The sequence below is a fragment of the Stylophora pistillata genome, chromosome 14, assembly GCF_964205215.1.
Source record: "Stylophora pistillata chromosome 14, jaStyPist1.2, whole genome shotgun sequence".
NCBI lineage: Eukaryota > Metazoa > Cnidaria > Anthozoa > Scleractinia > Pocilloporidae > Stylophora > Stylophora pistillata.
The window spans coordinates 20,863,982-20,924,878 of record NC_142532.1 but is presented as its reverse complement, the minus strand read 5'-3'; the positions used below and the strand labels follow the sequence as shown (position 1 = coordinate 20,924,878).

The following is a 60,897-nucleotide window of genomic DNA, read 5'->3' as shown; positions in this document are numbered from 1 at the left end:
TTGGCGATTAATCTGTTTGATTGACACCAGGTGTACAGCTGGTCTAGTACAGACTGGAGTGTTAAGATGATATCGTCGATGTTGTTTCCAATTGTAAAAATAGTGGTATCATCGGCAAACATAAATAATTCACCACTAGTTATTGATTCTGGAAGATCGTTTACAAATATTGAAAATAATTTTGGCCCTAGTATTGAGCCTTGGGGAACTCCATGTGTGATGGTTTTGTGCTCGGACTGATATCCTGATATTTGGACAAATTGTTTACGTGCAGACATGTAATCGGTAAGCCACGAATGCAAATCGCCAGATATCCCAATTGCCTTTAGCTTCTCTAGAAGGATGGTATGGTTCACTGTGTCGAATGCTTTTCGAAAGTCAATAAAAAGCACGCCCACTTTTAGGCCCTTGTCCAGCGCATTTTTCCAGGTCTCTGTTAGGTGAAGTAAGAGGCTTTCAGTTGAATAATTTTTTCCGAAAACCCCACTGTCTATGAGATAACAAGCCTTGTGTGTGCAAATGGTTGTTCAGGGTATCACTGACAACATCTTCTAAGATTTTCCCAGGGATACTGAGGAGGGAGATAGGTCTGTAGTTGTTCGCTTCTGTTGGTGAGCCTTTCTTAAATATGGGGTTAACGCGTGATAATTTCCAGCTTGAAGGGAAAGATGCGTCACATATACTTTTCCTGAAGATTGGTAAAAGACTGTGGATAACAGGGTCACCAATCATGGAGAGGACCCTGGGGGATACTTGGTCTGGACCAGTAGCCTTCTTGGGGTTAGCAGTTTTAGTCAGTTTGTTTTTTACCAGTTCCCAGCTCATGTCAGTTTTGTCCCTGGTAGGAGTGACTCTAGTGATAAAGGTGTTTATAGATGACAAGTTCAAAGGGTCAAGTTGCTTAGTGAGGTCTTTGCTGACATTCACAAAAAAGTCATTAAAATACTCTGTCTTCTCTAAATCATGGGTTATCATCTCCTCGTTGTGATCACAGATTGGACCAATGTTTTTAACTTTGTGTATCCTCAAGACTTGGTTGGTCAATTTCCAAAATTCATTAGAATCAGTAGCTTCATTGAATAATTTTTGCCAATAATCAGCTTCAGCACTTCTTAGTAGCTTCTTAACCTCATATCGCTTCTGTTTGTAGAGACCCCATAATTCGGGGTCGCCTGATGACTGCCTTTTTTAGGAGCTTGTATCTTTTGTTCATTTCTTTCCTGATGGAGGTGTTGATCCAAGGAAGAGACTTATCTCTTATTTTAGCATCTCGTGGGGGTAGGTGGTGATGTAATATTTCATTGTATAGACATTGCCAAGCGTCTACACTTTCATCGATGTCGTCGAATAAACTAGTTATATGCCAGGGAGCCCGGTCGAAGTCACTTCTAAGTTGCCTTGTGCCTAGTGATTTATAATTCCTGGTTGGGATAACTTTGGGTTTTGCATTACCTCTTGTAACTTTGAAGACTGCGAATATTAGGTGGTGGTCAGAGATACCCAGGTCGATGGAGCCAGAGGTTTGGATTTTTGAGGGTTGACTAGTGATCACGAGGTCAATAAGTGACTTGGAGGTGACAGTAATACGGGTTGGGCTGTTGATAATGTTCTTTAGTCCACAGCTACATAGAATCCCTCGTAGGCGTTTTCCATATTCGGATTCCCTATTGTTAGGTTTGTGCAACATATCAGAGTTGAAGTCGCCAACAAGTATTACATTTTTTCTTTTCAGCCAGATATTAGAAATCAGGTCTCTGAAAGAGTCGAAAAAGGAGGAGTCATCGGGTGGTCTGTAGACACAGCCAACAAGGAAGGATTGAGATCTCATGGTGATGTTCAGCCATGATGCTTCTAAATTTGGTCTTTCCCAAGAAACAGAAGGGTATACAGTAAGATATTCTTTAAAATATATCAGAACACCACCTCCACAGGAACCACGATCCCTTCTCACAAATTTATATCCAGAAATTCTGATCCAATCGTCTGACACACTTGAGTTAAGGTGGGTCTCAGTAATACCAAGAAGGTCAAACTTGATCTCGTACAAGAGGTGCTGGACCTCACTCAGCTAGTTTATAAGGCCATTGATGTTGAGATGACCAATCTTAAGGTTCTTATCGCCAACTGTTTGTTTAAGCACGAGAAAAGGATCTTCCTGGGATTCTGTAAGCTTGGTGTCGTTTACATTCGAGGTAGTAGTTGTAAGTGGGGATTCATTTCGGGGGATATTTGCAGTAATCTCAGTGGATTGTTGGCAGCGAGGACAAGACCACTCGAAGGTTGTCAGGCGTTGCAAGTTTTTGTAATCATTGGGCTTGATGTTGCCGCATCGGATATGGCACCATTTTTCACACTGGTCACAAATCACGGCTCTGTGGTTGCAAGCGACGGTCTTCAAACAAACAGGGCACTTTGGAGGAGTGGAGCTCGGACCAGGATTGAGGGAAACATCGCCGCTTCTAAGGAGACGACTTTGTTGAAAACTTGTGTCGGAGTTGGCATAGTAGTATGTCCTCGAGCCAAGATATCTTCCACCACGTGGAGCAGAGACAAAATGGCGGACGAGCTCACACGTCGGGAAAGGCTGCAATTTCGGTGCAAAATTTTCTCTAGGAGACACAAAAATTCTCAGCTGGAAAGCTGAGTCACTTAGAAAGCGGTTCCAACCTGAGTTTTGACCAGGATTTGACAGAAAGCAGAACAAATTTAGCAAAAGTACGGGGACGCCAAACACACGTCCGACCGCCATTATACCGCTGACCACCGATAGAGGAACTACTCGCAGAGTACAGGAGAGACAATACAAAATTGAAAGAAGAAGTATCGAAACTTCAAATTCAGCTTAATGAACTTCAAATAGCGAAACAGCAACAAGAAAAGGCGAACAGACACCTCATGGCTGAACTCTGGTCAGAGCGTCGTGAAGCTCTCGAAACTCTGTTTAATCATGAAGCCGAGAAAGAGAGGATGGAAAAGAAATGCAGTCTACTCGAGAAAAAATTACAAGATGCTGAAGCAAAGCTTTTCAAGTTGGATAATTTGAAGTCGGATGAGAACATAGCTTTTTATACAGGTTTTCCTAACTGCAGCACATTCCTGGCAATATTCAATCTGTAATATTCCAGAAACTTCTTTCATGTGACTCAGCAGTTTCCAAAAATAGTACAACTTGTAATACGCTATAAATAGTAATAGAACATTCTAGATAACTAGAGTAAATGTATAAAAGCTGGCTTGTGAGAAGTACAAAAGAGATTTGCCCGAGGGCTTACCCTCGTGGCTTGCTGACTAAACTTTTGGAAGCTATGATATGACGAGGCTATGACCTTTTGACCTTGCGATATCCGGAGAGAAGAAAGAGATGAAAAAGACGATAGTCGAGAGAGGAAGAAGATAGGGAATACAGAGTTTCCTATGGAGTCCTCCGGAAGAGTTTGTGTACCAGGAAAGAATGCGATAAATCAAGAAAGCCAAGCGCTGTGGTCTTCAGTCGGCGGATGTTGGAATTGGAAGTTGATAAAGACGACGAAGACTTACACGGCATGAAAGATTGTAAGCCTGCTTTATGAACTGCTTAACTTAATCTTTAACCTAAGTAAATTAGGCAATGTAAAACTAATTAAATAATAGTTGAAATGGGTAACTGCTTGTAGTTACATTTTTGTTGCGTGCCATATATCGTACTCGGGAGTCTATTTTCATATATGCTTTGTTAGCGGACGTTTGTTGGTCATTCGTGCACGTAACAAAATATTTTCTGGGTCCCCTCCCATCGCAGTTGTTGTGGAATGTCGATGCCGCCCAGCCGTCTGTCTTAGCGTGCCAACACCTCACAAACCTGCTCCGCTTTGAGCTAAGGAGGACTGGCTCTAGATAAGAAAGCAGCTTTTCTGTGTAGTTTTTGTAGTCGAGGCTGGTAAGAATAACGGAACTATTCAGGCCACCTGTACAAATAAACAAAAAATAGAGGAAAGGTAAGGGCGCCCTACCTTTAAGTTTTCGAGTCATGTTGCATTAGTCATCTCCATGTTCACTTAACCATTTCATTTCTCCGAATTACATCGTGACAATCATTTTGTGACGCATGTCGATTTTAGGTATTACTTCCCTTTCCGACCCAGTGTATATTAGGAAGTGCGCTTTATGGAAAGGCTGTCTCAGTCATAGGAGTTGAATTCGCTTTCTTTTCAGTAATTTAAATGTTGGTGAGAGCTTCGTCAAGTTAAAACGACATCGGATATTGTCATGTAGTTAAATTACGCTACGTTATTTCCTCATTTTTACTTTATCTTTGTCAACAATGGCAACCAGCCCTACCAGCTCAAGACTTCCCATCCCCCACCGGTCGGGAGTGCATTATGTTAGCATCAATTCCCCATCCCCGCCCCTTGTCGCATCCTTGTCCTCAAAGAATGTACTGTGTACTGACCAATGACGATTTCAGATTTGCGGGTGCATTTACTGATGACGTCATTTTTCAATGACGAAGAGTGATCTTAATTCGAAATCAGTCAGAAATTGTGTTTCCCTATGATCAGAGTTAATGATTTTTGCAAGAATAACAGCAGATTTTTGTAAACTTCAAACGGCAAACTCTCAATGCTTGAGTCAACTGATTAAGATATGAATTCCTTCACGGATCTGTCATACGTTCTTTGGATGTTAAATAGGAGAAAGTGAGCATACGTCAGGACGATACCTACCTTCAATGAGAACTCAACCTTTTTTCTGAATTTGTTTGTCCAACATTTTCTCCCGGTGGTGGCGGCAAATTACGTCTAATGATCACACCTACCAAGTAGTAATCTTATGTGGTTCTTAGTTACAAGGTGGTTCAAATTCGTAATTTTCTGGATGAAATCCCAGTGTGATCATCTATTTGACAATTGTAAGCAGTACTTTATTTAGTAACTTAAAAGTTTTTGCCCAGCGAATTCTCGACAACGGCTCGAATATTTCAGCCTTGATTCAGTTAGCGAACTTGCCCTCGAAATTTTTCAATAGTTTTTACAGCAGTGACTCTTTGCGAGTGAGAATAAAATAGATATTTTTTGTGGGAGACAAATTAAAAGCAAAAGCAAAAATAGTTGAACAGTTATTGAGAGCGTTTTGTGTCTCGGTCTCTATTTCTAACTCTGCTGATCCAAACGACACATCAAAAAAAAAAAAATATAAAGCGATTAAGGCTCTTTGAGTTTCCCAGCAAGTTGGTTTCTTTGATCTTTGCAAAGAGAATTTCTTCCTGACGGGTGATTTTCTGCTACGGTGGTCAATTCAAATGAGCACGCGCCAAGTAACAAGGTTGTTTGTCAGCTGAATGATTGGTCAAACAAAACGGCGGGAAATCGTGCGCGTGTTACTTCGGCACCAGCTGGGGAATGATGCATGGGATTGCTGTGAACTGATACAACTATTGATTTATTTATTGCCAGGAAACTCTGAAATGGTGATAAGCGCGGGGAAAATTGAACTGTGGACAGGCGCATGGAAGAACAAAACAGTAAGCGTGGAAAACGTGAAACTGGACCGAGGATCGGGAAACTTTGCCCACTCGTTTGATTCGGAGAGCGATATGCCCGTGCAAACATTTGACTTTGGGATTCTCGAACTAAATTTGTTCTGCTTCAATCGTTCACAACTAAGGACGAAGGTTATATCACAATGGTTAAACAATGGTGGTTAATTGAGTTTTATTTACATTCAAAGGATTACGATTGATTTCTGACATAAAAACCGCTAACCCTAAAGTCAGGCACAGATATGGTCAGCGGATATGAATTGAATGGTCCTGATAACTTCAAAAATTTTATCAGACCACATCTTTGTATGACTAAAAACTTATCGACCGACCAAGGGTTCATATGTACTTTATGTATTGAGAACAAATGGGGTCAAAAGAATCAATCGTCCGACAAAGTTTTTTCCATACAATTTGTTAAGCAGTTTTTCAAGTTATGGTGTGTTAAATACATGTTAAATATAAAGGGGATTTCCACAGAACTTTCAATCTACGTTTACCATCAACTGCGAGGTGTGGCGTTTATCGTGTACACTCTAATCAGTGTAGATGACATGAAATCTAGTTCAGCCCTTTTTCAGAAATGTTTATGGCGCTCTGTTAGTTTTCAACCGGCTGTCTTCCTTTCTTGGTTTTGAAGACTAAGAAGACAACTATTTTGATTACTCCCGCTCATATTTAATCAGTTTCTTCTTCATTTCAATCCCATCAAGACGTACAATAGATTCGGTGTACTGTCGATCGAAACCGTCATTAATTTACTCTGGGATTAATCGTGTGACGTCGAAGTGCTCAGACTGCTGTACAGATTGCGAGTCTGCTGTCTGAAGGGAACAGAAGAGTACCTTTCCGAAAATACACATCTCAAATAACGGTCTTTCGCAGGTAAAGCTAAACGTGGATTTTAAAACTCGGTATCTCTCAATCCATAACACGGTTCTCATTCAGTCTAGAAACAAGCGTAATATCGGGCCCACGAGAAACTGCGGCCAGCTGTTTCCCTGAGAACTACAACCGCTGCGGTTTACTCGCTCTTTCGCTCGTCTTTATTAACTGGAGACTGGAACCGACTTCTTAAGTCTTCTATCCACCTCCAACCTCCCCTAGAGCTATTAATTAATACTGTTTTAGAATGTTTCCTTAAAACAGGATTATGACCTTTCAAGATCCTAGCCGCTTCGCTGAAAGACTAAAATCTAACAGTCTGGTCAGGCTTAATGATTAAATAAGTTAAACAAGAAGTTAAAACTTGGGTGACATGTTCTTTATAGTAAGGTTCGATGGTTATATTCTTGTTTGAAATAATCATTTCTTTTGCTTTTGGTTATGATAATGTATAATAGAGATGTTAGAAAAAACTGGAAAATAAAATTGAACCACGGCTTTGTATCGTTGTCTCTGTAATCGTCTAAAATGGAGAAAAGCAATTTTTCTTTCTGAAAGTTCTTACAGAAACATATCGCAAGCAGCGAGTGTTTAACTTCTGTGAAGCAAAACATTCCCCCTCTCGCGGTCGGACATCCAAGCTAACAATATATCTCAACAACAACAAACATATGAAACATATGTATGAACTGCGGTTATGAGACGTATATGTGAACGATCCTTCGCAGTAAAGCACTATTTGAGCAATAGTGAAAATCAGACCTGAAAAAAATTTCAGGCCTGTACGGGATTCGAACCACTGACCTCTGCGATACTAGTGCAGCGCTCTACCAATTGAGCTAACAAGCCAACTGGGAGCAGGCCATCAAATTAATTCGACATAAACCCGTAGATGATAAATCAAACAACAACAAACATATGAAACATATGTATGAACTGCGGTTATGAGACGTATATGTGAACGATCCTTCGCAGTAAAGCACTATTTGAGCAATAGTGAAAATCAGCAATAGTGAAAATCAGACCTGAAATTTTTTTCAGGTCTGATTTTCACTATTGCTCAAATAGTGCTTTACTGCGAAGGATCGTTCACATATACGTCTCATAACCGCAGTTCATACATATGTTTCATATGTTTGTTGTTGTTTGATTTATCATCTACGGGTTTATGTCGAATTAATTTGATGGCCTGCTCCCAGTTGGCTTGTTAGCTCAATTGGTAGAGCGCTGCACTAGTATCGCAGAGGTCAGTGGTTCGAATCCCGTACAGGCCTGAAATTTTTTTCAGGTCTTATTTTCACTAAATATATCTCAACGTTAAAAAATTATTGATTAACCTTTTAAAATGACGCATACGTATGTATATATATCTAAAAAGTGTAAAATTTTGACTTTCGTAAAACAGTGCTCAATACACAGAAGTAGAGCGATGTATATATTGGGGGAGGATAAAGACAAATTAACTACAAGCTCATTCCTACAAGCCCGTTTCGTGGTTGCCCACTCATCGGGGTTTATATATATATCATAATTTAGCTCTAAGGAACTGAAAAAAAAAGATGTTCATGTTACTTAGTCATAACATTTCCATGCTACTCTTTCCAGCATTGAATCCAGAGGGTCTCAATGTGGTTAACCGTTAACAGTAAAACGGCCAAGTTGACGAATTTTAACCATTTGTCGTGAAAAAAGGTATTTCTTCTAACCACAAAAGAAGGAAGCTAACCGTTAGCCTTAAAATGACCAAAAATTTTTTAACTGTTGGCCATAAAAGCCTTCACCCCATACACCTTTGCCATAATGGCGGCGGCCGAGTGAAGACTAAAACTAGTGCATAGGGACGAGGCCACCCGGGCATGGATTTGTGCACTTGTGAGCGCTTGTCAAAAAGTTTCTGGCACAATTTATTAATTTATTAATCCAAAAAACTTTATTTCTCAAAGAATCGACTGCTAATATAGCTAAGGCTCAAGTTAATATGTACAATGCCATGCCACTGCTGTGTTCCTTCATGGACTACTAGGGGATATCGCGACGTAAACGGTTAATAAATATCCTACTTCAAGTTTCCCAAAGAAAAACTCGCGAGAAAGCAATGGCTTCATGCAATCCGTCGAGAGGAAGGAAAAAGCTTCAAAGTATTGGACTCAACCATGGTCTGCTCGCACCATTTTAAAATGGAAGACTTGAAGAAAAGTGTTGCGGGAAAAAATATGCCTTCAAACCAATGCTGTACTTCGCCGCGCAAAAGGAAGCCTCAACCTCAAAGATTCACTAGTAAAGCAACTACTCATCAATCATCCAGGGCTTTATTCGTGGTGTGCACACTCGGAAAGCAGCGTAAATGATAAATCGAATGAACAGCTAGAGAGTCAGATTACAACTGTAGAATCTAATGAAAAGAATGTCGAAAATGAGGCAAAGAGAAAAGATGTCGAAACTCAGACCGATTTGATCGAGTCGAAGGATGCATGTATTCAGAGTGATCAGAGTGTTGTCGCGCTTGTGGAACAGTATGAAATGAGAATAGAAGAGCTCTAAAGAGAAATAGAAAGCATTTCAAAGAAGAATAAATGTTTAAAAAGTAGACTTTTTTCTATTGAAAGATTTCGCGCCGACAATCTGCTGTGTCCTTCTACACTTCGTTTCCTGACAACGCTGTTTTAATGCAAATCTACGATTATCTAGACCCCAGAACGTGTTATATGATTGTTTAATTGCGCTCTGGTAAACAGAGGCATCTTCTGAAGTGAGTAGCTCCACATACTAGATTCAGGGAACTTGACGGGAACATGTCGTTTAGCGGTGGAGTGTGAACTTGTGTTGTTTGCCGAGCGTAGTTGTTTTCGTTTAGAATAACGATTATTAGGATCAGGATCAATGATATTTTTATCCTTTACGCTCTTGATGTATTAAAGGACCCTAAAGTATAAGAAATTAGGTCAATTTAAGGGTAAGTAATCACAATTGACAATTTTCTCAAGCAATCAAAACACCTCGAAGTAAGCATCTTGTGCTCGAAACTAGCCTTTTCACTAGCTCTGCTTTTGTCTTTAAACCTCTCGCTGGGTCACCTCTGCCCTTAAACCATAGTCTCAAGTCCTCAGTCTTGAATTGGGAGAGATTTCTATCTCCTAAGGAAGCTCCAAGAATGTCATTTTCGGTTAAAAAGCTCGAGGAATTGTGAGAGTTTGTATTCGCGTTGCCATGTGTTGCCCGGGTGGCCTCGCTTTCGTGAAATTATTCATAACCAGTCTCACACCTCAAGCGGGTTTTCCGCCATTATGGCAAAGGTGTATTGAGACCCTCAACCTACGTAAAGGTCCATCCTTCCGCGAAGGGTAATTTGGAAACCCTTTCGTCAAGTTTGTTTGACTCCTGCATTTTGCAGGTACCCATTTACACTTCCAGGTAGAGAGAGGCGCTAATGTGAGTAGAGCCTGATTACACGTGCGATACAAATAGAACTGCACATGCGAAGCAAATGAAAGTGCACGACGGCGGTGCGAGCTACGAATTCCTCATCTACAACAGGGTAAGAGCATAGACTTAAGGTGTTTCCTAATTCTAAAAACCGTTACTTCGAATGCTCTACAGCCTAAGAATTTCACACCCACAGCATGATGTTCAAATTGGAGAGTTTTCTTAATGAAGGCGCCCTAAGCTCAGCCACGGCCTGACTCGGGCAAAATGCGCTTTCTTTTTTGTACATTAGACTGCTCGTTCTATCGGTTCGTTGCCCTAACAACCAACGCAGGATTTTGGAAGAAGAAGAAGAGAAAAATTGTAAATCACTCCTTAACTGCTCGTGATCTACAAACGTTTCGAGCGTTCTACCAACATATATTCTATAGAGATTACTTACGCCAGTAAACTGACAGAATATGCAGTCTGTCGGTTTTGTAACTAAAACCACGGACGTTTATACTGTAGACGAGAAATTTTCCACCAATCAAAGGACTTCTATTATCTTCGCTATTTTTAAAGGACGAAATAATCAATTAAACACAAAAAAATGTCTGAGGAAGTTTTTAAAAGCTGTGAAAGTAAACTGACACCCACTGAACAGTCCAGCTTTTACCTCTAAGTCCTAAATATCAATTTTTTTTTCTGTAAGTTCCATGCCTCACTGATATACTTTCAGAATAAAGTTTCTAAGCCATTGAAAACAGCTTAAACCTATATAGTGCTTGGAGTGCTTTTTTAAAAATTTATCAAGATATCTTTCGCAATTAAGTGATTTGCTAGATTTTCATAAAATATCGATTAAAAAACCTCATGAAACCTAAAACATCGTTATAACATAGCGCGCGTGCTTGCCTTATCCAAGTCCTATTGAGCCGCTAGGAACAAAATCTTTATTTACGCACGCCCGTGCGTAAATAAGATGACGTGAGCTTTTCTTTTTTACTCGGCTGCGGAGTTGCCGTCCTGTTAAGCTGCGGTGCAGTTTTCCTTCTCTTTAATATGGAAGAAACCAGCGAAGAACGGCCCAATTTTTTTATCGGCATTGATCTCTCAGGTCCTAATCCTACCAGCCGCAAAAATAAAGCCGAAAAAAACTCGCAAGTTGCACGTTTCGCAAATTTGTCGGAAGACCAGCCACGGAAAATTTTGGCCGAAAGACATACAAACATTTTATAGTGGCACAAATCCATTTAGCTTTGATTTTCTCCATTTTCCCCGTTTATTTTGAGCTTTTCATTCAGTTATCGGTTAACTGGATCAAATATTGTCGCCTCAAAAAGCTAGAGTAGCTCTCGGCAGCGCCTCGAGCTACTCTTGCGCATTTTCGTGCTCTCTAAACTTCCCGCGTGCATCCATAACTCGATATACGCACGTTAAGCATGAACAAATTCTTAAATTTAACCTGGGATTGCTTTTAAAACTGAACTAAGATTACTAAAATTGCCAAGAATTGATTTGACTACCAGCTTGGCGACCAGCTTCGTTCGGTTCGGAGACTAATTTTGTATTCTTTACTAAAAGGTAATTCCAGCCTGGTTGCTTTTGAAACATAAAAATGCACCTGCAAAAACCAAGATATATTCTGAACCGAAAAATTTACAAGGAAAGATCTCGATCAGAAACCAAGTCAGCCTGATCGACAAGGTTCACAACAAGAAGTACTAACATTCACTCCGCCCCATTTTTGGCATAAATAGCTTAATTCGTACGGATCAGTATTTAGTGGCTTATTTCGTAAAAGACTTTAAGGTCAGTAGAGTAAAATGAAGTATTCTTATGAAAAATGCACAGTGATCCGTTAACTAGCCATCAGCATCTTAAAAAAAAATAGAAATTCTAAAAATATTCATCTCGGTAACTGAGCTGTCTCTAGTGGCCGATCTAGGGGAGGGGCCCAGGGGGGCCCGGCCCCTCCCCTTAAGCCCTGGTCAAACGGCGCATGATAGTCGATGATAGTTGATGATAGTCGATGATAGTTGAAGCGCGCGCTTCCGTTGGCCACCAACTATCATGCACTATCATCGACTATCACCAACTATCATTGATTTTGAGCTTGTTCAAATTCTTCATGATAGTCGATGATAGTTTTTCTCGTTTGACCACGCGTATGATAGTTCATGATAGTTTTTGGTCAGCTGTTTTCCCCGAAAATCGGCGGGCTCGTTTAAAATGGCCCGGTTTAATCTCAGGCCCGATAGCGGTCAATATTTCCTGAAATGTTTCAAAGTTCATTCGCAACATTTACTTTTAAGCGGCAGTGTCCTCCACTCGCAATTCTTCCACCAATTTCAACATCCCCCTTTCGTTTCTCTGTTTAATCCATTCCCTTGTCCGTCCTCTCTTCCACCAACGCTCTCCAGACTCATCCTCCGTACATTCCTCCAACAAATCGGTTACCAGTAAGCAAGCTGCCGCCCTCTTTCGTCGTGATAAATTCATACTTCAACAAGTTTGTTTGACTCACGCGAAGCCATGTTAGTGTTCACATTTTACGCAGAAAGAGCCTGGAACTAGCTGCTCGCGTGACTTTGCTCGCGCGACTGCCGGTGAACTATCATCAACTATCACGACCTTTTTTGGCCGTGTGACCATGCGAATGATAGTTGGTGATAGTTGATGATAGTTTGAAGAGAATCAACTATCATCGCCTATCTTGCGCCGTTTGACCAAGGCCTTATTTTGGGTAAAATAAATCGCAGAAGGAAGAAAAGCCAGCAGGTACACACACATAAAAAAATTGGGCCCTCTGTTAGCTCAAGGTCTGGATCATCTACTGAACTCAGCTACTCACATAAAGACACCGCAAGTTTGCGATGAGATCTTAGAAACAGAGCTAGTTCTGTTGACCAGGCCTTGTGCGAAGAGGCACTAACCGGCTTAAATTCATTGTTACTATGTACACTTCATACTTACTTAGTCTGCATAGTTTTGCAGTGTTTAGTTTGTTATTTCTAAGAAAACTTCAGTGTCGGATGGAGTAAAAGAATGTGCTCCTGCGAAAAATCCACAGCTTCCAGTCGAATAGCCCGGTGGGTTGGAGTACGTGTGGCCGCAATACGTATAGGAATTTTGATTGCTGTTAGCGTTATCGTATATCTGGATGTCATGTCCCCCACCAAAAGTGGGCCCATAAGTGGAACATCTGTACATGGAGTGTTGCTGGTTTTGGTATTGTGTCAGCTTCACAGGATTGTATCCATTGGCGTTGTAAAGAGAGAAAACAAAAGCTTTGCTGGCTGAAGAATAACCACAGGGACCTAAATTGAGAAGAGTTAGGGACTGGTCACTATTTGTCAGCTAGCGAAAGGAAGGGGTAGAGAAGGATTTTTTGGGGGGAAGGATCGCATGGTTTTCAGGAGAAATGGGGGGATATTAACCTTCATTGACAGGCACTAACGGGGGGGAACTTCAAAAAAAAGGAGAAATTATTTGAAGCGGCGGGATTAATTTGTCACTTATTTGATGATTTCGTATTTTTGGCTGTGTATAGCTAATGTTGTTTTTTTTCGTTTTTCTTTGGATTATCTTTGAGGACTGTAAGATAGGGAGCAGTTTTATGATTGGGAATTTTCGCGCCGGTACCTGTTTTTAGTAAAAAACGTTTGAAACTATGCGAATGTGAAAAAAAATCTATGATGATAATTATTAAAGATGAATTTAATGTGCCGAACTAGAACCGAGCACCCTAATTTGTTAAAAAAAACGAGCAATTGAAATATGGTCCAAAGTATTATTTAAAGGCAACGCGTAATCAGGGACTAAACATCCGTTGTTTCAGCTCCCCAATACGAATAATAGATAAAGCGAAACATGTAGGAATGACACGAAATGGGAATGTCAGAGTTAAATAAAATCAAAATGAAACATCAAAAATCAAATCAAATCCCAAACAAGACCTTTGGTTAAAACGCGTTTCAAACGCGTTTCAAGCTATTTGATAGTTTGTCTACTTTGAGATTTCACTTGTTACTGTCTACAGTGATATGTTTTGTTTCTAAGATGTACTCACTGCTACAAGAAAAGTCCACGATTAATCGATTTGTTATCTGTTCTACGTGTAAGAGATGCTTGCTTGTTTTTTACTCACTGCTTGTCCAGGACACGTCAGTATATCCACCAAAGATATAGCTGTTCACCTTGATGATTGTCACTGTGGGTCCCCTCCCATCACAGTTGCTGTGGAATGTCGATGCTGCCCAGCCGTCAGTCTTTGCGTGCCAACACCTCACAAACCTGCTGCGCTCTTTGCTGATAAGGACTGGGTCCAAATACGAAAACAGCACTTTCAAGTACTTGTTGTAATCAAGGCTTCGAAGTATGTCAGACAAACCGAGGCCTGAGGAGGGAGACGAAAAGTAAAACTTACAGTTGGAAAAATGAATAGAACAATCCTTGTGGATTTGATTGGCAGAGTTGCCTAAAGTGGATAATTTTATCACCCCTCGTTTGGCCCGCGAGATAATCTCACATTACTGGTCCAGCTAGTTAAAAAATTCCTAGCCCGTCTACCAGGCAGTATTGTAGACAACGGAGAGAGTAAAACTTGTTTCTTAGCTCAATCGTTCATTCAAGTGTCCCCACCGACTTCGTTTTCATCTAATATCCACAAACCATACGGATCGCGGCAGCTCAGACTAGTCTTCTCAGACTCGTTACGCAACGCGTTGTGTGACGAACTTAAAGGATTGCTGCGAGAGAGACCGTAAAAGCTTAGAAATTTCTTTGAAATTAGAAAATTAGAAAAAAAGTAAGCTATCCGTACTCCAGCAACACATCTTTTTGAAAATAATTCTACATTCCACGAATTGACTTTGCCACACGTCTTACTAATTTTTTATCCTTGAAAAGGTGTCTTTTACTTGATTACCTGTTTCATAGAATACTTCGATGTCCGTTGGGGAAAAATAAAACCCCCCTGTAAAAAACTACAGTTTCCAGTTGAGTACCCTGAGGGCGTCGTGTACGTGTAACCGCATGCGGTGTAAGAGTTTTGGCGATTCCCAGCGTCGTTGGATATGAAGATATCATGATTCCCCCTCAGCGCCAAAGGTGGGTCTATACGTATTATTTACCACGAATGAGTTTAGGTATTTAGTCATCGTATGTAATCGACAAGGTTCAAAGTGTTTTTTTAACAATAATGTACCTACGTATGATGTGCGATCCTCGCAGTAGATAGCGCTATTTATGCAATAGCGAAAATCAGACCTGAAAAAAATCAGGCCTGTACGGGACTCGAACCACTGACCTCTGCGATACTAGTGCAGCGCTCTACCAATTGAGCTAACAAGCCAACTGGGAGCAGGCTGTTGAGTTGATTACAGGCCTGATTTTTTTCAGGTCTGATTTTCGCTATTGCATAATAGCACTATCTACTGCGAGGATCGCACATCATACGTATCTAATACCGCAGTTCAAAATATCTGAACTTCATATATTCATTGCATCTCAATAATGTACCTGTTTCAAAGAAAACTTCAATGTCAGATGGGGTAAAATGAAGTGCTCCTGTGAAAAACCCACAGTTCCAGCCCGAATAGCCCGGGGGATTGGAGTAAGTGTAGCCACACTCAGTGTAGGAATGTTGATTGCTGTTAGCGTTATCGTATATCCGGATGTCATGTCCCCCACCAAAAGTGGGCCCATAGGTGGAACATCTGTACATGGCGAGTTGCTGGTTTTGGTGTTGTGTCAGCTTCACAGGATTGTATTCTTTGACGTTGTTGAGAGAGAAAACAAAAGCTTTGCTGGCTGAAGAATAACCACAGGAACCTAAAATGAAATGAGATAAGGACCGGCCATTATTTGTCACCTGGGGGGGAGGGAAGAAGGAGGGTCCCAAGGAATTTCGTGGTCTTTAAGAGAAGGGATGAAAGAAAACTAAAATGTCAGATTTAATGCATAGTCGGAAAAAAATCCAAGTCCCAGATGGGATTTGAACCCACGACCCTCCATTCGTTTCATCTCATGCACATGCTCAAGGGTTGTATCCTTTGACGTTATAGAGAGAGAAGGTGAAAGCTTTACTGGCGGAAGAATAACCTGCGCAAGAACCAGCTGAAATAGAAGAACAATGTAGTCGTGCGTTGGAAGTTGGAAGAAAACATAAACCCCCTTGAGGGGAGGGGGGTTCATTTCCTATCATAGACTAGACGGAGAGTTTTTCCAGGCTAGATGTTTGCTAGCGGGAAGGAGAGATTTTACAAATTTGGGCATAGAATTGGTACAAAATGCTTCTATGGACATGGCAAATTATTGGGTGACATCTAAAGCCCATTAATTGGCTCCTGGTGACATTTGTTTTAAAATTTTTATATTCGTATCCAGGCCCGAAATTTTAACTCAGTCTTTTTCAAAATGGCCAAATGTAACATTACCCAAAGTTATCTGTTACTTTCTTCAGATGTAGGCACATAATTAAAAAATTAAAAATGGGTTCGAGAACTGAAAAAAAATCCAACCATCTGAATAAGGCTTCGAAAATATTATATCCGATAAAAAATTAATTCCAAGCCCGCTAGGTTGAGTGATTACTCTAAGAAAAGGGACTAAAACTTAATGAGACTTAATGCAAAAGAAGCCTTTGATCTTAGTGTTGTCATTACTAGATGTTTATGGATGTAATCTTGTGCTGCATGTGTATCGACTAGCAATCATATCCATGAACTATATATGTGTGAAGACATCCTGATGGCCAAAATACGAAAAAGAAATGGTAAAGGCTTGGGGTTCATAGTAAAGGAGAATCGTTCAAAATTTCATGGAGCACCCGCTTCCCCTTTCTCTTCCCTCAAACCGGTAGGGGAAGAATGATTAATCCGATAGAATCGTTTTTGTCTCTTTCTTCAGTAAAAAATTTGATATACCTACCTCTGCCCCAGGACACGTCAGTATATCCGCCAAAGATATAATTGTTCACTTTGATGATTGTCACTGTGGGTCCCCTCCCATCGCAGTTGCTGTGGAATGTCGATGCCGCCCAGCCGTCAGTCTGAGCGTAACAACACCTTGCAAAGTCAGTACGGGATGCTCTGGGAAGAACTGGGTCTAAAAGCGAAATCAGCTTTCCCAAGTATTTGTTGGGGTCCAGGCTTCCAAGAATATGAGATGCACCAAGGCCACCTGTGTTCGTGAACAAAACTCGAATGTGAACTATAATTACAGACATCATAGAACAAAAATAATGTTATTCCTTCTTTCACGACCATGGGAGTTTATCACGAAGAATAGAGCCCCGGATCTACTTACTCACAACGTAAGGTGCTCACCATGTGATCCCATTTAAAATCAATATTACCCCGTGAATATAATCTGCAAATATAGCCACTAAATTTCACGAAAAGCACAGATTCCTAATTGTATGTGAAACGGAGAAACGAAAAGCGAAAGAGTAACGAATTCAGCCGGATTTGACTCGACTCATTGCTTGAAATTTGATGGCAAAACATGCAATTTCCTCCCTGATTTAGTTGATAAACACTGAGATAATTCCATCGCCACTGTTGTCACAATAACCTGAATAGTATTTCGCACTATGGTTCAGCGCATGCACTTTTAGTGTCGCTGAACGTTGTCACGGATTAAAGGTTATGTATTCATCTTTCGTATACCAACGACAGGTTGCTAAGTGTTTTTGTACATTAATTTACCTATTTCAAAGAAAACCTCAATCTCAGATGGAGTGAAATGACGACTTCCTGTGAAAAATCCACGATGTTGGCCCGAAAAGCCTGGGGGATTGGAGTAGGTCTGGCCGCATTCAGTATAAGATTGTTGATTGCTGTTGCATTATCGTAGATCAGGATATCATGCCCCACACCAAAAGTGGGTCTGTAAGAGGAACATCTGTTCATGGCGTTTTTTAATGGCAGAACATGCAAAAACAAGTAATTTCTTCTCTGATTTAGTTGATATGCACTGATCGATACCCAGGAACAATTCGATTGACACTGTCGCCACAATAACCTGAATAGTATTTTGCTGCTGTATATGGTTCAGTGCATGCGCTCTTAAAATCGCTCAACGTTGCCACGGATAAGAATTTAGGTATTTAGTCATCGTATATTAGCAACAGGTTTTAAAGTGTTTTTTCAACAATAATTTACCTATTTCGAAGAAAACTTCAATGTCAGATGGAGTAAAATGACGACTTCCTGTGAAAAATCCACATTGTTCACTCGTCGAATAGCCCGGGGGGTTGGAGTATGTGTAGCCGCATTCAGTATAAGATTATTGATTGATTCCTGCGTCATTTGATACGTGGATGTCATGTCCTCTACCAAAAGTGGGTCCGTAGAAGGAACATCTGTACATGGCGTATTGCTGGTATCGGTATTGTGTCAGCTTCACAGGATTGTATCCTTTGGTGTTGTTGAATGAGAATAAAAAGGCTTTGATGGCGTACGACCAAACACAGGAACCTGAAAAGATGATTAAAATGGAAATAAAGTGAAAGACAATGACAAACTAAAATAGTTGCTTCCAAGGGCGGTGTTTTTTGTGCAGTGTACGAGTGCGGTTGTCAATATTTTTCTAATATTATTGAAGTTCAGTTGGAGCCTTCTTGGTGCTTAGTAAAGTCCCTCATTGTATATTGTAAGCTACACGTCCACATTGCACCTGTTTCATCCATTTGGTCCTTGAACGAATAAAAACCAACATAAGGCCTAAAAATTACTGTCGACAAGTTAAAACACATGGTATGTGCCTTTAGAGCTGACTGGAAAACTTTGAAAGCATTTCGACTACAAATACCGTTAGCCTTACAAACAAAACAAACTAGAGACTCCTTGTGCATAACGCTGCTCAATGATTGATCGAGAAAGCCCTTGGTATCGCTTTTAACCAATGAGAGAAAAATCTTAAACCAATCGTGACTTGGTATATCGCGTTTTTCTCGCGCCTTGGGCATCTTTTTTTCTTATCCTTTGTTTTGATTGGCACGTTTTTTAAACGGGCAGTTGAATAAAAGTTAACTTGGTTTTGGTTTTGCGACAGTCAGTAAATGCAGTAAAGAAAGAGAATATTTGATTTGGATAGAACATATTTGGATCGTAAATTTAACAAATGCTACAGTAATATGAAGTAACGATATATATGTTCATTATAAAACTTGCTTATACTGCTTGGTCACCAGGACACGTCAATCTCCAGATGAAAGAATTTCAAGAAACGGGCTTAGGAGAAATTTTGTCTGCTATAGACACCAAGCTTGATCCAGTCTTACTACCTTATTTCCTTGCCTTTCTAAATCCCTAAAACGCTGCACCGAAAAAAGCTGCATGGCCAAGATATACTTACCGCTCCATGATACATCAGTGTAGCCACCAAACATGGAGTTAACGGCTTTAATGATTGTCACTGTGGGTCCCCTCCCATTGCAGTTGCTGTGGAATGTCGATGCCGCCCAGCCATCTGTCTTAGCGTGCCAACACCTCACAAACCTGCTTCGCTTTGAACTAAGGAGGACTGGCTCTAGATAAGAAAGCAGCTTTTCTGTGTAGTTTTTGTAGTCGAGGCTGGTAAGACTAACGGAACTATTCAGGCCACCTATACAAATGAACAAAAAAGAGAGAAAAGGTCAGCTTTTCCCTGCTTGAAATTTTTCGCGTCATGTTGCATCCGCTATCTTGGTGATTGAAAAGCCTGGTTTCACTAGCAACGCAAGCACAAACGCAAGTATAACACCTGTTATCACGCCGTGAAAACGGCCTCGACGCAAGCATAAATACAAGGGAAAGCGTAAGCTCAAGGGGATAAAAAAATTTTCATTTTCTTGTTCTTATTTTGTGGTTACGAACGCTTATCCTGAGGGAAAAGAAAATGCCGCAGAAGCACAAGGAAATTTACTACAATTTGCTATGTCTGGATAATTATAGCACTCGCTCAACTTTTGCCCACGTCTGAGCCTTTGAACAAAATGGCGGAGGTAGTCTTTGATAAAAAGTGTTTCATGGTTGATCGCAACTATCGAGTCTTATATGACAAGGAGTGTAAAGATTCAAAGATAAAAACAAATAAGCACAAGCTTGGACTCAAGTTGGCAAGGAAAAATCATCCTGGCTTCTCTTTTCTTTAAAAAGAACCCTAAACCTAAAAGCGTTTCATTCTCTTCTTCTGTAACCGATTTCGCTTTCTTCGCCACCATATTGGCCGAGTCGAGATCAACGGGGCCTTGCAACTAGTGAACCAAAAGTCAAGTGTGATGTGAGTCTTGCATGGCCACTTTAATTGACACCTTGAAATTGACAGCAGATTTGTTATTTTCATCGACAGCAAACAAAACCTCCTCTGAAGAGAAGACCATATTCCAAAACCCTTTGCTGAGTGACGAGCTGAAATATTTTCACGAAGTTCAAGAACGAGTAAAGGTACTGCGAGCAGAATTTCAGGAAGTTTCAAATAAGCTGACAATAACCCAGAGGGCATACCTACCTCTCCAAAAATTCACCTCAAGAGTTAGAGCTAGCTGCAGAGATGTTTGACATAATCAAAAATGAAAATAGTCTTACAAGCATCGCAACCATCAATGCGGAAAATTGTTTAAGCGTCTTCATCTCTGCCCTCTCCTTTGGTTGCGAGGAAAAAGCCTTTTTAATACAGGCATTGCTCGTAACATGCAGGCAATGGTAATCAGTTTAAACGTAAAAAATAAAGGCTACTAGTTTCGAAAGAAACTGTTTGGGGCTGCGTCGGTGGGGGTAACGAAATAATTTGGATATATCAGCAAAGCTGAAATGGTAAATTGGCCACCGTAACGATTACAAAAGCTGACGTTTCGAGCGTTAGCCCTTCGTCGCTAGCCCTTCGTCGTTAGCCCTTCGTCGTTAGCCCTTTGTCGCTCCGACGAAGTGCTAACGCTCGAAACGTCAGCTTTTGTAATCGTTACGGTGGCCAATTTACCATTTCAACTTTGTTGATATATCCAAATTAAAAGGAAAAAAACCTAAATAGCCAAGCTCGGACGAGTACTCTGCCGACGAATTGGACGAGGAGACTATCCGAGAGTTAGCAGAGGGGAAAATCCAAGAGTCAGTGGAAGATGATGTTCAAAAGTCTGTAGATGGAGGCGTCCAAAAGGCTGCCAAAGAAGAAGCATTGGAGAAAGAGGCAGCCACACTAACCTACACACTTGTTCTTGATAACATACAAGAAAATTTGATTATTTTATCATGTTCTATCGTGTCTGAACAGGAACCAAAGCTAAAAAAATCGATCCCTCTGCTTTGCTAATTTTTTTCTGTATTTTTTTTTTCATGGTCCTCACCCCCCTCTTAGTGCCTATCCATTAGGGCTGATTCCTCCTTTTAATCTGTTGAAAATCATGTGATTCTACCATGTGATTCCAAATCCTCCGCCGCCCCTCCCCACTCCCCCCAGGTGAGAAATAATGACCGAAGTAGAGTTAAGGAGACTGCTTGGTTCGCTCGTGTCTAAATATTAGTTTTCAAACTCACGAAAATAGCAACTTGTTCCGTTTCCTTGGTACCAGGGATTGCACGTGCATCGATAAGAACCAATGGTATTGTTGCAGTAGGCGTTGGCGTCACAGTCATGTGATTCCTTGGTACATTCGTCGACATCTGAAAGAACGGATAAGAATGTTATGGCCAGAATTCACAGTCGATCGAAAATGACTGTTATTGGCGAGAGCGTCTCGCTGTACACTTAATTGAAGATAAAATGGTGTGGGGGACTATTCTAATTTCATTTAATAATTTAATAAGAAGTTCTTATATAGCGCATTAAAATTGAACTCTATGCGCTTTACAGTTGCAATTAACAAAATTTCAATAAAAATCCTACACATGCAATTATCGCTACTCTATCTAAACTAACGAAGTATTACGTGTTATACATATATTTGACAACGTACGATATCAAAAAATCTGGTGGCTTAATTTTTGAAAAGAGAAGTTTTCAATAAGGGTTTAAAGGAGTCAACAGATTCAGCGTACTTTATGCATTCGGGTAGTTGATTCCACAAATACGGTGCAGCGTAGGAGAATGTTCTTTGCCCATACGTTTTAGTTCGAATTGTTGGGACCTCAAGTAGATTGATATTTGATGAACGGAGTCTTCGTGCTGGAGTATATCGACTAAGAAGTTCAACAAGATAGGTTGGAGCCCTGTCATTTAGTGCTTTGTATGTTATCAACAGTATCTTGAATTGAATTCGTTTTGTGACCGGGAGCCATAAGTATAGGTGCTATACTGTCTCTTGATATTACAGAAAGGAGAATTTTTTGGGAAGCGTGAAAGAAAATGAATGATTTCTGCAATAGGAATTAGATAGGACTAGCGCGCGTGCTATGTTACAATTAAGAATTGTTTCATGCTTAGCGTACGTCTATCGAGCTGCGCCTTGAGCAACTCTTACGCTTCTCTCGTGTTCTCCAAACTCCCCGCGTGCATCCATTACTCGATAGACGCACGCTAAGCATGAAACGATTCTTAAATGTATATATATATATATATATATATATTTGTTATGGCAGGGTTTTCACGCTGTTCAGAATCAGACGTATATCTATAAGGGAATAGCTTTTGGACCTCGCTGCACCAAGACTCGGCAGGTGAGATGACCATCAAGGCGATGAATATAATGCCAGTATTGCTTGGCTTTAATATCCCTTAGAAAATGATAGCAGACAAAACAACTGATAATAATCGCCAAGCCTTAATTAAAAGAAGTTAGTCTTCCTGCAATGGAAAAGTTTTTTGCCAGTGGGTGTCTGGCTGCATTACGAAGACCGATGTACAGAAACCTTGACAACACGTCTGTTAGGTGAACAAACGGTAACACTTACAATTTAGACTTCACTATGATTTCACATCTGCCCTTTTCGTTTGCCTACTTGTTTTCCCTAAACTCCTACTTAGAATGTCAGAAAAGGTCGCAAGACCATGGATTATAATCAAAGGTTCCATATATCATTTCCTGATCTTTTCAGTGAGAGCGGCTATAAACAATGAGATTCACAAATCGACGGTGCTTTAGCGTGGTTTGTGCTCCTAGTGACAAAGACATACTTCATCATAATGGTCAAAATGTTGCAATTGTGGACTCACAAGGCGAATGATTTTCATCGCAATATCGACGTCATTCCGTGCGTGATACGTTGCGTGTCAGGTTGGGGGTTGGTTAAAAAAAGCTCGAGGCTTTATTTATAAAAGAAACATTGCATGTTTACTAGCAGGTGTGGAAAATTCATGGCTAATTACCCCTTTCTTTTACTCCCCTAGAAAAAGAAAACACCAAGATGAAAAGTCAGAGAAAAATGATAATACTTTGCTTACGCCTAGATTAGTAATATGAAACGTTTAGTCAACCCCTCTAGGGTTTCCATTTTTTTAGGCTAGGTTTTTAAAATTCTATGAGGAAATCATTCCAGAGTTTCTTAAAAAGTTAGATTGATTGGCAAGGAGTGAAGAACCAGTAAACGTTTCCCACAAACTTGACACGATACTATGCAAATACATTCTTTTTGATCATATTGACACCAATTTGGAGATGTACACCCATGGCCAGTGACTCTGAAATTTCTGTCCGTTACATGACAATTAAATAACACACTGTATTTACCATGGCAACATTTAATCCAGAAAGAACTTTTTCTGTGTTTACGTAACTTCATCTAGACGCGAGGGGGTAGCCAGTTCGTATGATACTTATGCAATCACTAGTTACAGCCGAGGGTAGGTATAATTTTGGAGAATTCATCGCTACCAATCTATGAATTGTTTCTTATATTGTGGCTGTATATATATACTCTCTCTTCAAGCACACTCTACGACCTGTAAGCGCGCTCCAAACATCCCAGTTATTTTATACTAAATTTAAGCACGTTACTTAGTTGGGGATGAATTTTTCATTCTTAAACTTTCAAAACAGAAAAATACTGCGGGAGTTTTACGTTTCAAATTGAAAGATAGAAGACCGGTTTAAATTTATTTAAAACTAACGGTAGGCGTACAGAAGTCAAATAAATATATTTTATTAGACGTTTTTTGGGTAGTATCGCTGAGTATTTTTTACAAGTTGTGCCGTATTTTGTTGTTTTCGGGCGAATTTCGCGGAGATTTCTGGAGTACAGATATCGTGTGATGTTTGTACTTGTCTTGCGCGTTACTCGTACTTTACGAAGCACAGTTGGATAATAAATATATCTTAATAGACGTTTTTCTTGTGTAGTATCGTTGATTATTATATGGTTATGTCTCACAAGGACTGGGAACTACCGAATTCACGAACTTGATTGGCTGAAATCAATATTGAAAGCGGTCTTGATTTCCCCATCTAGACCGGTCTAGAAAAAAAAGGTACAAATAATATAAAAAATTGGCATATAAGACACAGCTATATAATAAACATCTTATTAACCGAGCCAGGTGGGTCTGTATGGGAGAATCTTGACCTCGGTCGCTGGTACAGACCTCACTGCGTTCGGTCTGTACTGGCGACCTCGGTCAAGATTCTCCCGTACAGACCTCCCGCTCGGTTAAGAACTAAACATTAGCTATAGTAATTAGTTAAAGCGGGCCTAAGTTCTGCCAATGCTCCAAAACTAGTTAAAAACACTTTCGTGTTCTCTCTTAAAGTCATTCTTAATCTGTAGTAATCTTCTCAATCCTTTACCATCCCCGCTTTTTTTCTCCTTTACCTTTTCTCTTTTCTTATTTTGCCATCTTGCCTAGCTAATATATTTTAGCTTCCATTACGTTTAAAATAACTTTTCCCGTCTAGAAAACGAAACCGAATATTGTTATGCAGTTGAATTCCGCTAAGCTGTTTCCTATTTTCTCTTTATCTTTGTCAACAGCGGTAACCAGCCCTATCAGCTCAAGACTTCCCACCCCCCACCGGTCGGGAGTACCTTTTGTTAGCATCAATTCCCCGTCCCCGCCCCTTGTCCCGTCCTTGTCCTCAAAGAGTGTACTGTGTACTGACCAATGACGATTTCAGACTTGCGGGTGCATTTAGTGATGAACTCATTTTTCAATGACGAAGAATGATCTTAATTCGAAATGTATGGGAAATTTTGCTTCCCTATGATAATATTTTGCAAGAATAACAGCAGATTTTTGTAAACCTCAAACGGCAAACTATCAGTGCTTGAGTCAACTGGCAATTTGTGTCTAATGATGACACCTAGCAAGTAGTAATCTTACGTGGTTCAAATTCGTAATTTTCTGGATGAAATCCCAGTGTAACCATCCATTTGACAGCCTCTAAGCAGTATCTTATTGAATAACTTAAAAGTTTTTTCCCAGCGAATTATTCGCAATGGCTCGAATATTTCTGTGTTGATTCAGTTAGCGAACTTGGCCCCGAAATATTTGACAGTTTTTACAGCAATGACTCTTTGCGAGTGAGAAGAAAATATATATATATATTTTTTGGAAGACAAATTAAAAGCAAAAGTAAAAATAGTTCAACAGTTATTAAGAGTGTTTTGTGTCTCGGTCTCTATTTATAACTCTGCTGCTACAGATAACACACCAACAAAATATAAAGCGGTTACGACTCTGAGTTTCCCAGTACGTTGGTTTCTTTGATCCTTGCGAAGACAATTTATTCCTGACGGGTGATTTTCTGTTACGGTAGTCAATTCAAATGAGCACGCGTATTAAAGTAAGAAAGTTGTTGGTGAGTTGAATGATTGGTGAAGCAAAACGGCGGGAAATCGTGCGCGTGTTACTACGGCACAAGCGGGGGAATGATAAGATTGCTGTGAACTAATACAGCTATTGATTTGTTTAGTGCCAGGAAACTTTGAAATGGTGGTTAGCGCGGGAAAAATCAAACTGTGTACAGGCGCAGGGAAGAACAAAACAGTAAGCGCGGAAAACATGAAACTGTACCCAGGATCCGGAAACTTTGCCCACTCGTTTGATTCGGAGCGCGATATGCCCGTACAAACATTTTACTTTGGGTTTCTTGAACTAAATTTCTTCTACTTCAATCGTTGACAACTGAGGACGAAGGTTATATCACAACGGTTAAACAATGGTGTTTAACTGAGTTTTAATTACATTCAAAGGATTACATTTGATTTGTGACATAAAAACTTTTAACCCTGAAGTCAGGCACAGATATGGTCAGATATTAATTGAATAGTCCTGATAACTTCAAAAACTTTATCAGACTATATCTTTGTATGACTAAAACCTTATCGACCGACCAAGGGTTCATATGTACTCTGAGTTTTAAGAACAAATGGGGTGGAGTTTTTTTCAGAGGCCTTGTCAAATGGCTACCTCCCTGGATGATACAACCAAACTTCTGTCAAAAGAATCAACCGTCCGACAAAGTTTTTTCTATACAATTTGTGAAGCAGTTTTTTTAAGTTATGGTGTGTTAAAATACATGGTACATATAAAAGGGATTTTAGCGACCACAGAACTTTCAATCCACGTTTGCCGTCAACTGCGAGATGTGGCGTTTATCGTGTACACTCTTATCTGTGTGTATATGACATGAAATCTAGTTCAGATCTTTTTACTGAAGATAGAAAACCGACATCTTCAGTGGTTATGGCGGTATGACCGTTTTGAAAAATAAAATAGTTGATCCTTCACACCCAAGCATCAGTATGTGTATTCTCTATACTGTTCTCTTTACATTTCCTAGGACATTTCCATATGATCAGTTCCTTAATTCTCATGAGCTTAATGTTTGATTCAGCAGTGATACTTGCGGGAGAATTTAGATATTAGTCACCCTCAGAGGTTACAGGGTATTAAGCCTGTTCTATTTCTCGAAATGGTGATGGCGCTCCGTTAGTTTTCAACCATGTCACCCTCTCCTGGTTTTGAAGAGCAAGAGGACAACCATTTTGATTGCTCCCGCTCATTTTAAATCAGTCTCTTTCTTCATTTCAATCCCATCAATACGTCCAACAGATTCGGTGTAATGTCGATCAAAACCGTTATTTAATTTATTTAATTTTGAGTCTACTGTCTGAAGGAAACAGAGGAGCTGCGAATGTTCCTTTCCGAAAATACAAATCTCAAAGGTGACACCGTCTCGCATGTGAAGCTAAACGTGGATATTAAAGCTTTTTATCTGTCTGTCTGTAGCACGCTCTCGGTCATTTGTTTCTCAAATAACTGCAAACGGCCTTTTGTGGTTTACTCGCCCTATCGCTCGTCTTTACTGACTGGAGACTGGAACCGACTTCTTATGTCTCCATGCATCCACCTCCAACATCCCCTAAGACTTATTATTAATATATATTTTTAGCTTTCTTTGACAACAGGATTATGATCTTTTGAGATCTTAGCCGCACCTCTAACTGGCTAAAATCTATTAGTCTAGTCGAGCTAAAGGATTAAATGATTAAATAAGATAAACAAGAAGTTCAACCTTTGGTGAAATGTTCTTGATATTTGAGTTCGATTATTATATTTTTGTTTCAAATTTCAATCTCCTTTGACGTAGGTTATTTCAAGACAAATATCGATTTATTTCTGTAGGTTCCAACTTAACTGATATCATGTTTTAGCCTGAAAAATGATATAGTAAAAATGGTAGAGTAAAGAAAGCTATCCTGTGAAAAATCCACAGTGATTAGCCGAGTAGCCGTTTAAAAAAAACAGTGGGTAACAACAGCAACAAAAATTGTCAAAACCGAAATCTTGGTAAATCTTGTAACTCATTTACAAGTTTGCGACAAAAAGAGGGGTGAGATGAGATCACGGAAACAGAGCTACGTCTGTTGACCAGGCCTTGTGCGAAGAGGCAGTAACTCTATTAACTCAAAAATGTTAATATACATACTTCATACTTAGACTGCGTAGTTTTGCAGTGTTCAGTTTGTTATTTCGTAAAAAACTTCAGTGTCAGATGGAGTAAAATGATGTGCTCCTGTGAAAAATTGGCAGTTTCCAGTCGAATAGCCCGAGGGGTTGGAGTACGTGTAGCCACAGTAAGTATAGGAATGTTGATTACTGTTAGCGTTGCCGTATATCCGGATGTCATGTCCAGAACCAAAGGTGGGTCCGTAGGAGGAACATCTGTACATGGCGTATTGCTGGTTTTGGTATTGTGTCAGCTTCACAGGATTATATCCTTTGGCGTTGTAGAGAGAGAAAACAAAAGCTTTGCTGGCTGAAGAATAACCACAGGAACCTAAAATGAAAACAGTTAAGGACTGGTCACTATTTGTCACCTGAGGGAGGGGAGGGGAGGGAAGGGTGGGGGGCGAAGGATTTTTGGGAATGAGGATCACATCGTTTTCAAGATAAAAAAGGGGGACCAGTCCTCATTAACAGGCACTAAGGGGGGGACCGGACCATGTATGATAAAAAGGAGAAAATATCTGAAGCGGTGAGATCAATTTATCACCTTTTTGACATTTCGTATTTTTGGCTTTGTATTGTTAATGGTGGCGTTTTTCCGTTTTTCTTTGGATTATCTATGAGGACTATAAAATAAGGACCAACTTTATGATTGGGAATTTTGCGCCGGTGGCTGTGTTCAGTAAAAACGTTTGAGACTATGCGAATATGAAAAAAGAAAAATTCATGTTGATGAATTCAAGATGAATTTAACCTGCCGAAGTAGAACCGAGCACCTTAATTTGTTAAAAAAAAAAGAAATTATATAAAACACAAGAGCATATTTTTACTTTTCAAAAAGAGAACTTGAAATATGGTCCAGTGTTTTTCAAAGACAACACATAATCCAGTAGAGCATTGATTAAACATTCTTTGTTTCAGCTGTGTACTAAGAATAGTGAACAAAACGAAACATGTAGAAATACCTCGAAATGGGAATGTCACAATAAAATCAAATAAAAATGAATAATCAAAAATCAAATCAAATCCGAAACAAAACTTTTAGATTAAAATGCGTTCCAAACGCGTTTTAAGCCATTTAAAAGTTTGTCTACTTCGAGATCTCACGTTTTACTGTCTACAATGATATTTTTTGTCCCTAAGATGTACTCATTGCTACAAGAAAAGTCCATGACTAATCGATTTGTTATCTTTTCTACATGTGGGGGATGTTTCCTTGTTTGTTACTCACTGCTTGTCCAGGACACGTCAGTATATCCACCAAAAATATAGCTGTTCACTTTGATGATTGTCACTGTGGGTCCCCTCCCATCACAGTTACTGTGGAATGTCGATGCTGCCCAGCCGTCAGTCTTTGCGTGCCAACACCTTACAAACCTGCTACGCTCTTTACTGATTAGGACTGGGTCCAAATACGAAAACAGCATCTTCAAGTATTTGTTATAATCAAGGCTTCGAAGTATGTCAGACAAGCCGAGACCTGAGTAGGGAGACGAAAAGTAAAACTTACAGTTAGCAAAAGGAATGGAACAACCCTTATAGCTTTGACTCGTGGAGTCACCTAAAGTGGATAATTTTATCACCCCTCGTTTGGCCCGTGAAATAATCTCACATTACTGATCCAGTAAGTTAAAAAATTCCTAGCTTATCTACCAAGCGGTATTATAGGCGATGGAGAGAGAGAAACGTTTTTTTGTTGGCTCAACCGCTCTTTTAAGTGGCTCCACCGACTTTGTTTTCATCTGATACCCACAACCCCCTGCGGTAGTTCAGACTAGTCTTCTTTCACTCGTCACCCAAACGTGTTGTGTGACGAACTTAAAGAATTGCTGCGACAGAGACCGTAAAGCATAGAAATTTCTTGGAATTTTGAAAAAAGGTAAGCTATTCGTACTCCAGCAACACATCTTTTAGAGAATAATTCTACATTCCACGAATTGATTTTGCCACACGTCTCATTAATTATTTATCCTTAAAAAGGTGTCTTTTTCTTAATTACCTGTTTCATAGAATACTTCTACGTCCGTTGGAGAAAAATTATACCCCCCTGTAAAAAAACCACAGTTTCCAGTTGAGTACCCTGAGGGCGTCGAGTACGTTTTACCGCATGTGGTGTAAGAGTTTTGGTTGTTCCCAGCGTCGTTGGATATGCGGATATCATGATTCCCCGCACCACCAAAGGTAGGTCCATGCGTATTACATCTGTACATCGCATATTTCTGGTTTCGGTATTGCGTCAGCTTCACAGCATTGTATCCTCTGTCGTTATAGAGAGAGAAGGTGAACGCCTTACTGGAGGAAGAATAACGTGCGCAAGAACCAGCTGAAATAGAAGAACAATGTAGTCGTGCGTTGGAAGTTGGAAGAAAACATAAACCCCCCTGAGGGGAGGGGGTTCATTTTCTATCATAGACTAGACGGGGAGTTTTTCCAGGCTAGATGTTTGTGAGTGGGAGGGAGAGATGTTACGAATTTGGGCATAAAAACTGTTACAAAATACTTCAATGGACATGGCAAAATATTGGGTGACATCAAAAGCCCATTAATGGGCTCCTGGTAACATTTGTTTTAAACTTTTATTTTCGTACCCAGGGCCAAAATTTTATCCAAAATCTTTTTTAAAATAGCAAAATGTAAAATCACTCAAAGTTATCTGTCACTTTCTTCAGATGTACGCACAGATTTAAGTCATTTAGCTATTACTTGATCTTTAAATGTAGAAGTGTATCCGAGAACTGAAAAAAAAAATTCAACCTTGTAAATCAGGCTTCGAAAATATTATATCTAATAGAAAAGATGAATTCCAAGCCCACTAGGTTGAGTGATCACTCTGAAGAAAAGCGAGTAAAACTTAATGAGACTTGAAGGAAAAGAACCCTTTGATCTTAGAGTTGTCATTACTAGACGTTTGATCTTAGTGTTGTTATCACTAGATGTTTTTGGATGTAATCTTGTGCTGCACGTGTATCGACTAACAATCATATCCATGGACTATACATGTGTGAAGACATCCTGATGGCCAAAGTACAGGAGGGGAAGAATGATTAATCCGTTAGAATTGTTTTGTCTCTTCTTAACAAACTTAATACCTACCTCCACCCCAAGACACGTCAGTATATCCACCAAAAATGTAGCTGTTCACTTTGATGATTGTCACCGTGGGTCCCCTCCCATCGCAGTTGCTGTGGAATGTCGATGCCGCCCAGCCATCTGTCTGAGCGTGCCAACACCTGGCAAAGTCAGTACGGGATATACTGGGAAGAACTGGGTCTAAAAACGAAATCAGCTTTTCCAAGTACATGTTGGAATCCAGGGTTCCAAGAATATAAGATGTACCAAGGCCACCTATGTTCGTGATCAAAACTCGAATGTGAACTACAATTATAGATATCATAGAAACATGTTAAGAAACATATCAAGAAACATGTTATTCCTGTTTTCACGACCGTCAGAGCTTTCTACGATTGAGTCACAGATCTTCTTATTCACAATATGAGGTACTCACCATGTAATCAGATTTAAACTCAATATTTCCCCGTGAGTTTATTCTGTAAATACAACAAGATAACTCCACGAAAGCACAGATTCCTAATTTTATGTAAAATGGAGAAACGAAAAGAGAAAAAGTACCGAATTGAGCAAGATTCGACCCTATTCATTTGCTCAAATTTAATGGCAAAACATGCGTGTAGATCAATTTCTTCTCAGATTTGGTTGATATGCTTTGATACCCCGGAACTGCGATACAATTTGTTTGCCGCTGTTGCCAAAATGACTTGAGTAGTATTTTGCTGCTGTATTTGGCTCAGCGCATGTGCTCTTAGAATCGCTGAACGTTGCCATGGACTAGAATTTATGTCTTTAGTCATCGTATATTTACGACAGGGGTTTAAAGTGTCTCTGTACAATAACTCACCTATTTCGAAAAAAACCTCAATGTCAGATGGAGTAAAATGATATGCTCCTGTAAAAAATCCGCAGTCTCCAGTCGAGTAGCCAGAGGGGTTGGAGTACGTCCTGCCACATTTGGTATAAGATCGTTGATTGTTTCCTGCGTCATTTGATACGTAGATGTCATGTCCCCTACCAAAACGGGGTCCGTAGGAGGAACATCTGTATATAGCGTGTTGCTGGTATCGGTATTGTGTAAGCTTCACAGGATTGTATCCTTTGGCGTTGTAAAATGAGAATAAAAAGGCCTTGGTGGCGTATGACCAACCACAGGAACCTAAAATGATTAATGGCCACCTGGTGAAATTTGTTTTAAAATTTATATTTTCGTACCCAGGCCCAAACTTTTAACTCAAAATCATTTTCAAAATGGTGAAATCTAGAATTACCCAAAGTTATCTGTTACTTTCTTCAGATACACGCACAGATCTAAGTCATTGAGCTATTTCTCGATCTAGAATTGTAGAAATGTATCCGAGAACTGACAAAAAACTCAGTCATGTAAATCAGTCATGTAAATCAGGCTTAGAAAATATTATATCGGATAAAAAACATGAATTCCAAGCCCGCGCGGTTGAGTGGTTACTCTGAAGAAAAGCGAGTTAAAATTTGAGACTTGAAGCCAAAGAACCCTTTGATCCTATTGTTGTCATTACTACACGTTTTTAGATGCACGTGTGTCGACTAGCAATCATATCCATGGACGATATCTGTGTGGAGACATCCTGATGGCAAAAACACGATAAGGAAATGGTAAAGGCTTGGAGCTCATAATAAAGGAGAATCGTTCAAAATTCCATCGAGCAACCCCCCCTTCCCCTGCTTCCCTCCCCTCAAATCCGGAGGGTAAGAATGATTAATCCGATAAAATCGTTTTGTCTCTTCTTAACAAATTTACAATACCTACCTCCGCCCCAGGACACGTCGGTATATCCACCAAAGATATAATTGTTCACTTTGATGATTGTCACTGTGGGTCCCCTCCCATCGCAGTTGCTGTGGAATGTCGATGCCGCCCAGCCGTCTGTCTTAGCGTGCCAACACCTCACAAACCTGCTCCGCTTTGAGCTAAGGAGGACTGGCTCTAGATAAGAAAGTAGCTTTTCTGTGTAGTTTTTGTAGTCGAGGCTGGTAAGAATAACGGAACTATTCAGGCCACCTGTACAAATAAACAAAAAATAGAGGAAAGGTAAGGGCGCTCTACCTTTAAGTTTTCGCGTCATGTTGCATTAGTCATCTCCATGTTCGTAAAGGTTTCACTTAACCATTTCATTTCTCCGAATTACATCGTGACAATCATTTTGTGACGCATGTCGATTTTAGGTATTGCTTCCCTTTCCGACCCCGTGTATATTAGGAAGTGCGCTTTATGGAAAGGCTGTCTCAGTCATAGGAGTTGAATTCGCTTTCTTTTCAGTAATTTAAATGTTGGTGAGAGCTTCGTCAAGTTAAAATTTCATTGTTATGTAAATTATGTTTTTGCTGTTTTGAACATATTGGAATTTATGTCTTCGGTTCTGAACCCTTTTAACACTAAGAGTGACCAGGAGCAAATTTCTCCTTACGTTATTAACCCTGAATCAAACACAAAGGAGTATGAGAATATAACAAATAATCCTCAACAGAAAGAAGCTTATGATTGGCAAACAAATTGATCTCACCGCTTTTAATATTTTTCTTCTATTTTTACACTCTTCCTTCCCCCCTCCTTAGTGTCTGTCAGATAGGGGTAATCCCACTAAACATTCTACCCTCCGCTCCCTCCTCCTCCCTTTTGTACGTATACCCAGGCTTGAAATAATGGCTGCCCCTGAAGTAGCTATGATGTTCACAAGTGGTAAAATAAAGCGTCCTGGGAATTACTTTCCTTTGAAATGTTGAAACTGAAGAAGAGTCAAGAAGAAGAGTAGAGTTCGCTCGTGTCTAAATGTTAGTTTTAAAAACTCACGAAAATAGCAGCTCGTTCCGTTTCCTTGGTACCAGGGAGTGCAGGTGCATCGATAAGAACCGATAGTATTGTTGCAGTAAGCGTGGACGTCACAATCACGTGATTCCTTGGTACACTCGTCGACATCTGAACGAATGAATAACAAGGAAAGCGGCTAGAACTCAGGAGCAAGAATCGATTGAAAACGACTGTTATTGACGAAAGCGTCTGGCTGTTAGCTAAATTGAACATGACACGGTGTGGGGAATAATTCTAATCAGTCATTAAAGTAATTTTGGATCGAATCTCCAGAGTAAGCCGGGATTGCTATGGTTTTGCTTTGTTTTGAAATGAATTTCTTCAGGCAATACTAAAAGTTATAATTCAAACTTACCGATACATTTTTTTCCATTTCCAGTAAAACCCTCTTTGCACGAGCAACTGTGAGAACCAATGGTGTTCACGCACTCGGCGTTGACGTCACACACGGGAATTGTTGAGTTACATTCGTCCACGTCTGAAAGACGAGAAAGTTTGCGGTTGGTTTCAAAGAAAAAGATGTCCGCTAAATTATGAGTCCTTTACGGATTTGTGAGAGCAACTGCTTATTTCATGACTTCTGGCGGAGTCCAAAATGTACTTCTGTACGATTCCTTCGGGAAGTCAGATTTCCCCTTCCCCATTCGTTAAATTTTGCCACCATATGGTTGCAGTAACAAGAGCGCTTTTCAGGGTTATCCAAATGTGCCAAAAAAACCCCCGATTCTGTTTGAACTGTTCTCCAATGGTTCAATTCATGGAAAGGTTTAAGAGAGATGATGATAATCTTTAATAGCTTTGCTTCGGTCAAATTCTTCCCTCTATTTTATTCATTTTTGTTGTTTTTCTTTTTTTTGCTTCGTTTTTTAACTTACCCTCACGAATAAGTTTAATTCTCGTTTTTCTGAGTTCGATTCTCCCCATAACATCTCTGTTAACTTATTTGATGGTGGTAAACCGCCTTTTAAAACCTGGACAAAGATATGAATGGTTAAAAAGAAACTTGAATTCACCTTCAGTTTTCATGTCACAAGGAGCCAGAACAGTCTTGTCGGCTACAATCGAGAAAAACCAGTATTTGCCGCTAACCGCTTGTCCTCCTTCGCTCATTTTGATTTCTTGGCAAGTCTCTGCAGGCAGCTCAGGAATAGAACCGAGAGGGACTGGATGAAAACAGCAATCGTTAGCACAGCACTTCAAGTAAGCAAAATTTTATGTCCGTTTTAGGGGCAAGGACTTGGCTTGAGGCACGAAGATAAGGAGGGGATGGAACATGGCTCCGTAATTTTTGGTTGAATATGTGTGCCCTAAAAATGTCCTTAAAGGGAAAATACAGTAAAATTTGCAAACCTCTTTTGTGATCACGCTTAAGGTAAAATCTCTCAGGGTTCGGAACATAATCCTCTGGCCTGGCCTCTTTGGTGCGGTTGCTCAGCTCACATATGTTTTGCGTAAAGACATAGTTGAAACTTTGACATCTGACGTCAGCGTAGCATTCTCGCAAGCACACATCTGACAAAGCAGCTCCCGTGATCCTCTTGAAGATGTGACGTTGTAGCATCATACCGAATTTGGAGACTCCGCCTGAGCTACATTGTTGAGCGTTTACATTCGAAAACTCTTTACAAAGAATGAGTAGCACTAACATGTGGTAGAGCCTTGGGAGGACCATTCTCCTCACCGTTACAGCAAAGATGGCCTGGATTAATTGACAAAGATATCAGTGAGGCCTGCACCCCTACCCTTAGAAATGTTGCATTCTGACAAAGATATCAGTGAGGCCTGCACCCCTACCCCCTTAGAAATGTTGCATTCTGACAAAGATATCAGTGAGGCCTGCACCCTACCTTTAGAAATGTTGCATTCTGACAAAGATATCAGTGAGGCCTGCACCCCTACCCTTAGAAATGTTGCATTCTGACAAAGATGTCAGTGAGGCCTGCACCCCTACCCCCTTAGAAATGTTGCATTCTGACAAAGATATCAGTGAGGCCTGCACCCCTACCCCCTTAGAAATGTTGCATTCTGACAAAGATATCAGTGAGGCCTGCACCCCTACCCTTAGAAATGTTGCATTCTGACAAAGATATCAGTGAGGCCTGCACCCCTACCCCCTTAGAAACGTTGTATTCTGACTACACTCAGGCGAGATATTTAATGTGAAAGTTTATTTAGGATGAGTCAGCCAGTCTTGTAGTCTACACATCCTACTAACAGTAGTTTATTATCCAACAAGTGTTACCATCCTTCAAATGCGAAGATCCAATGGATCAAACAAATTATCGACCTGTCACAATCTTGCCGGCAATAAGCAAGATGTTTGAGATATGTGTGAGTCCTCAGTTAACAGCACACTTTGGGAATATCTTCTCAGGATCTCTAACTGCATATCGGAAGAAACATAGTTGTCTCTCTACTCTGTTGAGATTAACTGAGGATTGAAAAAGTGAACTGGACCATAAAAATATCATTGGAACGGTCTTAATAGATTTCAGCAAAGCCTTTGATCGCCTTCAACCTAATCTTTTACTCGAAAAGCTCTCGACTTATGGCATTGGCTTGAAAAGCTTAAAACTGTTTGCAAGTTATTTAAAGAACAGAACGCAATGTGTACAACTTGGAAACATTCGTTCAAGTCACGGGAATTTGATGTCGAGCGTGCCTCAAGGATCCGTGCTGGGCTCTCACCTATTTAATATTTTTATAAACGACTTGTTCTATAATGTAAAGAAGGCAAAATTATCAGCCTATGCCGATGACAAGCAACTTTATTTTAGTCATTGAGAAGCGTTAACTGTACAACATACTCTAAATTCAGAATTAGCCATTATGTCAAGCTGGATTAGTGACAACGGTCTCATCCTCAACGCCAAGAAATGCGAGTCCCTATTATTTAGACGAGCCAAGGCTCAACGTAACCAAACGAATGAAGAAGATATTAGTTTCTCGGTAAAAAGCACAGTTATAAAGCCAAACATGAGTTGCAAGCTACTTGGTGTTCACATAGATGACAATCTGAACTTTAGTAAACATGTTACATCGTTATGTAAGAAAACAAGCAAACAAATAGCGATCATAAGTAGGTTTTAGAAGCTGTTGAGTACTAAAACAAAACTTTTGTTCTACAAAGCCTATATTCTGCCTCTTTTACCTACTGCTCTACTGTATGGATGCATTGTGGCAAAACAGAAGCTGGCAAACTCGAAAAGCTAAACGACCGTGCAATGAGATGTATTTTTAATGACAACATTAGCACTATGACGATTTACTTGTAAAGGAAAATATGCTAAGCCTGCAAAATAGAAGGATTCAGGACATGTGTATACTTATATATAAAGTTATCTATGCTACTACACCAACACCTCTTAGTAGTCTCCTGTCACTAAGAAGTAATGAACGTAATCTGCGTGGTAAAATGAAGCTTATTCTACCTAGAGCAAGCACGTCCATGTATGGACTCCATACTTTTAGGTACTACGGTCCGAAGATGTGGAACTCCCTGCAAGATGAACTAAGAACTGCTCCTACCATTAGAAATTTTGTCTCTCAAATTAGAAAAATAACGTTCGACACTTACAGTTGTTTTTTATGCTCTACATAGAATTTTCAATCTTCTTGCTTTCATATCAATATGTTCTTAATAATTAATGAGTTGTATATCATATAATTAATCTTACTTTTTGGTCTCAATTTCCTGATACATAATATTTTTAGCCAATTCGTTGACTTAATACCTTTATTTCATAGTTAATTTACATATATTATTTCTTAACTCGACACACTAGCTGTACATGCTAGGAGCCTAACAAGCTCCAATTGATCAAGTATAAATAAAATAAAAGTAAAGTAAGTAACTGTGCTTCGTAGGGTACAAATAACGCGCAAGACGAGTACAAATATCACACGATATTTGTACTCCAGCAGAAATATCCGCGAAATTCGCCCGCACTGAAGTAAATGATTTGGCGTGTTGGATAATGAATCTCTTATTAGATGTTTTGTGGTGTAGTATCGCTGAATATTTTCACGAGTTGTGCCGTATTTTGACGAGCCAGTAGGGCGAGTCAAAATTCAAACAGCGAGATATATGTAGTGTGCACGTCCTACTTGTAGTATACATATCCTATATACAATCTACAATGCATTGCAAGTATTCACTGAAACTGTTTGGTTCTAATATAATAGCCTGCGCTACGCCAGATACGAAAACGCACTAAAAACCACTCTTTAGAAGTGGCCAAAAAATTTGTGGAACGTATTCCTCATCTAATGCAACAGCACGATACCCTGAGGAAATGGTATCTAACCTCTAGTTACACTACAAATCACACAGAAAATTCAGTGAAAGTAGTGATATTTCACAGATAGTTGTAAAACAAAATTACGTTAAATAAGCAAAAAAAAGAAATAAATTTGTCAAACCCAAGACTGACCGACCTGGAATGTTTTAATTTTTCCGCAAAACGCTTAAATAATCTGAAACTACCATGATGCCACGCGAACCTCTTTAACGTGCCGTCAGAATATTAATTTCTGACAAATTCGTTCCCATGTCACTCATAAATTACATTTTCGTTGTTAACGTGCCGAGGGCTTAGATACAATCTTAATCACATGGTTTAAGCTTTAACATAAAAAAATTTCTCATATTCTCGTTTGAGACGACCAGTGAATAGCCCCTTATAGATTGTGTTGGTAAAAGTAGCATATGATGCTACTAGTAGTGCTCGGTTTTTTCTCCAAATTATGCTAAAACATGAACTTTATTCAGGTAATGTTCCCCCCCCCCCTTAAAAAAACACATACATATGCTGATTATACCAGCGGTGCTATTCTTATAAAATGAGCAAAAATTAAGCTCGTTTTTCCAAATAATGCTAAGCACAATCTACAAGAGCCTACCGGTAAATTATCCTTATAAAGATCTGAATGAATAAAAACCCTTACGCTTCCTTTTAACCCAAAATAGCTTGCTTTAAGTCACATTCATGACATCATAATCGCCGTGCCTTGCGAGAGAGGAATGCGAAACGCTTGAGAATGCGTGAGAACGCCAGCGATGTGCGTAAAATTAAAGGGAAGTGGTCACTTAAGGCAAATTAAGGAATTCTCGCTCCACCTTCCTTGCGCGCCATTTGCTTTCTTACACTCACGACATCGTCATGTTGAAATCAGAATCTTTCCTTCTGGATTAATAGTTTATCTCGCACTTTAAAACTCTGGATCTTGAATAGATAAAGAACTAGTTCGTAGGAAAAAAAAAACAAAAAGACTTTGTCTTTGGCATGCCTTTACCGTTGTTTCGCATTTGAGTTTTCTTGTTAAAAATATGGTTGCTTTCTACAATTTTAAATCTTTTTACTATCGCTTTTTTCAGTTTTTCCTGTTATATTCTAAAATAAAGCGGAAGTCTCAATGAATTTAGTAACGGCTATCATGCTGCTGAGATCTCGGCGAGCTAAACTTTATTGGGGCAGGAAATGTTCGAGAGTGTGGAAAATTAAACAAAACGTGATGAATATTTAAGATAAAATTACGTGACTTGCGAACATGTTGCTTACTTTGCCTTTTCCTCGCTTCTGAATTATACACGAAGATTTCCCTTTTTCATTTTTTTGCGAGTCTTGCATTTTGAGCTGTACAGCCAATAAGCTTGAAAAGAATTACTCGTGTATTTTCCTAGTCTTGCGAAACTTGTGACATATATTGACTCCCTTTTCAGAGCCTGTTTTAAGCTGGCAAACTAGCTATATATAGCATTCCGAAGTTATAGATCATACTTAGATTTGAATCGATTCCTTTTTGTATAAGAACCTAGGATCACTAATTCTTCGTCTTTTATTTTTTAAACAATAAAATGGTTATTGTAAAATGTGTAGAAATTCTTTTCGTGGAATGTTGCATCGCAAGCTTGTTTTTTTTCTTTCTTGTGTTTTCTCAGGATCAACCGAAAAATAAGATTACCCGATCACGTTGAAGAAGAATCTGTATAGATAGGCGATGCTGAACAACCAAACACTTAACCTTTTTCAACATGAACAGCTACGAAATATCATAAAATTGTTATCCAGTTCTGAAATTGTGTTTCCAACCTAATTCGTTTCGTTCAGCCCTGCCTAGGCTGGTTTGTGCCGTGCATCCTACGAGTGCTGTGTAAACAAACTATGAATGATATATTTGTGTAGTACTGTTTGAAATTAAGAAAAAGATAACTTTACTCACCTTTAATTTCCTCAAACTGCTGGCTCTGTGTTTCTTATACCTCATGTTTGGACGATTCAAACAAATTCGTGTCTTGAAAGGAAAGACCTTTGGACATCTATGCAGGAAGACTTGGCAGGTGTGATGACAGAACATCACTTGCAAGGAGATGAAAATAATGTCAGTATTTACCGCTGCTTTATTATTCTTTAGTCAATGTCAACAAACAAAACGAGTGAAGATTACTTACCGAGCTTTAATTAAAACGTATATATCTTAATGTAAAAGAATAGTATTTTTGCCAGTGGGTGTCTGGGAGTGTTGTGAGGAAATTAACAGAAATAAAATTGGGAACACGTCTTTCAGTTAAACAAACGGTAACTGTATAATTTTACATTTGCTACAGTTTGAATGAAAATACAGAGTCAAGAAAAATGTCATTGATGGCCTGTAAAGCTGTTACTTTACAAGTGATTTATATATATTACAAAAACAGACTGCTTAAATAATTAGGAGGTTGCTTTCTATTTATAATGAACTTGTTTTAAATTTGTAATGGTATAAATAGATTTATCGAAACCAAATTGGGCACGTACTTTTAGTTTTTCATGACAAATTCCTGGCCGTTGCGATACTTATAATAGGGACTTTAAGCAAACCACGACGGCTACGGCAACGAGAACGTGGAAAAACAACAGATCTAATTGGCAGAACATTAGCCTAGCACGTGCGTTTTAAAACTTTGTACATTTCTTAGCTGTCCTTTGCAAAACAACGTGAAATCACCAAAATTTGCGTCGTCTGCGAAGCGAAACCGCGGAGGCAAATTATTTTAATTTATATTTGGAACTCAAAGCTACTTTTATGCGTTATGTTGAGTTTGAGGTCTGGCGCCCTATGAGGTGGTAAACACATGCAGCCATTTTCGAAATTCTAACTAAAAGTAGAAACTCATTTTTTAATCGACGTCTTCCGTGGCGTTGCCTTCCTGACTGCTTAAAGTCCCTAATTACGATGCAACTGAGATGCTTAAACTCTTTACAAGCTGTACAGTATCTCCGCAATATATATGCAACCGGCTCAAATCTATATATTTTAGAAGCTGCACAAAGTTTCTATTTATTCTTTCATTTAAGGATTGCTATTAAAACGATTAATTAGTAAACGCTTTGTAACATTTAGAGTCCACAACATTTGTCACAGCAATATTTAATGAATTACTTTGCTGTGTTTACGTAGCCTCGTCCAAGGAGGGTAGGAAGAATTTGTGACAGTTATACAATCACTAGCTGCAATCGAGGGCTTGCACAACTTTTTGAGAACTCCGGATCCCTCATCCCACTTCCCACAAGTAAAGTTACCCATTGCTTCTATGAATTAATTCTAAAAAACACGAGAAACTGAATCGTCTAAACTGTTGCTATATATACTTATCCAGCCACACCTAACGACCAATAAGCGCGCTCCAAACATCTTATTTATTTTATAGATTTAAGAACTCCACCGTTTTTGAGTCTGAGGACTATTTTTTATTCTTAACTTCCGTTATCAAAACAAGTTGGTATGCGGGACGATATTTAACAGAGAAAGTGTTTTGTATTAGTCTTCGAGAATTGGCTGAACGAAAACTTACGTCAAAATATTGATTGAATTCAAGACAAAGTGCTGTTATCTTTTGTTGAATTTAAAAAGAGGAAAACACAACGAGAGGAAAAAATTTAAAGGAGATTCTAAACGGGAAGAATAGTCTATTAGTGATTAGGCAAAAGAAAATATAGATGAACCGAATTTTAAACAAACGCTTAACAAATACTACAAAAGGGCCGCGCAGTAGTTGAGTTGCACAGTCCCATACAGTTGATTATGTTGTTTGTGATCATTAGCATGGCTTCTGGATTAATCATTAAACAGATTGTACTGACAAATGTACTTCTGTGGGAGGGAATGACACAAGGAACGACAATGTTAACCTAGTTGGGGCACGGAATGTAAAATTATTAACTGATGGTTAGTGTTAGGAAATACATCGTTATCTTATTTCGACATTCGTCGTTATATTATTCCGAAGTTGCATTCGGTTACCGAAAAACATCTGATACTGCCCTTAGTTATCAAAACTCTTCAATGTTTCTTTTAGTTATCGTAACTTTCCGATTTCGCTCTAGAATATGTAGATTTTGCTAACATACCCCCCGGCGATAACGTTAGATTTGTGGTAGTGTCGCCTAAGAACGTTGATAACAGCTTTGTCCTAAAAAGCCTAAAGGGGATAATGATCTACTATGTGATAGAATCCTGTCACTACCAAATGCAATCACGCGTAAAAACGGATCGGAGTAGAAAGAATTTTCAAAATGGCCCGAGGGTCGGCCTAATAATCCATCTCTCTTTTTATAGCATTCCTCATGATCTAACACACTCCTATTCTCTCTTGATTAGGAACGCTGTTGTTCCGTCGATCAGAAGACCAAATAGCTAATACGGAAAAAAAACCGTATTTAATGTAATACCACAATTCGATCTAAAATACAAAGCAACTACGTTGGCACTTGGCCTTACAAGTGTTCAAAACAAATTGAAAACATACTTCTTGACTGCCTCCGTACTTGTGGCAAATAAGTAGTTAATAAGTATAATAGTACAATAGCTGGTTTACATGGTCAAACTGACCTGAACAACAAGACTACACGCCTTGAATTAAACGTTCTACGCGACAAGCATTGCGATATATGAAGTTAAACGGAGCACGCGCAGCAAATAATTATAATAAAATGAATGCTCAGCGAAACAAGTGTTACGGTATAATTTAACCGAAAGAAAGAAAATTGTAATCCTCCAAACGCTGCTACTTTATTAAACAGCGCATAATATTCTTAAGAATGAACGACTTCTGAAGGTAGCACAGTACATTATTTATTGCCAGGGAGGGTAGAAAGAGGATTTTTGGGGTTCACATGGTTTTCATGAAGTAGAGATCAATCGCCGCGAACAGAGTATAAAGGGGCTTGAATATAGATGTTTGACGGCTAATTAACTGCCAATGGTGGGGAGGGAGGGGGGGAGAGGAATTATAATCATACGGGGTCTCACGGGGAGGGAGATCAGCAAATTTTATCGTGACACAGCCAAAACTTTCCGACCCCCCCCCCCCAACCCAGGTAATAAATGATGACCGTTCCCGTACCAGGATGTATTTTTGTCTTCTGTTCATATGGTTCATATGGGAAATGTCGGCGTGGTTAGTAATTAATTGAATATTTCAATTAATTCTGGTGTATTCCCTGATTGTTGGAAGATAGCGAAAGTCATTCCGTTGTTTAAATCTGGGGACCGTGAGGATCCGGACAATTATCGACCCATTTCGATATTACCAGTTTTGTCAAAGATTCTGGAACGTCATATACACGATCATCTCTATAATTACTTATGTGAAAACAATCTATTGTACCCTTTACAGTCAGGTTTTCGGAAACACCATGGAACAGACACTGCTCTTATACGAGTCATAGACAATTTGTTATTTAATCTAGACAATGATCAAGTCAGCGGTCTTCTTTTAGTTGATTACAGGAAAGCTTTTGATATGGTTGACCGTGAAATTCTTTTGCAAAAGCTGAATGCCTATGGTTTAACTCCAGTTGCACGTAAATGGTTTAGTTCATACTTGACTGATAGACATCAATTTATTGCTCTTGATAATGTGACATCTAACTCTGCTCTTGTGAGGCATGGTGTTCCACAGGGTAGTATCCTTGGCCCTTTACTTTTTGTCATTTATATCAATGATTTGCCTCTACATGTTAATGGTGCTGACCTGGATCTCTATGCTGATGACACCACACTGACATTATCGGCAGATATCTCAGCGGTTGATTCTCTACAAGATTCACTAGCTGCTTCTTTGAAGGAAATTGAATGCTGGACGCACACCAATAAACTTCCTCTCAACGAAAAAAAGACTAAAACACTACTGGTCACAGGCAAACGCCTTGGGAAGAAACTTCCAGATGGTTATAATTTATCTCTTAAAACTATGAATGGTGTATCATTGGAACAAGTACCCTCAGCTAAACTTCTTGGTATAGACATTGACCACGATTTATCAATGAACACTTATGTTGACAGACTGTGCAAAAAAATTTCACAAAGAATTGGAATTTTGAATAAGATCAAACTTTGTTTACCATTTAACCAAAGACTTTTATTTTATAATAGTTTGATTGAGCCATTATTTGATTATGCCAATGTTGCATGGCAGTCACTTTGCTCTAATGAATCTCTTTTAAGAATACTTAGGCTACAAAAGAGAGCTGCTAGGGTTTTATTAGATGCTGAACCACGTAGTTCATCAGTTATGCTATTCAATCGTTTAAAGTGGATACCATTTTATAACTCTACTAAGATAGCTAAATGTTCAATACTATTTAAAAGGATTAATTATTGTGTACCTAATTATCTTAATGATAGCTTAAGATTATTAAGTTCAGTACATTCACGCAACACTAGATTTTGTAAATACAACTTTTTATTACCTAAGTTTAAAAGGGCTAGAGAAGGAGGGAAAACTTTTCTAGTTTCTGCCATAAAATTATGGAATCAGTTAAAGCCTGAATTAAAAAAGTCTAATACACTTAAGGCCTTTAAAGACAACGTATTTAAATATTATTATGATGACAAATCATGCTTAGCTCATTTTAATCGGTAAATTTTATTGATAGTAGTTTTATATATTCTTACTTGTTTATATTATCTTGTAGTATATATTTTATCAATTAAATATTATTTGTAATTAGCTAAATTTCTATTTTTCTAAATCTCTTTTTTTTTTTTTTTTTTTTTTTCAATATATTAATGATTCTATTGTATTTGCATTTATATATTTATTGTAATTAAGAGGACCACAAGTTTATTAGTGTTTGTGCACTATCACGTGCTATCCTCAATAAATAAAGTCTTATTAGTAAACCAATACTTCTTGAATGGTTCCTATTTAAACAATAGAGTGTTTCTGTCGAGGAACTATCGGCTGATAGATGCCCCGCGGAAATTTGATGTTCTTAAAACAAATATTTTCCCGAGAAGCGAAGCTTCGAGAGCAAATATGCTAGTTTTAAGAACATCAAATTTCCAAGGGGCAAGAATCAGACCGATAGTTCCGAGACATAAACACTATTGTTTTTATTGTTCACCACTAAATTTTCTTCCGCGCCTACAGCTTGTCACAAATGTCAATAATTCGCAACCGTACATTGGCTAAATAATACGTTATACCTGTCAGAAATGAAAAGTCACTGTTTTTCCGATCTGCCTAAATTCGCGGCTGTCAGACTATTCAAAACTTTTCACGGATGAGTACTATCAATCCAGGTATTTTCCGCGGACGGGCGCTATCCATCCGGGTATTTTCCGCGGGCGGGCACTATGGGCTGATAGTGTCTCTCCACGGATGAACACTATCGCGTCACGTGATCGATTTAAACCAATAAGAACCGGAGAAAATTTAGTGGTGAACTATAATCACTGATATTCCATCTAAGAAAAAAGAAGCTGAGATGAGATCTAAGAAACAGAGCTAGTTCTATTTACCACACCTTGGGTGAGGAGGCACCAACTCTATTGACTCTATCGTTAGCGTACTAGGACTAAACAGTTTTTAGTTTTATCAGTTTGTTATTTCGAAAAAGACTTCAATGTCAGATGGAGTAAAATAACGTGCTCCTGTGAAAAACGTGCGGTTTCCATTCGAATGGCCCGAGGGGTTGGAGTAGGTGTGGTTGTAAAAAGTAGAAGAGTGTTGATTGTTGCCAGCGTTGTCGTGTATCACGATGTCATATCCCCAGCCAAAACTGGGCCCGTAGGAGTAACATCTGTACATGGCGTATTGCTTGTTTCGGTATTGTGTCAGCTTCTCAGGGTTATATCCTTTGACGATGAACAGAGTAAAAAGAAATGCCTTGCTGGCTGAAGAATAACTACAGGGACCTAAAATGAAAACATGGCCATCAAATCCTACAATTAGTTCACATGCACGGCTGATGGTGGGTGACTTTTCTCGTTTTCCTTGGGATTATCTATGGGGACTGCAAGATAAGGAGCAATTTTCGGATCGGGATCTCGCTCCGATGGCTGTGTTTAACCAAGCAGTAGAAGCTATTTGTTTTCCTTTCATAGCTTGCCAAGCTAAAAAACCGAGCACCTCTGTTGAAAGCAATCTTTAAAAACAGCATTTGAATGTGGTCCGAAGTGTTAGACCTATATGTTGGACCTATATGAAAAAGCAGAGAATAGAAAATAAGTAAAGGTAGCCCTTGAAATCATTAATGCCTTCGCGTGACATTGGTACTCTTTTAGTCGTTGCAATACGGTAATTTTTTCCGAATTGCACAAAGCTGAGGCAACCGTGACCGATGTGTGACGCTTATCGATCCCAAGTACCGCTTTGCCTTCCGAAGCCAAGTGAATGTGGAAGTAGTCTCCTCATCAGCGGTTTATACAAGATGTCACGCGATGAGGTCACGGAACGCTTACGGTAATCATATTTCGCCTTTTTGCTCGCAACGAACAAGTCTATCTTAGAATCGAACGAGACCATGAAATAGAAACATGTTTATAGTAAAACAAAGAGGAATTATTAACGATGGAAAACACTGCATGTCAACTACAGACTTTAAAGATATAGGGTAAAATTTTTTTGGAAAGCCCTGAAAGAGAACTATCAGTTGAGTTAGTCCGCTGATTGGACAAATTACGTCTTTACTTCCGCTTTATGACCGAATCATGTTGATAAATTCATTTTCCATACATTCATACGCTTCAAGCTCATGTGCCATAAAAGAAGTTAGAATGCGAAATGCGCCGGTGTCGTAACTAAGTGAGGAAGAGTTGCGCAGAATGCGAGATGCGCCGGTGTCGTAACTAAGTGTGGAAGAGTTGCGCAGAATGCGAGATGCGCCGGTGTCGTAACTAAGTGTGGAAGAGTTGCGCAGAATGCGAGATGCGCCGGTGTCGTAACTAAGTGAGGAAGAGTTGCGCAGAATGCGAGATGCGCCGGTGTCGTAACTAAGTGAGGAAGAGCTGCGCAGAATGCGAGATGCGCCGGTGTCGTAACTAAGTGAGGAAGAGTTGCGCAGAATGCGAGATGCGCCGGTGTCGTAACTCAGTGAGGAACACTTGCGCAGAATGCGAGATGCGCCGGTGTCGTAACTAAGTGAGGAAGACTTGCGCAGAATGCGAGATGCGCCGGTATCATAACTAAGTGAGGAAGAGTTGCGCAGAATGCGAGATGCGCCGGTGTCGTAACTAAGTGAGGAACAGCTGCGCAGAATGCGAGATGCGCCAGTGTCGTAACTAAGTGAGGAAGAGTTGCGCTGAATGCGAGATGCGCCGGTGTCGTAACTAAGTGAGGAACAGTTGCGCAGAGCTAGTTTCACTTATGTTTAAATATTGGCTAAACTCACGAAAATAGCGGCAGCTTGTTCCGTTTCCTTGGTACAAGTGATTGCACATGCATCGATAAGAACCAATGATGTTGTTGCAGTAGGCATTGACGTCACAGTCATGTGATTTCATGGTACATTCGTCAACATCTGAAAGAGTGATTTACTGAATGGATAGATGGTTGAGAGATAATGCTAAACGGTTTTAGGAACAATTTTTAATTGAGTATGGAGAGTAATATAATCTAGATTGCTTTGATTTTGCTTTACTGCCCTCCCTGATTGGTCCAGAAAACTCGCACCACTTTGCCGGTCAACCATTCGTATTCCAAACTAAAACCAATTCCTGTCCCCGCTGCCATCCTTACCAAGCCTACTCCTAAAAAGCAGAGCTAATCTCAATTAATACCTTCGGGTAACCATGAAAGTCATGACACCAACTGACTTACCAGTACACCTTTTTCCATTTCCAGTTAAACCCGCTTTGCACGAGCGACTGTAAGAACCGATGCTGTTCACGCACTCAGCGTTGACGTCACACACGGGAGTTGATGAATTACATTCGTCCACGTCTGCAAAAACGAAATCAGAGCTTGCCTTTTTGGCACTTGTGAGATCAATTGATTCTGGCATGACTTCCAGCGGGAGCCAAAATTTACACTGGTACGACGCTTCGGCTATCGCAGCGAACAATTAAGACACTGACAAGTGCAGGTCGAGTTCAGCCTTTTCCGAAAATGTTTGAAAAAAATTGTTCAGTTAAGTTGTAGTAACAAGAATGATATTCGATGATAATCTAAACCTGTGAAACATGATATTTTGCAAATGAGAACTTTTTGAACTGTTCAAAGAGAGTTGTCAGTGATCTAGAGAAACATGAAATGATAAAGAGACCTGTTTGATTCCTTAAGCGCTAATAATCAACAAGAATCATCATAAAAACTATCTGACTCCAAAGAAACATCAAATAACTTTATCTCAACATCACAAAAAGCTTAATACAAACATTATTTGTTCATCTCTCCCTCGCATATGTTTTTCAATCCCAAGAACCTCTTTGTTCTCAATTCTAGGCTATTACGTCACTTAGAAACCATTTGAACATGTTTGTTATGCTAATCAAAGACAACTGTCACGGAAAGGTGTGCAAATCTAAAAAATTCTTAAAACTCTTTACTTTCGACAAGACCTTAGATGAGGAAAAACAACTTTGGTTTCTTGGATGCCTTACATGGGTTTGTTGTTGTCAACAGGTCAGTTTAAGGTTCAATTATTTTTCACTGAGTTCTCCTTTATCTCAGGGGGCAATAATATGAAAAAAAAACTATGATTTCAGTTACCTTCAGTTTTCATGTCACATGGAGACTGAACAGTCTTTCCGGGTACAATCGAAAAAAAACAGTATCTGCCGCTGACCACATGTCCTCCTTCACTCATTTTGATTTCCTGGCAAGTCTCTGCGGGCAGCTCAGGAATGGAACCGAGAGCGACTGGAAGAAAGTAACCGCGTAAAAGTTGTCTCATGTGGCTATTGTATCATATGCTGTGGTTTTTATTGGTTGTATGAATGAAAAAAGCTTACCAATTCACTTTCAAGCTGTAAGTAGCGAGAAGAAAGAATTTTAATTATCAACAAAGAAATATAGTTTGATTAAACGACAAATGATATGAGATGTATGGCGGACAGAGGAGAAAGTTTTTATTTAGGTCTTGACTTATTTACTTCTGTTCTGTTCCCGTTTGAAGTAATACCGCTCGGGGTTCGGAACATAATCCTCAGGCGCAGCCTCCTTGCTGCGGTTATTTAATTCACAAATGTTTTGAGTGAAAACGTAGTTGAAACTTCGGCATCGGATGTTAGCGACACACTCATGGTAACACACGTTCTCCCGGGCAGCTCCCGTGATCCTTCTAAAGATGTGACGTTGGAGCATCATACCAAATTTGGAGACTTCGCCCACGCTACATTGTTTTGCGCTAGCATTGGAAAACACCTTACACACGTCGAGTGCCACTGCTATTTGGTACAACTTTGGGTGGACCATTCTCTTCAGCGCTGCAGCGAAGATGGCCTGAATTGTCAAAAAAATATTTGTTAAAAATATCAATAAGTTCAGTATCTCTGCTTTTAGAAAACATTGTTGGTTATTGTCTTACTTGTTTTGATTTCGTTCCATACGATATCAATCTTAAAGAAATTGTTTATGTTTTTAACCCTCAAAATTGGTTTTTCACTTTCCTTGTTTTAGTCGACCAACAAAATATCCATATCAAAATCTGAATTATTAGCCACTCTCTTAAACTTCGCAACATCACAATAGCTTTGCATGGTGGGAGAGGAACGCGAAGAATACGCGGCAAGGCTAGACAACGTGAAGGACGCACGTTCAATTAGAGGGAGGGACTCACAAGCAGCAAATTAAGGAATTCTTGGCTCGACTTTCTCGCACACCATAAGTTTTCCGGCGCTCACGACTAATGATAATCTCAATGTGAATTCTTTCTTTCATGTAACTTTACCGCGCACTTCGCTACTTTCGATTTGAGTCAGATTTCATCCTATTTTCAAACAATTAAACGGTTATTTACAAAAAGCATCAAAATTTCGTACGATCACGCACCCACAAATTTCTGCGTCGAACAATAACCGCTTTAGAACTAAATGGTTGCTCACAGAAAAAAAACCGGTGCTCAGTGAATTACTAAGAAGTTGACTTTATTCAATATTAGCAGCTTTTAAATGTTACTGAATCGTTATCCATTTCGAAAATTTAGCCTTAAGCCGAATTCATCCCGCGGATCTCCGTTCCGCGGCTTAGCTTGCCGTGGCAACTAATGGTGATCGTTTCAAAATTGTCATCTCTAAATAAATAACGCTTCTAAATATGAAAAAGAAAATCCTACTCACGTTTAATTTGCGTCATCTGTTAGCTTTTTGTTTCTTGAACCCCATGTTGGTACGATACAAACTGAGTTACGTATTCGCACAAGGGAATGATTATTTTACCGCTGCAGCAAGTCGAGGTAGTCCGTTAAGTTAGGGATTAGAGACCTTAAGCAACCACGACGGCGACGGCAACGAGGACGTGGAAAAACGAGAGATCTAATTGGCAGAACAATAGCTTAGCGCGTGCGTTTTGAAACTTTGTACATTTCTTAGCCGTCCTTTGCAAAACAACAACGTGAAATCGCCAAAATTTGCGTCGTCTGCGAACCGAAACCGCGACGGCAAATTAATTTAATTTCCATTTGGAACTCAACGCTACTTCTATACGTCATGCTGAAGTTGAGCTGTGGCGCCTTCTGAGACAGTAAGCTCATACAGCCATGTTTGAAATTCTGACTAAGAGTATAAATTAATTTTTTAATCGAAGTCTTTCTTGGCGTTGCCGTCCTGACTGCTTAAGGTCTCTAATATTATGATTAGTACACTTTATCCATATTAACGATTATACTGCATGCAGCGAGAACGTAGCAAAACAAAAGATCTAAGTTGCAGAACAATGGCTCAGCACGTGCGTTTTAAAACTTTGTACATTTCTTAGCCGTCTTTCGCAAAACAACAACGTGAAATCGCCAAAATTTGCGTCGTCTGCGAACCGAAACCGCGACGGCAAATTATTTCAATTTTCCATTTGGAACTCAACGGCTACTTTATACGTCATACTGAAGTATGAAGTCTTCCTTGGCGTCCCCGTCGTGGTTTCTTAAGGTCCCTATTGACAATAATAATATGATGTAATAGTAAGGGTTTTATGAGCGCATTTAAGAGTCTCAATGCCCTTACATAGCATAGTAAAAATAAAATATAACAATGATGCTAACAGTCAGTAGTACCTACACTAACAAAAATAAAGTTAAATGCGATAAAAACCAATGTAGTGTTTCACAATACTAAATATAAAATTTCCGGAATAGGAATGTTGTAAGGGCAGATATAAAAGACGAAAGAGAAGCTGCAGATTTAAGAGAATCAGGAAGAGTATTCCATAATGTAGGTGCACAGATGGAGAACGCACGTTCACTGTATGTCACAGAATTTATGATGGCAGTAAGAAGTGATTTGGAGGATGAACGTAGAGTAGTACGTGGTGGATGATATTCTTGTAACAGGGACGACAAATAGACCGGAGAATGTCCATGAACAATCTTAAAAGTAATAAGAATAACTTTAAAGATTAAAACGCACGTCATCTTCAGTACGCAAGCACTACGACAACGACCACGCAGGTGCTGTCCCTGAGGACCTTCTTAGCTGTTTCAAAGTTCTCAAGAAGTGCATGAACAAATTCCATTGTCTTGTCAACGAGATGCTTTACATCAAACAATTAACACCGATTTTGAACGAGCAAACGGATTCTATCCGTGCTAAAGTATTTGTGTAGCTACCTCCCCTATGCAAATTAGTTGTAACTCTTGAACTCGCATTTGTTAATTTTATTTTCATTAGTACCCTTGATAATGGCGTCATGAAGTCGCCGAAACGTCAGGACATTATATCGCTCCTTTTTACCTGTCTAAGTAAAACGCTTGTATGATAAAAATATATTAAACAATTTTTTGGCCAGGATTTAAATTTTTTTTTTTGAAGTCAAGAACGTCTTTCGAGTTTTAATTCTAGCGATTAGGTACTAAAACATCTGTCCCTTTAAGATTGAGTTTATTAAAACATTTGTTCTGTTTACCACCTCATTACAAACTTGACAAGGCAATATAAAAAGTCCCTTTTTGGGCATCACTTTATGACTCTGTAACTTCCTGCCCATTTTAAGTATTAATAATGGAAATGTTCTGCTTGGGCCTTTTAACAGCTGTACCTCGTGAGTCCACAACATTTTGACCACTGTAATTACGAATATCATTGTTGATAAGAGTACAGACTACGGCTAAACCACTGTTGATTTGTTAATGACCACAGAAATGAATTTTGTGTACGCTGATCGGCTAGTTCGGATGTCTAGCAAGTATTATCACCTCGAGACTGCCAATGAGACAAAATCACGCCTCAAGAGTTTTCCGACCATTTTTCGGCATATTGAGAGAAATAAACTTGTTTTTTCATATCTGTGCCGTATATACTAAAACAATTATTCATCTGCACTTCGGTGAGTAATTGTTAATTATTAATACTTTTATCTATTTTTGGATTCAGACTTCCTTGAGTCGAACTGTGAAGGGTTGTCACAATGATAAACAAATAGCAAATGATTTGTAGAATTTGAAGTTCAGAAAAACATGTTATAGTAACCTCATCCAAACACGGGGATGAATAAACAATTTGTGAAATTTATATAAACACTGGCCGCAGTGGAGGATTTACACAACTTTTGAGATTTCCTTCAGCTCGTATTCAAACACATGTTAAGTCCTCCATCAGCTTCTGCAAGATATTTCGCCAAAAAATCGCAAACATGTTTGGTCTTACGCACTTTTAGCAGCGCTCTAGTATCGCAGAGGTCAGTGGTTCGAATCCCGTACAGGCCTGAAATTTTTTTCAGGTCTGATTTTCACTATTGCTCAAATAGTGCTTTACTGCGAAGGATCGTGCTCATATACGTCTCATAACCGCAGTTCACACATATGTTTCATATGTTTGTTGTTGTTTGATTTATCATCTACGGGTTTATGTAGAATTAATTTGATGGCCTGCTCCCAGTTGGCTTGTTAGCTCAATTGGTAGAGCGCTGCACTAGTATCGCAGAGGTCAGTGGTTCGAATCCCGTACAGGCCTGAAATTTTTTTCAGGTCTGATTTTCACTATTGCTCAAATAGTGCTTTACTGCGAAGGATCGTGCTCATATACGTCTCATAACCGCAGTTCACACATATGTTTCATATGTTTGTTGTTAATAGAGAGAGAGTTAGGTATTTTACCGTGGTGAAAACCTCTACCTGATTATTTTGTCTGATCGTTTTCAAGCAGGATAGTGTATTGCGTCAGGCGATTCTGGAAAAATATTGGATCGAGTACACAAAAACAAACCAACAAAAAATTGATCGAATGACTTTACTCGTTTGACTTGGCTCATAAAAGTATACTGTTAAAATTAACTTCGCAAAAAATTGATTTTTTCACATATAAAAGTGAATCATAATATTTAGAATGATGTTAATTTTTAGTAGCATATTAGTACCCTAGATAATTTCCAATTAGGCGGCTAGTAATATAAACATCACGATTACGTATAATCACTTGTCAATAAGGTCTGACAGCACTTTCGTTGGTATCACTTGCAAAGAGCTACACTAACATACAGACAAGGGTCGCATTTTCGGAGCCGAGAAAACTGAGGTAGGAAATGATTTTTTTTTTTTTTGGCATGGCTTACGTCTAGATTATGATTACACAAAGGTATTTTCTTGTAAAGTAAAAGTACTAAAAATGGAAAATGAAAATTGATACTGATTCGATGAGACCCAAAAATTATGTTGGCTCAGTAAACTGGTTGTTTCCCGTTGCTCGACGATGCAGCACCGTTAAGAAATTTTTCAGAAACTAACAAGCTCCCGTCTTTTGCCAAGTTTACGCACGGCACTGAACTCACTCCAATGATCGCACGGATCGTTTTGAGTGAAGATAAGATAAAACAGATGCCGGTTAAGTTTAAGCTCGGTGGTGTTAGAACTCTGACTCAAGTGTCAAACGTGTTCTAATTTTCGGCGAAGATTTCAGCCTCAGACACATGCCCCAACAGGCTCCGACCACACTTACTATATTTAAATTATTTTTTAAATATTTTTTTTCAATCATGCGGTTTCAAAAGTGTCCGTTTTCGGCTTAAGGAAAAACGAAGGAAATCACTTCAGTCCACGGCCAAAGCGTTTTCCACTCAACTGTCTATATTTTAATCTTTGCATTCAAAAACGTATCATCCACGCTAAAACAAACAATTTTGGAAAGGCTGCGTTTTTACAAGCTTTTCTGTGCGTTTTGATGCGGATAATTGTAAAAAATGCATCAAATCGCCCTGCGCAATTCGCCTGCTCATTAGTAAATCTCCTAACTATTTGCCATACAGTACTTGTCGGCTTGATATTGTACTGACATTCTGAGCTTGGTCGTTGAATGAGAAAGATTTCTTTTTCATTAGCGTCGGAGAAACAGCCGGACTAAAAAAAACGCAGACAATTTTAAAATCTCTACCTAGGACTTCCTTTTCCATTTTAAAAAGAATTTGTAAGATACTACCATCAAAATTAAATTCTTTTTCTGGCGAGGTTCCCAAAGCCAACGATACAAAAATTTGTCCGTTGTTTTCGAATCAACTGAAAAATACATTCACTTACTTCAACCAGAACGCATGAGGCAATAAAGAATTTTTATATGTTTCTACAAGAATCATTTTCGATAAACCATTGTACTGTCGCACTCAAACAACTAGAAATCCTCCTCTGCACTGTAATGAAAAACCCCTCATATCTGGCAGTTTGGATTAACTTTACTCACTCGGTATTCAACTTTTTCCTTTCAATCATTTTTGTTACCGAGATCATCAAAACTTGCACGAAAGAATTACTTGAAAATTCTTCAGTATGTTCAAATATATGGTATCACTGATGCCCTCGTTTTGCAATATGCAAAGTTTAATAAACTAATTCGCTATAATTGAGTGATAATCAGAAGTAAAAACAATTTTTGCCGGAAGAATCACATTGGTTTTCGAAAACAGCTAGGAGGTTAACTAGGAAAGCGAGTTCTGAATAATTGATCAACTGATGTTAAACAATTTTCAAACAAAACAAAGCGAATGGAGCTAACTCAGTATATATAAAATTATGTCACGACACACAATTAGTTTTGTAGCCCACAAAAATTAAACGAATTATTTCGGAATTTTTCCAATTTTAGTGCCTTGTTCATTGCGAATTTAAACAAGACAGAAGCACTAAGGCCTCACCATAGCGTGATAAACAAGAACTTAAGTTTGACTGACATTTACTGACACCTTTTTAGATGCAATTAGTGCAGTATTACCAGCTCATTTTACTCGACTGCCCCAACTCGAGAATTTGCCTCGAAAATCCAACTCGAAAATTCAACTTGAAATTCCAACTCCAAAATCTAACTTAAAAGTTCAACTCCAAAAATGAACTCCAAATACCAACTCGTTAAATGGCCATGGGCAACCTTATACTGACACAGGTCTAACAATCCTTTCTTCTTTGTTCAATTATTTTGATACTGCATCTAATTTCCTGAACAGAACGCAAGTCAAGGTAATGGAAAAAACCGCAAATATCGAACGACAAAATACGTTGAACAAACATCCATTTTCCTTGAATCTGAGGTCCAAATTTTACAAATATTCGTGACTCTTCTCCGCTTGCAATTCTTAAAAAAAAAATTAATAAAAATAAAGTGAAAGTAGTATACTAATGAATCTACTACTATAATCAATGAATCATGCAAGTTGATCGTGAACTTACAAAGAATAAACAGACAACAGATAAAAAGAAGTTCAGGGCAAGATTTACTTCGGATGATATTTCGACGTTTTATTTTCAGGGAACTTTTTCCTTTTTAAAAACTTGCCTCGAGAAGTAATGGCCAAAAAGGTTTTGTACGCAGCAGGGCTGTTGATCATAAGCCTGCTGTTGTACTGTACAGCTGCTCAGCAATGGAAGGCTACGGGCCAGCCGGAAGTTTCCAAATTTGGTATGATGCTACAGCGTCACGTCTTCAAGAGGATCACGGGAGCTGCTTTGTCAGATGTGTGCCTGCGAGAATGCTACGCTGACGTGAGATGCCAAAGTTTCAACTACGTCTTTACGCAAGAAATATGTGAGCTGAGCGACCGCACCAAAGAGGCCAGGCTAGAGGATTATGTTCCGAACCCCGAGAGATTTTACTTTAAGCGAGATTACGAAAGAGGTTTGTAAAATTTAATGTCACCTTCCCTTTGAGGACATTTTACCGCCGCCTGGTAGACAAGCTGGGTATTTTTTAACTTGCCGGGTCAGTAATGTGAGATTATCTAGCTGGCCAAACGAGAAGTAATAAAATTATCCACTTTAGATTCAAAGGCGACTTTACCAATCAAAGCTTTAAGGGTTGATTCATTTGTTTGACCAACTGTAATTCTTACTTTTCGTCTCCCTCCTCAGGCCTCGGTTTGTCTGACATACTTCGAAGCCTTGATTACAACAAGTACTTGAAGATGCTGTTTTCGTATTTGGACCCAGTCCTTATCAGCAAAGAGCGCAGCAGGTTTGTAATGTGTTGGCACGCGAAGACTGACGGCTGGGCAGCATCGACATTCCACAGTAACTGCGATGGGAGGGGACCCACAGTGACAATTATCAAAGTGAACAGCTATATCTTTGGTGGATATACTGACGTGTCCTGGACCAGTGAGTAACAAACAAGCAAACATCTCTCACATACAGAACAGTTGTCAAATCGATTAATTGTGGACTTTTCTTGTAGCTGTGAGTACACTTTAGGAACAAAAAATATCACTGTGGACATTAACAAGTGAGATCTCGAAGCAGACAAACTCTTAAATGGCTTTAAACGCGTTTGGAACGCGTTTTAACTTAAAGTCATGTTTCGGATTTGATTTGATTTTTGATGTTTCGTTTTTATTTGATTTTATTTGATTCTGGCATTCCGGTTTCGTGTCATTTCTACATGTTTACTGAACACAGCTACCGGTGCGAAATTCTCAATCGAATTATGGTGCTCGGTTCTAGTTCGACTAGTTAAATCTATTCATCATAATTTCTGTTCACACTCGCAGAGTTTTAAACGTTTCTTACTGAACACAGCTAAACCGGTGCGAAATTCTCAATCTTAAGATTGCTCCTTATCTTACGGTCCTCAAAGATAATCCAAAGAAAAACGAAAATTGTACAAAGATAAAAATACGAAATCAGCAAAATGGTGATAAATTGATCCCATCGCTTCAGAAATTTTCACCCCCTCCTCCTAGTACCTGTCAATAAAGGCTGAACCTCCCCTCCGTTCCCCTGAAAAACCATGTGATCCTTCCCCAGAATCCTTCTCTCCTCCCCTCACCTCTCCCCCAGGTCAAAAATAGTGACCAGTCCCTAACTATTTTCATTTTAGGTTCCTGTGGTTATTCTTCAGCTGGCAAAGCTTTTATTTGCTCTCTTTACAACGCCAATGGATACAACGCCGCACTTGCAAGCAATTCGTCTAATGTGTTCTTGTCTTTCACTTTATTTCCATTTTAATCATCATTTTAGGTTCCTGTCTTTGGTCTTACGCCACCAAAGCCTCTTTATTCTCATTTAACAACGCCAAAGGATACAATCCTGTGAAGCTGACACAATATAAAAACAAGCAACGAGCGATGTACAGTTGTTCCTCCCACGGACCCATTTTTGATGCGGGACATGACATCCACGTATCAAATGACGCTGGGAACAATCAAAACTCCCATACTAAATGCGGCGGGACGTACTTCAACCCCTCGGGCTATTCGGACCTGGACTGTGGATTTTTCACAGGAGCACTTTTTTTTACTCCATCCGACATAGAAGTTTTCCACGAAATAACAAACTAAACACTGAAAACTATGCAGTCTAAGTAAGTATTGATTAAGTATAGTAACAATATAATTAATAGAGTTACTGCCTCCTTACTAAAGGCCTGGCCCTGGTTGTTCGAAGGATGGATAACGCTATACACTGGATAAATCTCTATCCGGTGGATAGCGCAGTACGTTTTGTTAACACTTATCCGCTGGATAGCGATTTATCCGTTGGATAGAGTTATCCGCCCTTTAAACAACCGGAGCTCTGTCTCTCAGATCTCATTTCACCGCTCATTTCGTTCGCGGAAACTTGCGATTTCTTTTTTTAAGTAAATGAGTTAGTCTAGTTACCAAGATTTCGGTTTTTGCAATTTTTGTTGTTGTTTTTGTTGTTCTCCGGCTACTACTCTTGGCACAGGGGGCCCACACAAGCGGCGTGTCTGATCGTTTGTTTGAAATATAAACCATTTCAACACATCTCCCTCTTGTAAGAACAAATACTCCCTTTCTTGCTTTAGTATTCTGGATTCTGCTAAGAACTCAATTGATTTAAAACTCCAAGAAGCTTTTTATATAAATAAGATCAAACCTGAACTTAACAAACAATTACAGCATTATAACACTTTTCTAGCGTTTTAGTTCACACCTTTGATATTTGGTGTCACGTTGTAATTAGTACCCGCTCTGTATTACATCATTCTGTAAATATTTTATTCATCTACTTGTCTGTTATATAATTACTCACGTTCTGTTACCCATTGATTGAAGATGGCATAAGCATGCCGAAACATCTCTCATAAAGTTGTCTATTTCTTACAATATTTATCATACTTGCTACTAATCACGACCATAAAGAAATGTATGAGGGAATATTGAAGAGTCGTAATATGGTAAACTTATGTCAAGGAATGTCTATGTTAAGGCTCAAAATAAATGTAAACCTACCTCACTTGCCGTGTATTGTCCTTTCTGTGGTTTTAAATGGCGAATTTGACCGATTTGGTAGATTCTGCGTTTTCAACGCTCAAATTCGCCATTTAGAACCACAGAAAGGAAAATACACAGCAAGTGAGGTAGGTTTACATTTATTTTGAGCCTCAACATAGACATTCCTTGATATAAGTTTACCATATTACGACTCTTCAATATTCCCCCATACATTTCTTTATATTTCGAACAAACTATGTTCGAACAAACGACCAGACACGCCGCTTGTGTGGGCCCTCTGTGCTCTTGGCTATGGATTTTTAATTTTCACAGGATCGCTTTTTTCACTTCACTTGACATTGAGGTATTCTATGAAATACACATCTATACACTGATCCATACGATTTGACTTAAATAACCTTTTAGAACAGAACTGGTTAAACTTGTCTCCGAACCGAACGAACTTGGTTGCCAAGCCGGTAGTCAATTCTTCTTTTGACAATTTAACACAGCTTAGCACATTGAAGGCTAGTTTTAAATGTAGTCCTGGTGTTGATGGATATGCGATCTTAGAAACTCATCAGTTTGTTAAAGAAATCTTGATAAAATTCCAATTCCATTAACGAGATATGTTGTTTTTTACTTGCTTAGAAACTTTACATCAGAAAAATTGTTTTAGTAAGGTATGAAACCTACAGGAAATAATCGCTCTTAGTACAAAGTCGTGATTTAATTTCATTTTAAGTTTTTATTTATTATGTTTTACCATAACGGAAATCAAAGGAGATTGAAATTACATAAAAGAATATAATCATCAATCTCAAATATCAAGAACATTTCGTCCAAAGTTCAACTTCTCGGTTATCTTATTTAATCGTTTAGCTTAACAAGGTGGATTTAGCCAGTTAGAGGAGCCGGCTAAGCTCTCAAAAGATTATAATTCTGTTGTCAAAGAAGACTAGAAAAATAGTATTAATAATAAGTTTTAAAGGTAAGCTGGAGGTGCATGGAGACATAAGAAGTCGGTTACGGTCCGCCCAGTCAGTAAAGATGAGCGAAAGGGCGAGTAAACCACAAACGGCCACTTGCGGTTGTCTAAGAAACGACTGATCGTGAGCCTGCTACAGACTGAGAGATAAGAAGCCATAATATCCACGTGTAGCCTCACCTACGAAACGGCATTCTCTGAGATGTGTATTTTCGAAAAGGAACATTCGCCACTCTTCTGTTTCCTTCAGACAGCAGACTCATAATCTGTACACCGGTCTGTACACTCTGACGTCACGCGATCAATCCCAAAGTAAATTAATAACGGTTTTGATCGACATTACATCGAATCTTTGTATTGATGGGATTGAAAAAAAGAAAAAAACTGATTAAAAAATTAGCGGATTAATCAAAATAGTTGTCTTCTTAGTCTTCAAAACCAGGAAAGGGCCAGACATTGTTGAAAGCGAACAGAGCGCCATGACCATTTTGAGAATTAGAACAGGCTTAATACCCTGTCACCCCTAATGGTAACTAACATCTAAATTCTCCCGTAAGTATCACTGCTGAATTAAACATTAAGCTCATGAGAATTGAGGAACTGATTATACGGAAATGTCACAGGAAATGAAACGAAAACAGTATGGAGAATACACATATACTGTTGCTTGGGTGTGAAAGATCAACTATTCTATTTTTCAAAACGGTCATACCACCATAGCCATGGAAGTTGTTGGCTTTGTATCTTTACTGAAAAGATCTCGACTAAATATCTTGTCATATACACACTAATAAGTGTGCACACGATAAACGCCATGCCCCGCAGTTGACAGCAAACGTGGATTGAAAGTTTTATAGTCGCTAAAATCCCCTTGAGGGGCGTTTTTGTTTGTGTGTGTTCACCTGCCGTGTTTTCTTCCCTCTGCGTTTATATTTTTACTCAAAATAAGGAAACGAGTGTATACCCCCGGGCTCCTCTCCTAGATCTGCCACTGTAATGTTATGTATTCGGGATATAACAGTTTTCATAACCTTGTTCGGCTGAAATTTTTGATGGGTCATACTAAATTCGTTGCGTTGAGGTTTACGTAAAAACTCCTTATTGCTGGCAGTTTGTATCCGGTTTTATCACTCATCATTCCACTTTTTCTTTCTATTTTTGTAAACGAGATTTTTCAAACCTGCATGAACGCATTATTTGAAGGTCATTAAACAATACCTTCCGCCAAAATTATGCAATACATGGTGTCTCCACTT

At 39.2% G+C, this 60,897-nt stretch overlaps 3 protein-coding genes and 1 pseudogene across 3 annotated transcripts; 1 reads left to right on the top strand and 3 right to left on the bottom strand.

Annotated features, from left to right (window-relative positions):
- Positions 1 to 12,808: 12,808 nt before the first annotated feature.
- Positions 12,809 to 17,724, bottom strand: LOC111330880 (uncharacterized; annotated as a pseudogene).
- A 9,077-nt stretch (positions 17,725 to 26,801) lies between these two features.
- On the bottom strand, positions 26,802 to 40,020 carry LOC148717040 (uncharacterized). The gene is made up of 11 exons (XM_088745445.1): positions 39,813 to 40,020; positions 34,941 to 35,289; positions 34,604 to 34,753; positions 33,946 to 34,068; positions 33,573 to 33,698; positions 32,532 to 32,783; positions 31,590 to 31,901; positions 30,767 to 31,018; positions 29,673 to 29,996; positions 28,905 to 29,153; positions 26,802 to 28,004 (listed from the first exon to the last, which is right to left on the bottom strand). The coding sequence occupies exons 1-11, from the start codon at positions 39,945 to 39,947 to the stop codon at positions 27,685 to 27,687; spliced, it is 2,592 nt and encodes an 863-aa protein (XP_088601571.1). The 5' UTR covers positions 39,948 to 40,020; the 3' UTR covers positions 26,802 to 27,684.
- A 4,274-nt stretch (positions 40,021 to 44,294) lies between these two features.
- LOC111335707 (uncharacterized) lies at positions 44,295 to 50,583 on the bottom strand. The gene is made up of 5 exons (XM_088745446.1): positions 48,951 to 50,583; positions 48,568 to 48,717; positions 47,677 to 47,799; positions 47,249 to 47,377; positions 44,295 to 45,773 (listed from the first exon to the last, which is right to left on the bottom strand). The coding sequence occupies exons 1-5, from the start codon at positions 49,270 to 49,272 to the stop codon at positions 45,454 to 45,456; spliced, it is 1,044 nt and encodes a 347-aa protein (XP_088601572.1). The 5' UTR covers positions 49,273 to 50,583; the 3' UTR covers positions 44,295 to 45,453.
- Positions 50,584 to 55,771: 5,188 nt separating this feature from the next.
- LOC148717039 (uncharacterized) lies at positions 55,772 to 57,805 on the top strand. Its single transcript, XM_088744674.1, has 3 exons — positions 55,772 to 56,099; positions 56,333 to 56,578; positions 57,437 to 57,805. The coding sequence occupies exons 1-3, from the start codon at positions 55,772 to 55,774 to the stop codon at positions 57,754 to 57,756; spliced, it is 894 nt and encodes a 297-aa protein (XP_088600800.1). The 3' UTR covers positions 57,757 to 57,805.
- The last annotated feature ends 3,092 nt before the right edge of the window (positions 57,806 to 60,897 follow it).

Coding starts and splice junctions, on each gene's coding strand:
- LOC148717040 (XM_088745445.1), bottom strand. CDS start 39,947: ATGTTCTGTCATCACACCTGCCAAGTCTTCCTGCATAGATGTCCAAAG. Junction 34,754..34,940: donor TAAGCGTGATCACAAAAGAG/GTTTGCAAATTT, acceptor GTTTTCATCCAG/TCCCTCTCGGTTCTATTCCT. Junction 28,005..28,904: donor TGACGTGTCCTGGACAAGCA/GTGAGTAACAAA, acceptor TTTTCATTTTAG/GTTCCTGTGGTTATTCTTCA.
- LOC111335707 (XM_088745446.1), bottom strand. CDS start 49,272: ATGGTCCACCCAAAGTTGTACCAAATAGCAGTGGCACTCGACGTGTGT. Junction 47,800..48,567: donor ATGTGACATGAAAACTGAAG/GTAACTGAAATC, acceptor TCGTTTTTGCAG/ACGTGGACGAATGTAATTCA. Junction 47,378..47,676: donor AAATGGAAAAAGGTGTACTG/GTAAGTCAGTTG, acceptor TCACTCTTTCAG/ATGTTGACGAATGTACCATG.
- LOC148717039 (XM_088744674.1), top strand. CDS start 55,772: ATGGCCAAAAAGGTTTTGTACGCAGCAGGGCTGTTGATCATAAGCCTG. Junction 56,100..56,332: donor TAAGCGAGATTACGAAAGAG/GTTTGTAAAATT, acceptor CTCCCTCCTCAG/GCCTCGGTTTGTCTGACATA. Junction 56,579..57,436: donor TACTGACGTGTCCTGGACCA/GTGAGTAACAAA, acceptor TCATCATTTTAG/GTTCCTGTCTTTGGTCTTAC.